The sequence below is a fragment of the Procambarus clarkii genome, chromosome 18, assembly GCF_040958095.1.
Source record: "Procambarus clarkii isolate CNS0578487 chromosome 18, FALCON_Pclarkii_2.0, whole genome shotgun sequence".
NCBI classification, from domain to species: Eukaryota; Metazoa; Arthropoda; class Malacostraca; order Decapoda; family Cambaridae; genus Procambarus; species Procambarus clarkii.
Genome location: NC_091167.1, coordinates 20,896,773 through 20,968,861, shown reverse-complemented (window position 1 = coordinate 20,968,861; position 72,089 = coordinate 20,896,773).

The window sequence follows — 72,089 nt, the reverse complement described above, 5'->3', positions numbered from 1 at the left end:
TTAGACTACATACATTGAAGAGGTTCCTTATCTTATTTGTACAGCAGGCCTTAGTCCACCAGGTATAACTAGGGTGTAGACACCACATTATCCTCGTGTGAGGTGGCTTCCATCACCCTGGTAACTGATACACAAAGTCTTGCTTCCTCGTCTTGACCTGTCAAAAGGGCACTAGCTGTAAAGCCAGAATCCTAATATATGACAGCTATATCAGAGAAAACACTGTTCATGGAACCATAAAGACCTGGCTTAATTACCTTGTTTGAGTCGATCATTTGTGATCTAACCAGCTCACCCTATATCTACTGACATTAATGGCCATAAATGAAAGATAAACGGGTTTCGGAAAGACACTTCCCTTGAGATTGATGACAGCGTGTTGATGATGGCAGATCACTACTCTGATCTTCCATAACACTTCGTCCAAGAGAATTTATAGGAGCCGTAATTCGCTCTACGACTCTGTGGTCTTAAACAATAACAATGGCTGACCACTCCCTCCTCCCTGACGCTACTGGCCTACATTGTCCAGATGTCAGTAAGTGATAGAAGGGTCACATTTACTCTATTTTAATTCTGATAATTAAGTTAATTTATATGAGATGTTTTTATGATGGTAAAGTCCAAAGACTAATGTATTTAAGAATAATTCCCACCATAATAGGTGGTGAATTTATAATAGTATGTGGTAATGATATCCCGTTTTCTATAGACGGAAATTCCACTACAAGTTACATTTTCTATGGGTTAACTTGTTTATACAACACAGTAATATTATCTGCCTGTATGATATTATTAAATGGTGTCGGATTTTCCGACACCGCTGATGTTATCCTGTTTATGTGTGTCTCCGGTGTGAGTGTTGGGACATCATAGAGCACCAGAGACATGACCCATGCACCATAGAGCACCAGAGACATGACCCATACACCATAGAGCACCAGAGACATGACCCATGCATCATAGAGCACCAGAGACATGACCCATGCATCATAGAGCACCAGAGACATGACCCATGCATCATAGAGCACCAGAGACATGACCCATGCATCATAGAGCACCAGAGACATGACCCATGCACCATAGAGCACCAGAGACATGACCCATGCATCGTAGAGCACCAGAGACATGACCCATGCACCATAGAGCACCAGAGACATGACCCATGCACCATAGAGCACCAGAGACATGACCCATGCACCATAGAGCACCGGAGACATGACCCATGCACAATAGAGCACCAGAGACATGACCCATGCACCATAGAGCACCGGAGACATGACCCATGCACCATAGAGCACCAGAGACATGACCCATGCACCATAGAGCACCGGAGACATGACCCATGCACCATAGAGCACCAGAGACATGACCCATGCACCATAGAGCACCAGAGACATGACCCATGCACCATAGAGTACCAGAGACATGACCCATGCACCATAGAGCACCAGAGACATGACCCATGCACCATAGAGCACCAGAGACATGACCCATGCACCATAGAGCACCAGAGACATGACCCATGCACCATAGAGCACCAGAGACATGACCCATGCACCATAGAGCACCGGAGACATGACCCATGCACCATAGAGCACCAGAGACATGACCCATGCACCATAGAGCACCGGAGACATGACCCATGCACCATAGAGCACCGGAGACATGACCCATGCACCATAGAGCACCGGAGACATGACCCATGCACCATAGAGCACCAGAGACATGACCCATGCATCATAGAGCACCAGAGACATGACCCATGCATCATAGAGCACACGAGACATGACCCATGCATCATAGAGCACCAGAGACATGACCCATGCACCATAGAGCACCAGAGACATGACCCATGCACCATAGAGCACCGGAGACATGACCCATGCATCATAGAGCACCAGAGACATGACCCATAGAGCACCAGAGACATGACCCATAAAGCACCAGAGACATGACCCATGCACCAGAGACATGACCCATGCACCATAGAGCACCAGAAACATGACCCATAGAGCACCAGAGACATGACCCATACATCATAGAGCACCAGAGACATGACCCATGCACCATAGAGCACCAGAGACATGACCCATGCACCATAGAGCACCAGAGACATGACCCATGCACCATAGAGCACCAGAGACATGACCCATGCACCATAGAGCACCAGAGACATGACCCATAGAGCACCAGAGACATGACCCATATACCATAGAGCACCAGAGACATGACCCATGCACCATAGAGCACCAGAGACATGACCCATACATCATAGAGCACCAGAGACATGACCCATGCACCATAGAGCACCAGAGACATGACCCATGCACCATAGAGCACCAGAGACATGACCCATGCATCATAGAGCACCAGAGACATGACCCATGCACCATAGAGCACCAGAGACATGACCCATAGAGCACCAGGGACATGACACATGCACCATAGAGCACCAGAGATATGACCCATGCACCATAGAGCACCGGAGACATGACCCATGCACCATAGAGCACCAGAGACATGACCCATGCACCATAGAGCACCAGAGACATGACCCATAGAGCACCAGAGACATGACCCATGCACCATAGAGCACCAGAGACATGACCCATGCACCATAGAGCACCAGAGACATGACCCATAGAGCACCAGGGACATGACACATGTACCATAGAGCACCAGAGACATGACCCATGCACCATAGAGCACCGGAGACATGACCCATGCACCATAGAGCACCAGAGACATGACCCATAGAGCACCAGAGACATGACCCATGCACCATAGAGCACCAGAGACATGACCCATGCACCATAGAGCACCAGAGACATGACCCATGCACCATAGAGCACCGGAGACATGACCCATGCACCATAGAGCACCGGAGACATGACCCATGCACCTTAGAGCACCGGAGACATGACCCATGCACCATAGAGCACCAGAGACATGACCCATGCACCATAGAGCACCAGAGACATGACCCATGCACCATAGAGCACCAGAGACATGACCCATGCACCATAGAGCACCAGAGACATGACCCATAGAGCACCAGAGACATGACCCATGCACCATAGAGCACCGGAGACATGACCCATGCACCATAGAGCACCAGAGACATGACCCATGCACCATAGAGCACCAGAGACATGACCCATGCACCATAGAGCACCAGAGACATGACCCATGCACCATAGAGCACCAGAGACATGACCCATAGAGCACCAGAGACATGACCCATGCACCATAGAGCACCGGAGACATGACCCATGCACCATAGAGCACCAGAGAAATGACCCATGCACCATAGAGCACCAGAGACATGACCCATGCACCATAGAGCACCAGAGACATGACCCATGCACCATTGAGCACCAGAGACATGACCCATGCACCATAGAGCACCAGAGACATGACCCATGGAGCACCAGAAACATGACCCATGCACCATAGAGCACCGGAGACATGACCCATGCACCATAGAGCACCAGAGACATGACCCATGCACCATAGAGCACCGGAGACATGACCCATGCACCATAGAGCACCGGAGACATGACCCATGCACCATAGAGCACCAGAGACATGACCCATGCACCATAGAGCACCAGAGACATGACCCATAGAGCACCAGAGACATGACCCATGCACCATAGAGCACCAGAGACATGACCCATAGAGCACCAGAGACATGACCCATGCGCCATAGAGCACCAGAGACATGACCCATGCACCATAGAGCAACAGAGACATGACCCATGCACCATAGAGCAACAGAGACATGACCCATAGAGCACCAGAGACATGACCCATGCACCATAGAGCACCAGAGACATGACCCATGCACCATAGAGCACAAGAGACATGACCCATACATCATAGAGCACCAGAGACATGACCCATGCACCATAGAGCACCAGAGACATGACCCATGCACCATAGAGCACCAGAGACATGACCCATGCACCATAGAGCACCGGAGACATGACCCATGCACCATAGAGCACCGGAGACATGACCCATGCACCATAGAGCACCAGAGACATGACCCATAGAGCACCAGAGACATGGCCCATGCACCATAGAGCACCAGAGACATGACCCATGCACCATAGAGCACCAGAGACATGACCCATAGAGCACCAGGGACATGACACATGCACCATAGAGCACCAGAGACATGACCCATGCACCATAGAGCACCGGAGACATGACCCATGCACCATAGAGCACCAGAGACATGACCCATAGAGCACCAGAGACATGACCCATGCACCATAGAGCACCAGAGACATGACCCATAGAGCACCAGAAACATGACCCATGCACCATAGAGCACCGGAGACATGACCCATGCACCATAGAGCACCAGAGACATGACCCATGCACCATAGAGCACCGGAGACATGACCCATGCACCATAGAGCACCGGAGACATGACCCTTGCACCATAGAGCACCAGAGACATGACCCATGCACCATAGAGCACCAGAGACATGACCCATAGAGCACCAGAGACATGACCCATGCACCATAGAGCACCAGAGACATGACCCATAGAGCACCAGAGACATGACCCATGCACCATAGAGCACCAGAGACATGACCCATGCACCATAGAGCAACAGAGACATGACCCATGCACCATAGAGCAACAGAGACATGACCCATAGAGCACCAGAGACATGACCCATGCACCATAGAGCACCAGAGACATGACCCATGCACCATAGAGCACCAGAGACATGACCCATACATCATAGAGCACCAGAGACATGACCCATGCACCATAGAGCACCAGAGACATGACCCATAGAGCACCAGAGACATGCCCCATGCACCATAGAGCCCCAGAGACATGACCCATACAACATAGAGCACCAGAGACATGACCCATGCACCATAGAGCACCAGAGACATGACCCATACATCATAGAGCACCAGAGACATGACCCATGCACCATAGAGCACCAGAGACATGGCCCATAGAGCACCAGAGACATGCTCCATGCACCATAGAGCCCCAGAGACATGACCCATACAACATATTGCACCAGAGACATGACCCATGCAACATATAGCACCAGAGACATGACCCCATGCACCATAGAGCCCCAGAGACATGACCCCATGCACCATAGAGCCCCAGAGACATGACCCCATGCACCATAGAGCACCAGAGACATGACCCATGCATCATAGAGCACCAGAGACATGACTCATACAACATAGAGCCTAGCCAACTACATCGTTAAGGAGAGTTTCTGATACTGCGTAATTGGGTAGAGATGACTAGGCTTGTTTAAGCTTCTCTTGTCTCCGAAGTATTGTCGGGCTCTGGAGGATGATTGTAGGCATGTAGGATTGTTCCCTGGTCGTGTAGGATTGCTTAGGATGATTGATGGATTTTTTCTGATTGTGTGGATTGGCTGAGTGGATTGTTTTGAATGATTACATGGATTATACCCGGATGAGGTTCTGGGAGTTCTACTCACTGCACGGCCCGAGGCCAGGCTTGACTTGTGAGAGCTTAGTCCAACAGGCTGTTGCTTGGAGCGGCCCGCAGGCCCACATATCCACTACAGCCCGGTTGGTCCGGCACTTCTTGCTGAAAACTATCCAGTTTTTACTTAAAGATATCCACCTTTGTTCCGGCAATATTTCTAATGCTTGCTGGGAGGGTGTTGAACAACCGTGGACTTCTGATGTTCAGTGTTCTCTGATTGTGCCTATGGTAGTACTGAAGTGCTATGGGAGTACTGAAGTGCTATGGGACAGCACAAGTGACTTGAAGAGTACAACCATTGTGATGGGATCCCTGGATTTGAAAGTTCTCGTACTCCATCCTATCATTTTTCTGGCTGACGCAATATTTGCTTGGTTATGCTCCCTAAACGTTAGGTCGTCGGACATCATTATTCCCAAATCCTTGACATGCTGTTTTCCTACTATGGGCAGATTCGATTGTGTTTTGTACCCTGTATTATGTTTAAGGTCGTCATTTTTACCGTAAATAAAAGTATCTGGAATTTATCATGTTATAACATCATGTTAAAATGTTGAAACATCATGTTATTTTCTGGTGCCCAGTCGAAAACTTTATTTAAATCGGGTTGTAGTTTTTCAATGTCTTTTACAGAAGTAATTTCCATACTGATTTTATAGGCATTTGCAATAGATGACACTTAGCTGTGACTTGTATTTTTGTCTATACATGTAGGAGAATACGGAAATGCAGTGACGAAAGGACTGTGCCCTGAGGTACAGAGCTTTTCACTGAGCTTGGACTCTATTTTATTTGGCTAACTTTGCGTTCTGCTTAGCAGAAAACTGAATTTCTATCGCCATACTCTACATGATATTTCTTCTGACTTCTTTTTGTGTGTTATCACTCCATAGTCACATTTATCGAGTGCCATTGTGAAGTCCGTGCATACAACATCAGCATTCTGTTTTTCCTCTAATGCCTCAGTGACTTTGTCATGGTGGTCAAGTAGCTGTGAGAGGCATGATCTTCCCGCTCTATATCCATGTTGGCCTGGGTTGTGGAGGTCATTGGTCTCCATGTTGGCCTGGGTTGTGGAGGTCATTGGTCTCCATGTTGGCCAGGGTTGTGGAGGTCATTGGTCTCCATGTTGGCCAGGGTTGTGGAGGTCATTGATCTCCATGTTGGCTAGGGTTGTGGAGGTCATTGATCTCCATGTTGGCTAGGGTTGTGGAGGTCATTGGTCTCCATGTTGGCCTGGGTTGTGGAGGTCATTGGTCTCCATGTTGGCCAGGGTTGTGGAGGTCATTGGTCTCCATGTTGGCCAGGGTTGTGAAGGTCATTGGTCTCCATGTTGGCCAGGGTTGTGGAGGTCATTGGTCTCCATGTTGGCCAGGGTTGTGAAGGTCATTGGTCTCCATGTTGGCCTGGGTTGTGGAGGTCATTGGTCTCCATGTTGGCCGGGGTTGTGGAGGTCATTGGTCTCCATGTTGGCCTGGGCTGTGGAGGTCATTGGTCTCCATGTTGGCCAGGGTTGTGGAGGTCATTGGTCTCCATGTTGGCCGGGGTTGTGGAGGTCATTGGTCTCTCTCTCTCTCTCTCTCTCTCTCTCTCTCTCTCTCTCTCTCTCTCTCTCTCTCTCTCTCTCTCTCTCTCTCTCTCTCTCTCTCTCTCTCTCTCTCTCTCTCTCTCTCACTCTCTCACTCACACACACACACACACACACACACACACACACACAGGTGGAAACAAGGGGACACAAGGTGGAAACTTAGTACCCAGATGAGCCACAGAGACGTTAGAAAGAATTTTTTCAGTGTCAGAGTAGTTAATAAATGGAATGCACTAGGAAGTGATGTGGTGGAGGCTGACTCCATACACAGTTTCAAATGTAGGTATGATAGAGCCCAGTAGGCTCAGGAACCTGTACACCAGTTGATTGACAGTTGAGAGGTGGGACCAAAGAGCCAAAGCTCAACCCCCGCAAGCACAATTAGGTGAGTACAATTAGGTGAGTACACACACACACACACACACACACACACACACACACACACACACACACACACACACACCCCAATAGGTCAGCAGGGAGGCCACACTGGCCATCTCCCTGACCGTAAAGAGTGCGGCTTGACCCCACTTTACCGCGGGGTTCGAACCCCCCCTCTTTCCCTGGAATTGAACTGTCGACCATCAATCGTTCACCCGCCGCCACTCCACCCCGCCCACTCTCTGTCTAGGGCTGTTCAGTCGTTCAGCAGAACCACCGTTGTTCAATGGGTGGTAGAGTGTTCGATTTCCCACACACTCAGACGTGAACATTTCCATGGAGCTTATCGGTACGGTACGATGATGTTCCCTGGACGTCATTGGTCCATGGAACCAATGCATCAATGTCGATGTGATGGTATCCCATGATGCCCATACCATTGGTACCCCCTGGTGTATATACCCCCATTGGTGCTCATAGCATTGGTACCCATGGTGTATATACCCCCATTGATGCTCATACCATTGGTACCCCCTGGTGTATATACCCCCATTGGTGCTCATAGCATTGGTACCCATGGTGTATATACCCCCATTGATGCTCATACCATTGGTACCCCCTGGTGTATATACCCCCATTGATGCTCATACCATTGGTACCCCCTGGTGTATATACCCCCCATTGATGCTCATACCATTGGTACCCCCTGGTGTATATACCCCCATTGATGCTCATACCATTGATACCCCTGGTGTATATACCCCCATTGATGCTCATACCATTGGTACCCCCTGGTGTATATACCCCCATCGATGTCCATACCATTGGTACCCCCTGGTGTATATACCCCCATCGATGTCCATACCATTGGTAACATTCAATCCAGTAATCTTCATGTATCAAACGGGTTTGTCGTGGGCCTCTGAGGTCAGTGGACCGTGGTAATGTTATGATTAATGCTGCAGTTATGTCGTTAGCAGCTTTTTTGTGTGTGTATTGTGATGTATGAGGCTTTTTGTGGCACTTTGTATAGTTTGTTTTTGTGTATACTGTGGTGAATGATGGGTTTTGTGAGCTGTGTGTGTGATGAATGGGTTGTATTGTGTGTGGTGTGTTGGTCCTGGCCTTGTTACGCTTGGCAAAGGTTGATGATACACTTGTATATTTGTGTATGAATGTGTGAACACACACATACACACACACACACACACACACACACACACACACACACACACACACACACACACACACACACACACACACACACACACACACTCACACACACACACACACACACACACACACACACACACACACACGAAGCTGGTAGACGTTATTGACAGGAATTTCCTAACACAGCATGTGGAAGAAGATACTAGGGAAAGAGGAGGGGATACGCCCAGCCTATTAGATCTCATTATCACTCAGAATGTAGAAGACATCGAGCAGTTGGAACATGAAATACCACTAGGAGCTAGTGACCATTGTGTCCTAGTCTTTGACTACATGATGGAGTTTAAAATTGTGACCAAAGGACAAGAGGTCCGGGAAAGGAGACTTGATTACAGAAAAGGGGACTACAGAAGGATAAGGGACTACCTGGGAGAAGTGCAGTGGGAGGAAGAACTTAGAGGAAAAACAGTGCAAGGTATGATGAACCAAGTCATATTGAAATGCAAGGAGGCTGAAGATAGATTTATTCCAACAATAAAGGAAAAAAGCAGGAGGGAATATAATAACCCATGGTTTAATAGACAGTGTCAGGAAGCAAAGGTGAGAAGCAGGAGGGAGTGGAGGAAGTACAGAAGACAAAGGACAGAGGACAACAGGATTAGATGTAACAGAGCTAGGAATGATTACATTAACATAAGACGAGTGTCGGAAAGAAATTATGAGAATGATATTGCAGTCAAAGCGAAAAAGCAACCAAAATTACTACATAGCCATATAAGAAGGAAGATGTCGGTAAATGACCAAGTGACAAGACTGAGGAAAACAGAAGGGGCATATACAGAAAGCGACAAGGAAATCTGCGAGGTACTGAATGCAAAATTCCATGGAGTGTTCACAACCGAGCCTGAGCAGCTCCCTTTGTTAGAAGAGATTACCCAAGATGAAAGACTATCAGATATAGAGGTGACAGCAGAGGATGTAATGAAACAGTTGACAACACTGGATGCAAATAAAGCTGTTGGACCAGACAAAGTATCACCGTGGATACTTAAAGAGGCAGCGCAGGCTCTCAGCGTGCCTCTGGCAATGATCTTTAATGAGTCACTTATGTCGGGAGAATTGCCCAGTTGCTGGAAGGAGGCAAATGTCGTACCGATTTTCAAAAAAGGTGATAGGGAGGAGGCACTTAACTACAGACCCGTATCACTGACAAGCATCCCCTGCAAAATACTCGAAAGAATAATTAGGCTAAGACTTGTTGAACACCTGGAGAGCATTGGGTTTGTAAACAAGCACCAACATGGGTTCTGGACAGGGAAATCATGCCTAACAAACCTTTTAGAATTCTATGATAAAGTAACAAGGATAAGGCAGGACAGAGAAGGCTGGGCAGACTGCATATTTCTTGACTGCCAAAAGGCCTTTGATACGGTACCGCACATGAGACTGCTATACAAACTTGAGAGGCAGGCAGGAGTAAGCGGAAAGGCCCTAGTATGGGTGAAGAACTACCTAACAGGAAGGAGCCAGAGGGTAATGGTAAGGGGCGAAAAGTCGGACTGGCGAACAGTAACAAGTGGAGTACCTCAAGGATCGGTGCTGGGACCAATCCTCTTTCTAATTTACGTAAATGATATGTTTACAGGAGTGGAATCATACATGTCAATGTTTGCAGATGACGCAAAATTAATGAGAAGAGTTGTGACAGACGAGGATTGTAGGATCCTCCAAGAGGACTTAAACAGGCTGCAGAGATGGTCAGGGAAATGGCTACTGGAGTTTAACACCAGTAAATGTAAAGTTATGGAAATGGGATCAGGTGACAGGAGACCAAAGGGACAGTACACAATGAAGGGGAACAGCCTACCTGTAACGATTCGAGAAAGAGACCTGGGAGTGGATGTGACACCTAATCTAACTCCTGAGGCACATATAAATAGGATAACGACAGCAGCGTACTCTACACTGGCGAAAATTAGAACTTCATTCAGAAGCCTAAATGAGGAAGCTTTTAGGGCACTTTACACTGCCTACGTGAGACCCGTCTTAGAGTATGCCGCGCCATCATGGAGCCCCCACCTGAAGAAACACATAAAGAAACTGGAGAAGGTTCAGAGGTTTGCGACGAGGCTTGTCCCAGAGTTACGAGGGATGGGATATGAAGAGCGGCTGAAGGAACTGAACCTAACGACACTAGAGAAAAGAAGGGAGAGAGGAGATATGATAGGGACATATAAAATACTCAGGGGAATTGATAAAGTGGAAATAGATGAAATGTTCACACGTAATAATAACAGAACGAGGGGACATGGGTGGAAACTGGAAACTCAGATGAGTCACAGAGATGTTAGGAAGTTTTCTTTTAGCGTGAGAGTAGTAGAAAAATGGAATGCACTTGGGGAACAGGTTGTGGAAGCAAATACTATTCATACTTTTAAAACTAGGTATGATAGGGAAATGGGACAGGAGTCATTGCTGTAAACAACCGATAGCTAGAAAGGCGGGATCCAAGAGTCAATGCTCGATCCTGCAAGCACATATAGGTGAGTACATATAGGTGAGTACACATACACACATACACACACATACACACACTCACACTCACACACACACACACACACACACACACACACACATGGTCGTGTGTGTGTGTGTGTGTTAGGTCCGCCGAGGTAGAGTTAAACAACTCTTACTTTGTGTGGTTAACTTAAAAAAAACTAGCCTACTAGTGACGAAGTAGACAAAGCCACATTGTTTAACGCGAGAAACAACAGAACGATCGTTCATGGACGGAAACTAAAGACACAAATGAGTGACAGAGACGTCAGAAAAATCTTTTAGTCGTCTACATTAACCAGAAGGAATACAGAATTATATGAACATGTTTGCTGATGGTGCTAAGACACTAGGGAATGAGACGCAGACGATTGTAATGACCTTCAAATTGATCTAGATACGTTGACCAGACCACACACTAGAAGGTGAAGGGACGACGACGTTTCGGTCCGTCCTGGACCATTCTCAAGTCGATTTATTTTAGCCACGTTATTGTGACTCATCGCCTGTATGTTGACCTAGATACAATTAGTGCTTGGAACACCATGTGGTAATTAGAATTCAATGTGAATAAGTGTCAGTTCTTCTACTCCCCGAGCCCAGCGTGAGACCAGGCTCGACTTGTGATAACTTGGTCCAACAGGCTGTGGCTTGCAGCTGCCCGCAGGCCCACATATCCACTACAACATGTTGAAAGTGAAAGATCCGAACAACTTCTTTATGCGTTGTGACGGTAACGCGTTGGTGTTCGGCTGTTTAAGGCTAGGGGTATGGCCTCGTCACATAGTTATAAAAAAAAATAGAAAAACTGGAACTTCGTCTGTGGTAAGGTAAGGAGAAGACACACAAAACACAAGTAAATTTTAACAATGAAATTTTAATTACGTTAAATAAATCAAAACATGAAAAAATGGACAAACAAATTCTTATAATAAAATCAATCAATCAAAATAATAAGAATAATTAAATGACACAATGAAAAGTTACGTTAAGGCAAAATAACAAGAAGTGCAACACAAAATAAAGGGAAGGTGCTGGAATATTGGCTTTAAGCTACCACCTCTCTCAGTACACGCTCACGTCTAGCCGGGAGGAGTGATAACCACGAAAGCACTGAATATTCTGAGGTCTGAGGTCGTGGCGACCCCAGACATCAAGTAGTATGGGGGGGCGAGTGCAGGTGCAGCCAGACCGGCGACCAATCAGCGGAGCCGGTAGCGATCAACAGGTAGTTTGGCGGTTTGAGTCTGAACAGGTGTCTCTGGCTGCAACGTTTTGCGCTCTGGCAAACCTTGCTGGTGTTGTTGTCGTTGTTGGACATTTCTTCCATAGTAGTATTATATAGTTTGTTGCGACGTATTTGTAGAGGGAAGAGCAGGCTCAATCTCTTGAAGGAGATTATTGTCACAACTCTCCCCCGAAGCCTGCGGTTCTGGAAGAAGTACGTCGTTATGTGGTGGAGTAATGGATGGAGTCGCTTCTACTTCATAAACTCTGGAGAGGGCATCGGCTATGGTGTTGTCAGAACCCTTGATATAGCGGATCTCCAGGTTGAAGTCTTGTAAATACAGAGCCCATCGTAGAAGACGCTGGTTGGAGAATTGGGCTTGATGTAGGAAGCGGAGAGGGTTGTGGTCTGAGAAGATGGTGGTAGACCTGGCGCCTTGTAGGTACGGAGCGAAGTGTTGGAGGTTCAGGACGATGGATAGTAGCTCCTTTTCAATAGTGCTGTAGTTCCTCTGGTGTGGTTTCAGTTTGTAGCTGTAGTAGCTGACAGGTAGAACCTCCTCGCCTCGTTGTTGCATCAGGACACCACCAACGCCGGTACCACTGGCGTCGACATGAAGGACGAAAGGCTTGGTGATATCTGGAGAGGCGAGAATGGGGTTAGAACAGAGGAGGAATTTGAGTTGTTCGAAAGCAACGGTTTGCTGCATGGTCCAATTATACCGTTGCTTGGGACTGGTTAATAGAATTAGAGGTGTGGCGACTGTACTGAAATTCCTCACAAACCTACGGTAGTAAGAGGCAAGACCAAGGAAGCGCAGGAGCTGCTTCCTGGTGGTAGGCTGTGGATACTGTTGGATGGCTTGAGTGTGCGAGTCTAACGGAGCTATGCTGCCACTCCCAATAACATGACCCAGATAACGCACTTTACCTTTCGCGAAAGTGGACTTGCCCAGGTTGATGGTGAGGCCGGCTGTCAGGAGCTTGGAGAACAGACGTCGCAGCTGGAGCAGATGTTCACTCCAGGAGTTGGAGGCTACGACGATATCGTCCAGGTAGGCGTATGTGTTATCCAAGCCCTGGATGACACGGTTGACAGCTCTTTGAAAGGTGGCCGGGGCATTACATAGTCCGAAAGGAAGGCGTTCATATCTGAAAAGTCCAAAAGGAGTGATGAAGGCAGATATCTCTTTAGCGTGCTCCGTTAGACACACTTGATAGTACCCCTTAAGTAAGTCCACTTGGGACAAGTACTGGGCACTACCAATGGCATCAAGGATGTCATCTATCCTTGGCAAGGGGTAAGCATCCTTGACAGTGACAGAGTTCAGTTTACGATAGTCAGTGCATAACCGCACCTTACCTTGGGGTTTGGGCACCAAGATACAAGGTGAGGCCAGGGGGACTCACAAGGTGTAGCCAGTCCATGATCCAAGAGGTATTGCACCTCAGCACGCATGACTTCCTTCTTGCTCGGGCTGATTCGGTAGAAGGGTTGACGAATCGGCCGGGTGTCGGGGAGCAGTTGGATGTCGTGCTGGGTAACATTACACTCTTGGGGATCATCTCGGAACAACTCTTGATGTTCTCTGAAGATCTTGACGAGAGGTGCACTATGATTATCCTGAAAGTATTTGGGAAGATCATTAAGGATTTCGGAATTAGAAAGCGCTGACTCCTTGTCAGTGCTTTCGGGAGGAGAAGCTGGGAAGGTCTCACTGTGGATGTTGGGTTCTGTGAAGGTGGAATAGTTAGTCAAGACAGTGGGAGGAGTACCATTATATTGCTTCAGGAGGTTGACGTGGCACAGCTGGGTCTTCCGCCGCCTATCTGGAGTCTCTATTACGTAGTTGTTATTATTCCTGCACTCTTTGACACAGTAGGGTCCTGAAAACCTGTTTTGTAAAGGTGAACCTGGGATAGGGAAATAGGCAAGGACGAAGTCTCCCGGCTTGAATTTTCTTACTTTGCTGGTCTGGTCGTAATGAGTCTTCATTCTCACCTGGGCTTTCAATAGATTATCATGGGCAAAGCGGTGGACTCTCTCTAGAATGTGTTGAAGGTTTTGAAGAAACTGGGGCACATTCTGATGCTCACTGAAGGTGGCATCTCTGAGAGAGTCTTTGAAAGCCTTAAGGGGAGTACGGCACTTACGGCCGTAGAGCATCTCATAAGGAGATACTCCTAGGGACTCATTGGGGAGACTTCTGAAAATACACATTATAAGGTCAATCTGCTTATCCCAATCCTTCGAGGTTTCACTACAAAACTTTTTCAAGAGTGCTTTGATGGTCTGATGACTACGTTCAAGAGAACCCTGTGAAGCAGGATGATAGGGGCTGGACAATACCTGTTTGATGTTGAACTCCTCCAGTGTCCTTTTGAAGAGATCACTGGTGAAGTTGGTACCACAGTCACTTTGAATCTCCCTGGGAAATCCGTATTGAGTGAAGATCTTCAATAGATGTTTTATAACCGTAGCAGCCGTGATGTTCTTCACTGGAACTGCTATGGGAAATCTGGTGGTAGGACACAGGATGGTTAGGATGTAGGCGTTACCTGAACTGGTCCGAGGTAAAGGACCAACACAGTCTATTATGAGTCTGTGGAAAGGTTCCGCAGGCACCTGTATGGGAATCAGTGGTGCTCTGGGAATGGAGACGTTCGGTTTGCCTGCCATCTGACATGTATGACACTGTTTTACGTACTGTTTGACGTTATTTACCATACCTGGCCAGTAGTAGTCTTGACGAATCCCATGGTAAGTCTTGTTGAAGCCGTAGTGGGAGAATGCTCCGTGGGCCAGGTGTAGAATAGTGGGCCGCAGGCTGGTGGGAATCACAAGTTGTTCGATGTTGGCCCAATCGTCCTCCTCCTTCAGTTTACTGGGTCTATATCTGCGGTAGAGCAAGTCGTTCTCTAGGAAGAACCCAGGAATACTGTCGGGTTGAGTCTCAGCCTGGAAAAACAATGGTGTTAAAGTAAGATCTTCCCTCTGCAACTTACGGAACTCCAACTTGGTCAGATGCGGGGGTAGTTTCTGAGGGTCTTGAGGGACAGCGGTAGCAGTAGAGTCAGCTGGCTGTGGACGTGCGGCTTGTGCACGGGTGGTCACGAGAACCGGAGGAGAAACTTCATCACTCTCTTGAACCTCTGCTGGAACATACTCTAGAATAGGGTTTATTGGCACAGAGTTACACACCTGGGGTTTGTCCATGACGATCAGGTTGGTCGGTTGCAGGTCTTCTGCCAAGTCGTTGCCTAGGAGAAGTTGCACTCCAGGCATGGGAAAAGGCTTTTCCCTGACGGCGACTTGGACTTCCCCGTTCACGTAGGGACAATCCAGGTGGACTCTGGCGAGAGGGTATGGAGTGGTAGCAGTGAGGTCAGTGATGAAGACAGTTTCTCCGGTGTAGACGATGTTGGGCACAGCCGACTTGAAGATGATCGATTGTAGAGCCGCTGTGTCCCTCAAGATCTTCAATTTGAAACGTCCCTCCGGATTTGAACCGTTGGCAGAGACAGTTCCAGTATACAGGTGGTTACTGAAAAGAGAAAGATCATTAACATCAACACCAACATTCATCACAGGCTTACCGGACTTAGGAGGAGTTGGTTTGGGTCTTTGTTGGTCAGTGGTTCCCTTGTATTGAGACTTACCACACTTGTCTATGGTATGTCCATAGAGTCTACAATACTTGCAGTACAGTTGTGAACCAGCTTGATCGGGGCTCACCTTCTCGTAACTGTACCACGACTTCTTACTGGAGGATGGTTCGGGTGTCAGCCGGTGGATGAGGCTGTAAGTGTCAGCCGACTTAGCACACTTCAGGTAGTCGGTTTCTTCTTTATCTGCTAAGTAGAGGCGGACAGGAGGCGGCACACGTCTCAAGAATTCTTCAACAAGCATCAGGTTGACGAGTTCTGTAAAAGTAGAGACATGTGCTGCTTCCAGCCATTTCATGAAATACCTCCGTTTCGTGTTAGCAAACTCAAGGAAGGTAGTGGTACTTGCCTTCAGGTGGTCACGGAATTTCCTTCTATAACTTTCGGTGGAAAGTAGGTAGGCGTCCAACACTGCTTGTTTCAGAGCGTAGTAGTCATTCTCAGACGCCAAAGTACTGAGTGTGACTGCAGCTCTACCTGTAAGATGGACTCTGAGAAGTGTGGCCCATTGGTCGACAGGCCAACTGAGTTGATTAGCAAGGGTTTCAAAGGTGGTAAAGAACACATCAACTTCTGCTTCTACAAAGGATGGCATTAACTTACTTGCATGTGATATATTAAAACTGATGGGAAGATTGGCAGTAGCTTGCTGGCGTTGAGTGAAGTGTGAAGTTTCCAAGGCGATTTCGCGTTGACGACACTCTAGAGCCAGAGTCGCTTGTTGCTTGTCATGTTCGCGTTGCATCTCCAACTCGCGTTGTTTGGTTTCAAGCTGTACTCGTTCACGTTCACGGAGTGTTTCAAGCTGTATGCGTTCCCGCTCCTGGAGTAAGGCAATCTCACGTTCTTGTTCTTCCCTTCGTATGGCAGCTGCTCGTTCTTGTTGTTCGAGGGCTTCCCTTTGCTGCTCACGTTCAATCTTGGCCAGTTCCAATTGGAGTTTCATCGTTCCCAAATCAGTTTTTCCTGCAATATAGTAAGTTTCATGAGTTTCAGAGTCTATCTTACCTTGCTCTAAATAGTAATCCAGCAACAGGTTGTGTAGGTCATTTTTGTTGGCTTGGTAGGGAACTTCTAGTTGACACTCATGTGCAAGAGTTTGTAATTCAGTCTTCTTGGCACGACTTAAAGTCCCTATTTCACCTGCTGGATTTGTACGGAAAGCTTGGAGACGAAACATGGTGAAATTAGCAAATAAAGGTACACGAATATTCAATAGTGAATGTCAGAAACAGGACAACGTGGCAACTGGTACCTATCCTGTGAGATCTTTAACAATTAAAGTTAAGTAAAAGATGTTAAATGATTAAATTAAATCAAAGGCGCAGGAAATCTTGTACCCGGTACTCATGTAAGAGGATAAGGGCAAGAAAATCCTACTAACAAATGAAACAGAGTTTCGAAAACAAATGAAACAGTTAAATGCTTCAAAAGTAAAATTGGTAGTCCAAGGATGTAGGCATACCTTGCCACGTCTCTATAGGACATAAAGCAAGTTTTTCCTACTGAATTTAATATGATACTTACAGAATTAGCGAACTTTTGTGCTCTGAAAAAATAAGCTAATTCCCTACCGTTGTATGTATCATCATCTCTGACTGACGTGTAGGGGTGCGAGGTGTCAACTGGTGACGAGAACTGCTGCTGAGGTCCCAATTCAGCAACTAAAGTTCGAGCTAGAGGAACTATGGCCCTCTTTGTCCTCCTACAGCCAGATTGCAGAAGATTGGGTACTCTTGACCCGGGGCAGACCACAGTACCAGGGTACCAATATGATGATCTGTCAAAATGAGAAATATTCAAGGGACATAGATGGTAAACACGAGTAATAACACGGAGGGAGAGATGACCAATTAAGAGTATGACTGCGGCCTACAGTCACCACGTAATCCAAAGTTGTCTCACCTTCACTATATGTTACTCTCGTAATGCACAATACACCGCACCTTATAAAAAATGAAATTGAATATGAAAAATAGTAAAGCTACGTTAACAAAGTTAAATACGCTTACCATAAATTACCACTTGGCACCAGTACCTGAGTGAAGCTCCTAGGACAGGCCCCCATATAACTTGTGACGGTAACGCGTTGGTGTTCGGCTGTTTAAGGCTAGGGGTATGGCCTCGTCACATAGTTATAAAAAAAAATAGAAAAACTGGAACTTCGTCTGTGGTAAGGTAAGGAGAAGACACACAAAACACAAGTAAATTTTAACAATGAAATTTTAATTACGTTAAATAAATCAAAACATGAAAAAATGGACAAACAAATTCTTATAATAAAATCAATCAATCAAAATAATAAGAATAATTAAATGACACAATGAAAAGTTATGTTAAGGCAAAATAACAAGAAGTGCAACACAAAATAAAGGGAAGGTGCTGGAATATTGGCTTTAAGCTACCACCTCTCTCAGTACACGCTCACGTCTAGCCGGGAGGAGTGATAACCACGAAAGCACTGAATATTCTGAGGTCTGAGGTCGTGGCGACCCCAGACATCAAGTAGTATGGGGGGGCGAGTGCAGGTGCAGCCAGACCGGCGACCAATCAGCGGAGCCGGTAGCGATCAACAGGTAGTTTGGCGGTTTGAGTCCGAACAGGTGTCTCTGGCTGCAACGTTTTGCGCTCTGGCAAACCTTGCTGGTGTTGTTGTCGTTGTTGGACATTTCTTCCATAGTAGTATTATATAGTTTGTTGCGACGTATTTGTAGAGGGAAGAGCAGGCTCAATCTCTTGAAGGAGATTATTGTCACAGCGTGATATCCAGAATCCTGTAAATATAACTTGATATCAACACGAGCATAGCAGATTTTGAAAGAGAAATTGACAATATGCCCATGCACTCAGCCCCGGGTCCAGACTCATGGAATTCAATATTTATAAAGAAATGCAAAGTGCCAGTTGCACAGGCACTCAGTATAGTGTGGAGGAAGAGTTTGGACACGGGGGAGATATCAGATGCACTTAAACCAGCAGACATAGCTCCTCTACACAAGAGAGGGAGCAAAGCATTGGCAAAGAATTATAGACCAGTTGCACTAACATCGCACATAATAAAAGTATTTGAGAGTGATCAGGAGTCAGGTCACTAGTTTCATGGAGACCAATGACCTTTACAATCCAGGCCAATGCTAATGTGGTATACACGGACTTCGCAATGGCACTGGACAAAAAGTGACCATGGAGTGATAGCACAGAAAATGAGGTCAATGGGAATAACTGGTAAAGTAGGACGCTGGATACTCAGTTTGCTGTCGAACAGAACACAAAGAGTAACAGTCAACTATATAAAATCGAGTCCAAGCGCAGTTAAAAGCTCTGTACCTCAGGGTACAGTCCTTGCACCATTGCTGTTCCTTATTCTCATATCAGATATAGACAAAAATACAAGTCACAGCTTCGTGTCATCCTTTGCAGATGACACAAAAATCAGCATGAAAATTACCTCTGTTAAAGACATTGAAAAATGAAAAGCAGATATTATTAATAAAGTTTTCGACTGGGCAGAAAAAAATAACGTGATGTCTAACAGTGATAAATTCCAGGTACTCAGGTACGGTAAAAATGAGGACCTTAAACATAATACAGAGTACAAAACATACTCAAATCTGCCCATAGTAGGAAAGCAACATGTAAAGAATTTAGGAATTATGATGTCTGACGACCTAACGTTTAGAGAGCATAACCAAGCAAATATTGCGTCAGCCAGAAAAATTATCGGATGGATTACGAGAACTTTCAAATCCAGGGATCCCATCACAATGGTTGTACTCTTCAAGTCACTTGTGTTGTCCCGTCTTGAGTACTGCTCAGTACTCACTTCCCCCCTTCAGAGCAGGAGAGATTGCTGAAATAGAGGGAATACAGAGAACATACACGGCACGCATAGACGCGATAAAGCACCTAAATTATTGGGATAGTCTCAAAGCCCTCCAAATGTACTTACTAGAAAGAAGACGAGAGAGATACCAAGTAATATACACGTGGAAAATACTGGAGGGCCAGGTCCCAAATCTACACAGTAAAATAACAACATACTGGAGTGAACGATATGGAATAAAATGCAGAATAGAACCAGTGAAGAGCAGAGGTGCCATAGGCACAATCAGAGAACACTGTATAAACATCAGAGGTCCGCGGTTGTTCAACGTCCTCCCAGCGAGCATAAGAAATATTGCCGGAACAACCGTGGACATCTTCAAGAGGAAACTGGACTGTTTTCTTCAAGGAGTGCCGGACCAACCGGGCTGTGGTGGGTATATGGGCCTGCGGGCCGCTCCAAGCAACAGCCAGGTGGACCAAACTCTCACAAGTCAAGCCTGGCCTCGGGCCCGGGCTTGGGGAGTAGAAGAACTCCCAGAACTCCATCAAACAAGTACAACCATATCCACTGCTTGTCCTGTTAAGGAATGTGGACTAGGAGAAAATAGACCACACATAACTTACACATTATGGGGAAAGAAATTAAAGAAGTGTAATAAAGAAGGAGATCTAAGAGGTGGTCTTGGATAGTAAAGTGTCGCCAGAGGAAGACACAGAACATTGTGAGAGGAGCGTATGTCTCGCTTTACAACTCGCCAGAGGAAGACAAAGAACATTGTGAGAGGAGCGTATGTCTCGCTTTACAACTCGCCAGAGGAAGACAAAGAACATTGTGAGAGGAGCGTATGTCTCGCTTTACAACTCGCCAGAGGAAGACACAGAACATTGTGAGAGGAGCGTATGTCTCGCTTTATAACTTCAGAATCGTGTTTAATTATATGGATGGTGAAATACTAGAGAAACTTCTCATGACATATGTGAGACCAAAACTGGAATATGCAGCAGATGTGTGGTGCCCAAATCTCAAGAAGCACATAAATAAACTGGAAAAGGCACAGCGGCACGCTACACAATGGAACTGAACACAAGAGTTACCAGGAGAGACTAGAGGTGTGTTAAACATGCCTAAACTAGAAGATTCAAGAAAAAAAAAGAGATGATATGATCTCCACTTACAAAATACTAACAAAAATCGACCAAAATGACAAAAATTAATTCCTGAAACCCGCAACTTCGAGAACAAGAGGACACAGGTTCAAGCTAAGGAAACAAAGGTGCCAATGAAATATTAGAAAGCTTGCTTTTCCTGAGTGGTAGACAGTTGGAATAAGTTAAGTGGGACGGTGGTGGAGGTGAGAACTATCAGTAGTTTCCAAAGGTTATATGACAAGAGTCGTTATAGTTAATCATATAAAAAGTTATATGATATAGTCGTAATGGCTTGGCGCTTTCCCCTGATAGTTCCCTTCCCCCTCTACCACAGAGGTGGCCACACATTTACAATGCTAACCAGCATATATACACATTTTCTTCTGTCCTACATGGACAGGGTTAGAAATTGTTTTTAAAATGCTAATCTAACTTACAAACATAAATACATAATTACACGGATTTACGTCAGTTCTACATAAACAGTGTTCGAGGTGTCTTTTTTTTTTTTTTTTTTACATAGTGTCAGTAATATGCGTTTACAAAGGTGAAACGCAATTGTGACCAGCTTCCACATATCCTGAACACACATACATGTACATATATATGTTTCATTGACTATGACTGCATGTTGTATGTTGATAATTTTCTTGTTTAGGAAAAAATTTAGACAACGTTTCGAACCTACATGGTTCATTCTCAAGTGAGGAACTGTTATTGTTTTTAGATTCAGCTACTGGGAACAAAAAGTTCCAAAGTAGCACGGGCTATGGTGAGCCCGTCAGTGGAGGCTCTTTGGAGCTATTATCTCTATCAGTAGCTGATACTGGAGATCTGGGGGATGAGGTCCGTGGACGCGTCAATCCCTGGCCATAGGGTTGGTCAGACCGGTGAATTGATGGGGTATACACGTGGCTCACAGCTGAGTGCCACAGGAGTCAGCAGGACTGTCAGCAGGGCTGTCAGCAGGGCTGTCAGCAGGGCTGTCAGCAAGACTGTCAGCAGGGCTGCCAGCAGGACTGTCAGCAGGACTGTCAGCAGCGCTGCCAGCAGGACTGTCAGCAGGGCTGTCAGCAAGACTGTCAGCAGGGCTGCCAGCAGGACTGTCAGCAGCGCTGCCAGCAGGACTGTCAGCAGGACTGTCAGCAAGACTGACAGCAGGACTGTCAGCAGGACTGTCAGCAGGACTGTCAGCAAGACTGACAGCAGGACTGTCAGCAGGACTGTCAGCAAGACTGACAGCAGGACTGTCAGCAGGACTGTCAGCAGCGCTGCCAGCAGGACTGTCAGCAGGACTGTCAGTAGGGCTGTCAGCAGGGCTGTCAGCAGCGCTGTCATCAGGACTGTCAGTAGGGCTGTCAGCAGGGCTGTCAGCAGGACTGTCAGCAGCGCTGTCAGCAGGACTGTCAGTAGGGCTGTCAGCAGGGCTGTCAGCAGGACTGTCAGCAGGACTGTCAGTAGGGCTGTCAGCAGGACTGTCAGCAGCGCTGTCAGCAGGACTGTCAGCAGGGCTGTCAGCAGGACTGTCAGCAGCGCTGTCAGCAGGACTGTCAGTAGGGCTGTCAGCAGGGCTGTCAGCAGGACTGTCAGCAGCGCTGTCAGCAGGACTGTCAGTAGGGCTGTCAGCAGCGCTGTCAGCAGGACTGTCAGTAGGGCTGTCAGCAGGACTTTCAGCAGGGCTGGCCACAGTGGGCCGGGCTAGGCGGGGGGGAGATGTCCGGGTGTTACAAGACGATTGGTTTCCTTATCCCAATCCCCCGAAGTTGGTAGTCTGGTCGAACTGCCTTCCTCAAGGTGTGGTAGTCGCAGAGGTGGTCGAGGCGTTCTTGAGGGACTCGAAGAACGAAGGATGGAAGGATCCGTCCGCATGCGAAGGATCCGTCTTGCTCCCCTGCACTTATATTCCCAGTAATCGTTGTGGATTATGGAGTTACGCTGTCTGTCCTCCTGGGGAAGTGCCCCGCCACGTCGCTTGAGGGCGGCCGCTTGAGGGCGGGAAAGCAGGTGACATCGACTGAAGCACAGGAGTCGGTCGAGTCTGCTGAGTCGTCGTCGTGGTCCGCTGTCTCTGGGTGCTGCTGCTGCTGCTGCTGCCGTCTCTGTCAGTGGGACAAGCTTAAGAACTGCTGAGTCGCTGTGACCGGACGGTGAGTGCTCCCTGGGAGTCGTCGGCTCGTGGGTCCCCAGAAGCCGGCGGGTCCTGGAACTGTATTGGTGAAGATTAAGCTACGCTAGAGGTGGCACGGGCATGAATAGCCCGTAAGTGGAAGAATTTTTTTGGGGAGTAAATGTATACTGTGTGGTGAGGTCGTATTTAATCATCAGGCTGCTATCGTGGGGGAGGATACTGCTGGACAGTGTTTATGAGGGTCTCCAGCTGCGGGACAGTTTATGAGGGTCTCCAGCTGCGGGACAGTTTATGAGGGTCTCCAGCTGCTGGACAGTGTTTATGAGGGTCTCCAGCTGCTGGACAGTGTTTATGAGGGTCTCCAGCTGCTGGACAGTGTTCATGAGGGTCTCCAGCTGCTGGACAGTGTTTATGAGGGTCTCCAGCTGCTGGACAGTGTTTATGAGGGTCTCCAGCTGCTGGACAGTGTTTATGAGGGTCTCCAGCTGCTGGACAGTGTTCATGAGGGTCTCCAGCTGCTGGACAGTGTTTATGAGGGTCTCCAGCTGCTGGACAGTGTTTATGAGGGTCTCCAGCTGCTGGACAGTGTTTATGAGGGTCTCCAGCTGCTGGACAGTGTTTATGAGGGTCTCCAGCTGCTGGACAGTGTTTATGAGGGTCTCCAGCTGCTGGACAGTGTTTATGAGGGTCTCCAGCTGCTGGACAGTGTTTATGAGGGTCTCCAGCTGCTGGACAGTGTTCATGAGGGTCTCCAGCTGCTGGACAGTATTTATGAGGGTCTCCAGCTGCTGGACAGTATTTATGAGGGTCTCCAGCTGCTGGACAGTGTTCATGAGGGTCTCCAGCTGCTGGACAGTGTTCATGAGGGTCTCCAGCTGCTGGACAGTGTTCATGAGGGTCTCCAGCTGCTGGACAGTGTTTATGAGGGTCTCCAGCTGCTGGACAGTGTTTATGAGGGTCTCCAGCTGCTGGACAGTGTTTATGAGGGTCTCCAGCTGCTGGACACTTTTTTTGACCAGAAGAGTGGCAGTGTTGATGGCTTCAGGGTTATCTTGAGATGATTTCGGGGCTTAGCGTCCCCGCGGCCCGGTCCTCGACCAGGCCTCCTTTTTGTTACACATCCCCAGGAAGCAGCCCGTAGCAGCTGTCTAACTCCCAGGTACCTATTTACTGCTAGGTAACAGGGGGGGGCATCAGGGTGAAAGAAACTTTGCCCATTTTTGTTTCCGCCTCCACCGGGGATCGAACCCGGAACCTCAGGACTACGAATCTGAAGCGCTGTCCACTCAGCTGTCAGGCTCCTTCAAATAATAAATTTTAGGATGATTACTGCAAGAGTCTGGGACTCTTAAAGCTCTTGTAAGGTGGTTGGTTGCTTCACCTTCCAGGAGGTAGTGAAGTAGTGGCTTGTCTGTAACAGTTTGGCACAAGATCCGTGGTGTAGTGGTAAGACACTCGCCTGGCGTTCCGCGAGCGCTATGTCATGGGTTCGTATCCTGGCCGGGGAGGATTTACTGGGCGCAATTCCTTAACTGTAGCCTCTGTTTAACGCAACAGTAAAATGTGTACTTGGATGAAAAAACGATTCTTCGCGGCAGGGGATCGTATTCCAGGGACCATAGGATTAAGGACTTGCCCGAAACGCTACGCGTACTAGTGGCTGTACAAGAATGTAACAACTCTTGTATATATCTCAAAGATGTAGTATCTCTGTCGGGGTTCACCAATCTCCCAGTTGCCTCTGTAACCTAGACGTTGTCTGTATAACCCAACTGTTATTTCCCTCTGGATTCCTTTTGGGATATTTAACCTGTGTAACTTGGTGGCCTGAAGCTACCATAGTGCAGAGGGCGACCCTTCAGCTACTGCCTAGTGTAGATGGGCTGTGTTGAGGTGTGAGAGTTTAGGAGGTGTTGATGTTCTCTAGGCTGTGATGGGTTGTTTTGTGTATCACTGGAGCACCAGTTGACAATTTAGCAATTTTATGAGTAGCATTTAATGGGATTTTAACATGGGAACTGTACTGGGCGTATTGGATTTATGGCATTAGTAAGGTCATTGCGGGCTCACCATAGCCCGTGCTACTTGGAACTTTTTGTTCCAAGTAGCGAATCTTAAACAACAACAACAACAAAGATGGTCAGGTATATAATACATATAGGTGAGGAGTGCGGGGGGGGGGGGGGGGCAGGGGAAGAATGGGGCATAAATAGGGGAAGTAAATGGGGGAGGAATAAAGCGGAAAAACGGGAGAATATATTAAGATTAATTTGACGTAATGGGCGTGGCGTTGTGCCGCGCTGGACAGTGCCAGGCGGGGCCATCAACCAGTGCCACGCTGGACAGTGCCAGGCGGGGCCACCAACCAGTGCCACGCTGGACAGTGCCAGGCGGGGCCACCAACCAGTGCCACGCTGGACAGTGCCAGGCGAGGCCACCAACCAGTGCCACGCTGGACAGTGCCAGGCGAGGCCACCAACCAGTGCCACGCTGGACAGTGCCAGGCGAGGCCACCAACCAGTGCCACGCTGGACAGTGCCAGGCGAGGCCACCAACCAGTGCCACGCTGGACAGTGCCAGGCGAGGCCACCAACCAGTGCCACGCTGGACAGTGCCAGACGAGGCCACCAACCAGTGCCACGCTGGACAGTGCCAGGCGGGGCCACCAACCAGTGCCACGCTGGACAGTGCCAGGCGAGGCCACCAACCAGTGGCACTACCTTACCTTGAGCTAGCTTCAGGGCTTAGCATCCAGGCGGCCCGGTCCTCGACCAGGTCTCCAGTGCCACACTAAAAAATCACAAACCACTGAATGGCACCACGTAGGCCCAGGTAGTCAATAGCAACAATGCATTAACAAAATTAATGGATGTTGATCTGCAAATGTTAAATTCACAGCCAAGGGAGCCGGTCGGCCGAGCGGACAGCACGCGGGACTTGTGATCCTGTGGTCCTGGGTTCGATCCCAGGCGCCGGAGAGAAACAATGGGCAGAGTTTCTTTCACACTATGCCCCTGTTACCTAGCAGTAAAATAAGTACCTGGGTGTTAGTGAGCTGTCACGGGCTGCTTCCTGGGGGTGGAGGCCTGGTCGAGGACCGGGCCGCGGGGACACTAAAGCCCCGAAATCATCTCAAGATAACCTCAAGATATAGAGAATAAAAGAACTGATTACGAGGTTAATTCCCAAGGAGAGAATGATGATGATTCACGGTGACCCGGAGATAAGAACGGAAACTTAGGCCAATTGTATGCAGTTGGGATGACCTGAAGTTCCAGTTGAATAGCGGATAGTCATGTCTGGGACATGACTTTGTCCTGTACCCCTGTCCACCACCACCCTATCGTGGGTGGTGGTGGCTCGGCAGGTAGACCTGCTTGTGTGCTGTGTGGGAGAGAATCAAATGTTGATGTCCATTATATGGTGGTTATTAATTTATATGACTAGGATGTGGATAATTTATATGACTAGGATGTGGATCACTTGACACCTTTATGGTAAAGTGACGCCCTAGGGGGGAAGCCTAATGTTTGCTGGGGGAGGGTGTTGAACAACTGTGGACCTTTGATGTTCAGTGTTCTCTGATTGTGCCTATGGCACCTCTACTCCTCACTGGACCTCTGATGTACAGTGTTCTCTGATTGTGCCTATGGCACCTCTACTCCTCACTGGACCTCTGATGTTCAGTGTTCTCTGATTGTGCCTATGGCACCTCTACTCCTCACTGGACCTCTGATGTTCAGTGTTCTCTGATTGTGTCTATGGCACCTCTACTCCTCACTGGACCTCTGATGTTCAGTGTTCTCTGATTGTGCCTATGGCACCTCTACTCCTCACTGGACCTCTGATGTTCAGTGTTCTCTGATTGTGTCTATGGCACCTCTACTCCTCACTGGACCTCTGATGTTCAGTGTTCTCTGATTGTGCCTATGGCACCTCTACTCCTCACTGGACCTCTGATGTTCAGTGTTCTTTGATTGTGTCTATGGCACCTCTACTCCTCACTGGACCTCTGATGTTCAGTGTTCTCTGATTGTGCCTATGGCACCTCTACTCCTCACTGGACCTCTGATGTTCAGTGTTCTCTGATTGTGTCTATGGCACCTCTACTCCTCACTGGACCTCTGATGTTCAGTGTTCTCTGATTGTGCCTATGGCACCTCTACTCCTCACTGGACCTCTGATGTACAGTGTTCTCTGATTGTGCCTATGGCACCTCTACTCCTCACTGGTTCTATTCTGCATTTCCTTCCGTATCTCTCGCTCCAGTATGTTGTTATTCTACTGTGCACATTTGGGACCTGGCCTCCAGTATCTTCCATGTATATATTATGTGATATCTCTCTCGTCTCCTTTCCAGAGAGAACATTTTGAGACGGTCCCAATAATTTAGATGTATTATCGTGTCTATGCGGGCCGTAAATGTTCTCTGTATTCCCTCTAATTCAGAGATCTCTCCCGCTCTGAAAGGGGAAGTGAGTACCGAGCAGTACTCAAGACGGGACAACACCAGTGATGTAAATAGTATTAACATTGCTGTGGGGTTTCTGGATGTGAACGTTCTCATAATCCATCCTATCATTGTCCTGGCCGCCGCCGCCGCTATATTTGCTCGGTTATGTTCACTAAATGTCAGGTCGTCAGACATCATAGTTCCCAGATCTTTTACATGTTGCTTTCCTTCTGTGATTGTGTCTGTGTCCTGTACCCTGTGTCCTGTGTCCTGTGTCCTGTACCCTGTGTCCTGTACCCTGTGTCCTGTACCTTGTGTCCTGTACCTTGTGTCCTGTACCCTGTGTCCTGTACCCTGTGTCCTGTACCCTGTGTCCTGTACCCTGTGTCCTGTACCCTGTGTCCTGTACCTTGTGTCCTGTACCCTGTGTCCTGTGTCCTGTGTCCTGTACCCTGTGTCCTGTACCCTGTGTCCTGTACCTTGTGTCCTGTACCTTGTGTCCTGTACCCTGTGTCCTGTACCCTGTGTCCTGTACCTTGTGTCCTGTACCCTGTGTCCTGTACCCTGTGTCCTGTACCTTGTGTCCTGTACCCTGTGTCCTGTACCCTGTGTCCTGTACCCTGTGTCCTGTACCCTGTGTCCTGTACCCTGTGTCCTGTACCCTGTGTCCTGTACCTTGTGTCCTGTACCCTGTGTCCTGTACCCTGTGTCCTGTACCCTGTGTCCTGTACCCTGTGTCCTGTACCCTGTGTCCTGTACCCTGTGTCCTGTACCTTATGTCCTGTACCCTATGTCCTGTACCCTGTGTCCTGTTCCCTGTGTCCTGTACCCTGTGTCCTGTACCCTGTGTCCTGTACTCTGTGTCCTGTACCCTGTGTCGTGTACCCTGTGTCCTGTACCCTGTGTCCTGTACCCTGTGTCCTGTACCCTGTGTCCTGTACCTTGTGTCCTGTACCCTGTGTCCTGTACTCCTGTGTTCTGTACCCTGTGTCCTGTACTCTGTGTCCTGTACCCTGTGTCGTGTACCCTGTGTCCTGTACCCTGTGTCCTGTACCCTGTGTCCTGTACCCTGTGTCCTGTACTCTGTGTCCTGTACCCTGTGTCGTGTACCCTGTGTCCTGTACCCTGTGTCCTGTACCCTGTGTCCTGTACCCTGTGTCCTGTACTCTGTGTCCTGTACCGTGTGTCCTGTACCCTGTGTTCTGTACCCTGTGTCCTGTACCTTGTGTCCTGTACCTTGTGTCCTGTACCCTGTGTCCTGTACCCTGTGTCCTGTACCCTGTGTCCTGTACCCTGTGTCCTGTACCCTGTGTCCTGTACCTTGTGTCCTGTACCCTGTGTCCTGTACTCCTGTGTTCTGTACCCTGTGTCCTGTACCCTGTGTCCTGTACCCTGTGTCCTGTACCCTGTGTCCTGTACCCTGTGTCCTGTACCTTGTGTCCTGTACCCTGTGTCCTGTACCCTGTGTCCTGTACCCTGTGTCCTGTACCCTGTGTCCTGTACCTTGTGTCCTGTACCCTGTGCCCTGTACCCTGTGTCCTGTACCCCTGTGTCTTGTACCCCTGTGTCCTGTACCCTGTGTCCTGTACCCTGTGTCCTGTACCTTGTGTCCTGTACCCTGTGTCCTGTACCTTGTGTCCTGTACCCTGTGCCCTGTACCCTGTGTCCTGTACCCCTGTGTCTTGTACCCCTGTGTCCTGTACCCTGTGTCCTGTACCCTGTGTCCTGTACCCTGTGTCCTGTACCCTATGTCCTGTACCCTGTGTATTGTATCCTGTGTCCTGTACCCTGTGTCCTGTACCCTGTGTCCTGCACCCTGTGTCCTGTACCCTGTGTCCTGTACCCTGTGTCCTGTACCTTGTGTCCTGTACCTTGTGTCCTGTACCCTGTGTCCTGTACCCTGTGTCCTGTACCTTGTGTCCTGTACCCTGTGTCCTGTACCCTGTGTCCTGTACCTTGTGTCCTGTACCCTGTGTCCTGTACCCTGTGTCCTGTACCCTGTGTCCTGTACCCTGTGTCCTGTACCCTGTGTCCTGTACCCTGTGTCCTGTACCTTGTGTCCTGTACCCTGTGTCCTGTACCCTGTGTCCTGTACCCTGTGTCCTGTACCCTGTGTCCTGTACCCTGTGTCCTGTACCCTGTGTCCTGTACCTTATGTCCTGTACCCTATGTCCTGTACCCTGTGTCCTGTTCCCTGTGTCCTGTACCCTGTGTCCTGTACCCTGTGTCCTGTACTCTGTGTCCTGTACCCTGTGTCGTGTACCCTGTGTCCTGTACCCTGTGTCCTGTACCCTGTGTCCTGTACCCTGTGTCCTGTACCTTGTGTCCTGTACCCTGTGTCCTGTACTCCTGTGTTCTGTACCCTGTGTCCTGTACTCTGTGTCCTGTACCCTGTGTCGTGTACCCTGTGTCCTGTACCCTGTGTCCTGTACCCTGTGTCCTGTACCCTGTGTCCTGTACTCTGTGTCCTGTACCCTGTGTCGTGTACCCTGTGTCCTGTACCCTGTGTCCTGTACCCTGTGTCCTGTACCCTGTGTCCTGTACTCTGTGTCCTGTACCGTGTGTCCTGTACCCTGTGTTCTGTACCCTGTGTCCTGTACCTTGTGTCCTGTACCTTGTGTCCTGTACCCTGTGTCCTGTACCCTGTGTCCTGTACCCTGTGTCCTGTACCCTGTGTCCTGTACCCTGTGTCCTGTACCTTGTGTCCTGTACCCTGTGTCCTGTACTCCTGTGTTCTGTACCCTGTGTCCTGTACCCTGTGTCCTGTACCCTGTGTCCTGTACCCTGTGTCCTGTACCCTGTGTCCTGTACCTTGTGTCCTGTACCCTGTGTCCTGTACCCTGTGTCCTGTACCCTGTGTCCTGTACCCTGTGTCCTGTACCTTGTGTCCTGTACCCTGTGCCCTGTACCCTGTGTCCTGTACCCCTGTGTCTTGTACCCCTGTGTCCTGTACCCTGTGTCCTGTACCCTGTGTCCTGTACCTTGTGTCCTGTACCCTGTGTCCTGTACCTTGTGTCCTGTACCCTGTGCCCTGTACCCTGTGTCCTGTACCCCTGTGTCTTGTACCCCTGTGTCCTGTACCCTGTGTCCTGTACCCTGTGTCCTGTACCCTGTGTCCTGTACCCTATGTCCTGTACCCTGTGTATTGTATCCTGTGTCCTGTACCCTGTGTCCTGTACCCTGTGTCCTGCACCCTGTGTCCTGTACCCTGTGTCCTGTACCCTGTGTCCTGTACCCTGTGTATTGTATCCTGTGTCCTGTACCCTGTGTCCTGTCCCCTGTGCCCTGTACCCTGTGTCCTGTACCCTGTGTCCTGTACCCTGTGTCCTGTACCCTGTGTATTGTATTCTGTGTCCTGCACCCTCTGTCCTGCACCCTGTGTCCTGTACCCTGTGTCCTGTACCCTGTGTATTGTATCCTGTGTCCTGTGCCCTGTACCCTGTACCCTGTACCCTGTGCCCTGTACCCTGTACCCTGTGTCCTGCACCCTGTGTCCTGTACCCTGTGTCCTGTACCCTGTGTCCTGTACCCTGTGTCCTGTACCCTGTGTATTGTATCCTGTGTCCTGTACCCTGTGCCCTGTACCCTGTGCCCTGTACCCTGTGCCCTGTACCCTGTGTCCTGTATGCTGTACCATGTATCCTGTACCCTGTGTCCTGTGCCCTGTACCCTGTGTCCTGTACCCTGTGTCCTGTACCCTGTATCCTGTACCCTGTACCCTGTGCCCTGTACCCTGTGTCCTGTACCCTGTGTCCTGTACCCTGTGTATTGTATCCTGTGTCCTGTGCCCTGTACCCTGTGTCCTGTACCCTGTGCCCTGTACCCTGTGTCCTGTGCCCTGTACCCTGTGTCCTGTACCCTGTGTCCTGTACCCTGTGTCCTGTACCCTGTGTCCTGTACCCCTGTGTCCTGTACCCCTGTGTCCTGTACCCCTGTGTCCTGTACCCCTGTGTCCTGTGCCCCTGTGTCCTGTACCCTGTGTCCTGTACCCCTGTGTCCTGTACCCCTGTGTCCTGTACCCCTGTGTCCTGTACCCCTGTGTCCTGTGCCCCTGTGTCCTGTACCCTGTGTCCTGTACCCCTGTGTCCTGTACCCCTGTGTCCTGTACCCCTGTGTCCTGTGCCCCTCTGTCCTGTACCCTGTGTCCTGTACCCCTGTGTCCTGTACCCTTGTGTCCTGTACCCCTGTGTCCTGTACCCCTGTGTCCTGTACCCCTGTGTCCTGTAACCCTGTGTCCTGTACCCTGTGTCCTGTACCCTGTGTCCTGTACGCTGTGTCCTGTACCCTGTGTCCTGTACCCTGTGGTTCGTTTAACTTCCTCGTTTCCACCAGACCTCAGTACCTGGAACTTGTCACCGTTAAACATCATGTTATTTTCAGTTGCCTAATTGAAGACTATTTATACCCACTTGTAGGTATTCTTTTCTTTAACTAAGGAAATTTTCATGACGAATTTTGTATCATCAGCAAAGGATGACACGAAGCTGTGACTAGTATTTTTGTCTATATTCGAGATAAGAATGAGAAATAGCAGCGGTGCAAGGACTGTGCCCTGGGGTACAGAGCAGTGGTGCCAGGACTGTGCCCTGGGGTACAGAGCAGTGGTGCCAGGACTGTGCCCTGGGGTACAGAGCAGTGGTGCAGGGACTGTGTCCTGGGGTACAGAGCAGTGATGCAAGGACTGTGCCCTGGGGTACAGAGCAGCGGTGCAAGGACTGTGCCCTGGGGTACAGAGCAGTGGTGCAAGGACTGTGCCCTGGGGTACAGAGCAGTGGTGCAAGGACTGTGCCCTGGGGTACAGAGCAGCGGTGCAAGGACTGTGCCCTGGGGTACAGAGCAGTGGTGCCAGGACTGTGCCCTGGGGTACAGAGCAGTGGTGCCAGGACTGTGCCCTGGGGTACAGAGCAGTGGTGCAGGGACTGTGCCCTGGGGTACAGAGCAGTGATGCAAGGACTGTGCCCTGGGGTACAGAGCAGTGGTGCAGGGACTGTGCCCTGGGGTACAGAGCAGTGGTGCAGGGACTGTGCCCTGGGGTACAGAGCAGTGGTGCAAGGACTGTGCCCTGGGGTACAGAGCAGTGGTGCAGGGACTGTGCCCTGGGGTACAGAGCAGCGGTGCAAGGACTGTGCCCTGGGGTACAGAGCAGTGGTGCAGGGACTGTGCCCTGGGGTACAGAGCAGTGGTGCAAGGACTGTGCCCTGGGGTACAGAGCAGTGGTGCAAGGACTGTGCCCTGGGGTACAGAGCAGTGGTGCAAGGACTGTGCCCTGGGGTACAGAGCAGTGGTGCAAGGACTGTGCCCTGGGGTACAGAGCAGTGGTGCAAGGACTGTGCCCTGGGGTACAGAGCAGTGGTGCCAGGACTGTGCCCTGGGGTACAGAGCAGTGGTGCAAGGACTGTGCCCTGGGGTACAGAGCAGTGGTGCAAGGACTGTGCCCTGGGGTACAGAGCAGTGGTGCAAGGACTGTGCCCTGGGGTACAGAGCAGTGGTGCAAGGACTGTGCCCTGGGGTACAGAGCAGTGGTGCAAGGACTGTGCCCTGGGGTACAGAGCAGTGGTGCAAGGACTGTGCCCTGGGGTATAGAGCAGTGGTGCAAGGACTGTGCCCTGGGGTACAGAGCAGTGGTGCAAGGACTGTGCCCTGGGGTACAGAGCAGTGGTGCAAGGACTGTGCCCTGGGGTACAGAGCAGTGGTGCAAGGACTGTGCCCTGGGGTACAGAGCAGTGCTGCAAGGACTGTGCCCTGGGGTACAGAGCAGTGGTGCAAGGACTGTGCCCTGGGGTACAGAGCAGTGGTGCAGGGACTGTGCCCTGGGGTACAGAGCAGTGGTGCAAGGACTGTGCCCTGGGGTACAGAGCAGTGGTGCAAGGACTGTGCCCTGGGGTACAGAGCAGTGGTGCAAGGACTGTGCCCTGGGGTACAGAGCAGTGGTGCAAGGACTGTGCCCTGGGGTACAGAGCAGTGGTGCAAGGACTGTGCCCTGGGGTACAGAGCAGTGGTGCAAGGACTGTGCCCTGGGGTACAGAGCAGTGGTGCAGGGACTGTGCCCTGGGGTACAGAGCAGTGGTGCCAGGACTGTACCCTGGGGTACAGAGCAGTGGTGCAAGGACTGTGCCCTGGGGTACAGAGCAGTGGTGCCAGGACTGTGCCCTGGGGTACAGAGCAGTGGTGCAAGGACTGAACCCTGGGGTACAGAGCAGTGGTGCAAGGACTGTGCCCTGGGGTACAGAGCAGTGCTGCAAGGACTGTGCCCTGGGGTACAGAGCAGTGCTGCAAGGACTGTGTCTTGGGGTACAGAGCTTTTCACTGCACTTGAACTTGATCTAGATTGACTGACTGTCACTCTCTGTATTCTGTTTGACAGAAAGTTGTAAATCCAACGCCCCACTTGACCCGCTATCCCCACTGATCTCATGTTATGGGCTATCACTCCATGGTCACACGTGTCGAATACCTTTACAAAGTCTGTGTAAACAACATCTGCATTTTGTTTGTCTTCTAATGCTTGTGTGATTTTGTCTCAGTGGTTGATCTTCCCGCTCGGGGGGGGGGGGGGGGGGGCCTGCTGCATGGGTAACAGCTTCTCCATATCGACCTACCCCTGGCTCTGAGCCCCGGAGAGAACACTTTTACGGAATCCCTCAATCTATCAAATATTGGACGTGTTAGTACCAATTAAAACGCCGTATTATTAGTGCTTTTTGAGCATCGGACTCGATGGGTTAGGGGGGTTGGTTGGGTTCATAGGTTTCTAGTTAACCGACAGTTGGGTTTTTAAGAGTCGAGAGAACAATCTGTCAGCGATCACTGGGGGTCAGGAGCTGTCAGCGATCACTGGGGGTCAGGAGCTGTCAGCGATCACTGGGGGTCAGGAGCTGTCAGCGATCACTGGGGTCAGGAGCTGTCAGCGATCACTGGGGGTCAGGAGCTGTCAGCGATCACTGGGGTAGGGAGCTGTCAGCGATCACTGGGGGTAAGGAGCTGTCAGCGATCACTGGGGTAAGGAGCTGTCAGCGATCACTGGGGATCAGGAGCTGTCAGCGATCACTGGGGTAGGGAGCTGTCAGCGATCACTGGGGTAAGAACTTGTCAGCGATCACTGGGGGTAAGAACCTGTCAGCGATCACTGGGGGTAAGAACCTGTCAGCGATCACTGGGAGTAAGAACCTGTCAGCGATTAATTAGGGCTCCTTCAATCACGTAGGGATTTGTGTCGACAATCAGTCGTTCCCTCGTATCTTGATACGCCTCCGACAGGGAGATTATCTTGCTAGCATCCAAGCGGTGTTCTCATTGGCTCCTGGGTTATAGTGGGTTGTCATTGGCTGGTGGGTTATAGTGGGTTGTCATTGGCTGGTGGGTTATAGTGGGTTGTCATTGGCTGTTCCTGATGAGTGTTGGCATACAGGATTGTTCTCAAGATTGTATGTATGTATGAATGTATGAATGTATGTATGTATGTATGTATGTATGTATGTATGTATTGTGACGATAATCTCCTTCAAGAGATTGAGCCTGCTCTTCCCTCCAAAATTACGTCTTCACAATTATATAAAAGACTATGGAAGAAATGTCCAACAACGACAACAACACCAGCACCAGCAAGGCTTGCCGGGGTGAGCAGAAACGTATGCATCCAGCCACCTGTTCGAACTCCAACCACCAAACTACCCGTTGATCGCTACGGCTCCGCTGATTGGTCGCCGGTCTGGCTGCACCTGCACTCGCCCCCAATACTACCTGATGTCTGGGGTCGCCCCAACATCAGTCCTCAGAATGTTCCGTGCTTTCGTAGCCAGCACTCCTCCCAGCTAGACGTTAGCGTGTACTGAGAGAGGTGGTGGCTTTAAGCCAATATTCCAGCACCTCCCACTTAACTTTTGTTTTGCACTTCTTATTATTTTGCCTTAACGTAACTTTCATTGTGTCATTTAAGTATTCTTATTATTTTGATTCATTGATTTTATTATACATATTTGTTTGTCCATATTTTCATGTTTTGATTTATTTAACGTAATTAAAATTTCATTGTTAAAGTTTACTTGTGTTTTGTGTGTCTTCTCCTTACCTTACCACAGACGAAGTTCCAGTTTTTCTATTTTTTTTTATAACTATGTGACGAGGCCATACCCCTAGCCTTAAACAGCCGAACACCAACGCGTTACCGTCACAAGTTATATGGGGGCCTGTCCGGGAGCCTCACTCAGGTACTGGTGCCAAGTGGTAATTTATGGTAAGCGTATTTAACTTTGTTAACGTAGCTTTACTATTTTTCATTCAATTTCATTTTTTATAAGGTGCGGTGTATTGTGCATTACGAGAGTAACATATAGTGAAGGTGAGACAACTTTGGATTACGTGGTGACTGTAGGCCGCAGTCATACTCTTAATTGGTCATCTCTCCCTCCTTGTTATTACTCGTATTTACCATCTATGTCCCTTGAATATTTCTCATTCTGACAGATCATCATATTGGTACCCTGGTACTGTGGTCTGCCCCGGGTCAAGAGTACCCAATCTTCTGCAATCTGACTGTAGGAGGACAAAGAGGGCCATAGTTCCTCTAGCTCGAACTTTAGTTGCTGAATTGGGACCTCAGCAGCAGTTCTCGTCACCAGTTGACACCTCGCACCCCTACACGTCAGTCAGAGATGATGATACATACAACGGTAGGGAATTAGCTTATTTTTTCAGAGCACAAAAGTTCGCTAATTCTGTAAGTATCATATTAAATTCAGTGGGAAAAACTTGCTTTATGTCCTATAGAGACTTGGCAAGGTATGCCTACATTCTTGGACTACCAATTTTACTTTTGAAGCATTTAACTGTTTCATTTGTTTTCGAAACTTTGTTTCATTTGTTAGTAGGATTTTCTTGCCCTTATTCTCTTACATGAGTACCGGGTACAAGATTTCCTGCGCCCTTGATTTAATTTAATATCTTTCACTTAACGTTAATTGTTAAAGATCACACAGGATAGGTACCAGTTGCCACGTTGTCCTGTTTCTGACATTTCATTATTGAACATTCGTGTACCTTTATTTGCTAATTTCACCATGTTTCGTCTCCAAACTTTCCGTGCAAATCCAGCAGGTGAAATAGGGACTTTGAGTCGTGCCAAGAGGACTGAACTACAAACTCTTGCACATGAGTATCAACTAGAAGTTCCCTACCAAGCCAACAAAAATGACCTACACAACCTGTTGCTGGATTACTATTTAGAGCAAGGTAAGATAGACTCTGAAACTCATGAAACTTACTATATTGCAGAGAAAACTGACTTGGCAACGATGAAACTTAAACTAGAGCTGGCCAAGATTGAACGTGAGCAGCAAAGGGAAGCCCTCGAACAACAAGAACGAGCAGCTGCCATACGAAGGGAAGAACAAGAACGTGAGATTGCCTTACTCCAGGAGCGGGAACGCATACGGCTTGAAACCAAACAACGCGAGTTGGAAATGCAACGTGAACATGACAAGCAACAAGCGACTCTGGCTCTTGAGTGTCGTCAACGGGAATACACGTTGGAAACTTCACACCTCGCTCAACGCCAGCAAGCTACTGCCAATCTTCCCGTCAGTTTTAATATATCACATGCAAGTAAGTTAATGCCATCCTTTGTAGAAGCAGAAGTTGATGTGTTCTTTACCACCTTTGAAACCCTTGCTAATCAACTCAGTTGGCCTGTCGACCAATGGGCAACACTTCTCAGAGTCCATCTTACAGGTAGAGCTGCAGTCACACTCAGTACTTTGGCGTCTGAGAATGACTACTACACTCTGAAACAAGCAGTGTTGGACGCCTACCTACTTTCCACAGAAAGTTATAGAAGGAAATTCCGTGACCACCTGAAGGCAAGTACCACTACCTTCCTCGAGTTTGCTAACACGAAACGGAGGTATTTCATGAAATGGCTGGAAGCAGCACATGTCTCTACTTTTACAGAACTCGTCAACCTGATGCTTGTTGAAGAATTCTTGAGACGTGTGCCGCCTCCTGTCCGCCTCTACTTAGCAGATAAAGAAGAAACCGACTACCTGAAGTGTGCTAAGTCGGCTGACACTTACAGCCTCATCCACCGGCTGACACCCGAACCATCCTCCAGTAAGAAGTCGTGGTACAGTTACGAGAAGGTGAGCCCCGATCAAGCTGGTTCACAACTGTACTGCAAGTATTGTAGACTCTATGGACATACCATAGACAAGTGTGGTAAGTCTCAATACAAGGGAACCACTGACCAACAACGACCCAAACCAACTCCTCCTAAGTCCGGTAAGCCTGTGATGAATGTTGGTGTTGATGTTAATGATCTTTCTCTTTTCAGTAACCACCTGTATACTGGAACTGTCTCTGCCAACGGTTCAAATCCGGAGGGACGTTTCAAATTGAAGATCTTGAGGGACACAGCGGCTCTACAATCGATCATCTTGAAGTCGGCTGTGCCCAACATAGTCTACACCGGGGAAACAGTCTTCATCACTGACCTCACTGCTACCACTCCATACCCTCTCGCCAGAGTCCACCTGGATTGTCCCTACGTGAACGGGGAAGTCCAAGTCGCCGTCAGGGAAAAGCCTTTTCCCATGCCTGGAGTGCAACTTCTCCTAGGCAACGACTTGGCAGAAGACCTGCAACCAACCAACCTGATCGTCATGGACAAACCCCAGGTGTGTAACTCTGTGCCAAGTAACCCTATTCTTGAGTATGTTCCAGCAGAGGTTCAAGAGAGTGATGATGTTTCTCCTCCGGTTCTCGTGACCACCCGTGCACAAGCCGCACGTCCACAGCCAGCCGACTCTACTGCTACCGCTGTCCCTCAAGACCCTCAGAAACTACCCCCGCATCTGACCAAGTTGGAGTTCCGTAAGTTGCAGAGGGAAGATCTTACTTTAACACCATTGTTTTTCCAGGCTGAGACTCAACCCGACAGTATTCCTGGGTTCTTCCTAGAGAACGACTTGCTCTACCGCAGATATAGACCCAGTAAACTGAAGGAGGAGGACGATTGGGCCAACACCGAACAACTTGTGATTCCCACCAGCCTGCGGCCCACTATTCTACACCTGGCCCACGGAGCATTCTCCCACTACGGCTTCAACAAGACTTACCATGGGATTCGTCAAGACTACTACTGGCCAGGTATGGTAAACAACGTCAAACGGTACGTAAAACAGTGTCATACATGTCAGATGGCAGGCAAACCGAACGTCTCCATTCCCAGAGCACCACTGATTCCCATACAGGTGCCTGCGGAACCTTTCCACAGACTCATAATAGACTGTGTTGGTCCTTTACCTCGGACCAGTTCAGGTAACGCCTACATCCTAACCATCCTGTGTCCTACCACCAGATTTCCCATAGCAGTTCCAGTGAAGAACATCACGGCTGCTACGGTTATCAAACATCTACTGAAGATCTTCACTCAATACGGATTTCCCAGGGAGATTCAAAGTGACTGTGGCACCAACTTCACCAGTGATCTCTTCAAAAGGACACTGGAGGAGTTCAACATCAAACAGGTATTGTCCAGCCCCTATCATCCTGCTTCACAGGGTTCTCTTGAACGTAGTCATCAGACCATCAAAGCACTCTTGAAAAAGTTTTGTAGTGAAACCTCAAAGGATTGGGATAAGCAGATTGACCTAATAATGTGTATTTTCAGAAGTCTCCCCAATGAGTCCCTAGGAGTATCTCCTTATGAGATGCTCTACGGCCGTAAGTGCCGTACTCCCCTTAAGGCTTTCAAAGACTCTCTCAGAGATGCCACCTTCAGTGAGCATCAGAATGTGCCCCAGTTTCTTCAAAACCTTCAACACATTCTAGAGAGAGTCCACCGCTTTGCCCATGATAATTTATTGAAAGCCCAGGTGAGAATGAAGACTCATTACGACCAGACCAGCAAAGTAAGAAAATTCAAGCCGGGAGACTTCGTCCTTGCTTATTTCCCTATCCCCGGTTCACCTTTACAAAACAGATTTTCAGGACCCTACTGCGTCAAAGAGTGCAGAAACAACAACGCATACGTCATAGAGACTCCAGATAGGCGGCGGAAGACCCAGCTGTGCCACGTCAACCTCCTGAAGCAATATAATGGTACTCCTCCCACTGTCTTGATTAATTGTTCTACCTTCACAGAACCCTACATCCACAGTGAGACCATCCCGGCTTCTTCTCCCGAAAGCACTGACAAGGAGTCGGCGCTTTCTAATTCCAAAATCCTTAATGATCTTCCCAAATGCTTTCAGGATAATAATCGTGCTCCTATGCCCTCTTCTAATTCCACTCTCACCTCGTCAGATAAGCCCTTCATCCTCCATGTCGACGCCAATGGTACCGACGTGGGTGGTGTCGTGATGCAGCAACGAGGCGAGAAGAATACACCTGTCAGCGACTACTGCTACAAGGATCTACGGAACAATTGGCAAGGAGCTACTCTTCCTCATCCTGAAGCTTCAGCACTTCACTCCACACCTGAAAAGTGCTCGGTCCACCATCAATACGGACCACACCACCCTACACCTCCTGCAGCACGCCCACTTCTCATCTCAACGTCTTCTACTATGGGCTTGCTAACTGCAGAAATTCAACCTGGAGACACGCTATACCAAGAGTCTGACAACATCTTAGCCCATGATCTCTCCAGAGTTTATGAAGTAGAAGCAACTCCATCTAATACTCCACCACATAACGACGTACTTCTTCCAGAACCGCAGGCTTCGGGGGAGAGTTGTGACGATAATCTCCTTCAAGAGATTGAGCCTGCTCTTCCCTCCAAAATTACGTCTTCACAATTATATAAAAGACTATGGAAGAAATGTCCAACAACGACAACAACACCAGCACCAGCAAGGCTTGCCGGGGTGAGCAGAAACGTATGCATCCAGCCACCTGTTCGAACTCCAACCACCAAACTACCCGTTGATCGCTACGGCTCCGCTGATTGGTCGCCGGTCTGGCTGCACCTGCACTCGCCCCCAATACTACCTGATGTCTGGGGTCGCCCCAACATCAGTCCTCAGAATGTTCCGTGCTTTCGTAGCCAGCACTCCTCCCAGCTAGACGTTAGCGTGTACTGAGAGAGGTGGTGGCTTTAAGCCAATATTCCAGCACCTCCCACTTAACTTTTGTTTTGCACTTCTTATTATTTTGCCTTAACGTAACTTTCATTGTGTCATTTAAGTATTCTTATTATTTTGATTCATTGATTTTATTATACATATTTGTTTGTCCATATTTTCATGTTTTGATTTATTTAACGTAATTAAAATTTCATTGTTAAAGTTTACTTGTGTTTTGTGTGTCTTCTCCTTACCTTACCACAGACGAAGTTCCAGTTTTTCTATTTTTTTTTATAACTATGTGACGAGGCCATACCCCTAGCCTTAAACAGCCGAACACCAACGCGTTACCGTCACAGTATGTATGTATGAATGAATGTATGTATGTATGTATGTATGTATGTATGTATGTATGTATGTATGAATGAATGTATGTATGTATGTATGTATGTATGTATGTATGTATGAATGAATGTATGAATGAATGTATGAATGTATGTATGTATGTATGTATGTATGTATGTATGTATGTATGTATGTATGTATGCATGTATGTATGAATGAATGTATGTATGTATGTATGTATGTATGTATGTATGTATGTATGAATGTATGTATGTATGTATGTATGTATGTATGTATGTATGTATGTATGTATGTATGCATGTATGTATGTATGTATGCATGTATGTATGTATGTATGCATGTATGTATGTATGTATGTATGTATGTATGTATGTATGTATGTATGTATGTATGTGTAAAGCATGAATGGTCCTCAAGTCTATATGTACTACTCGTATTTCACGCTTCCAGGATTCGAACTTGCGACCACTGGCTGAACGGCTCGTCCTCGTCACACAGAGATCAGAGGCTCGTTAATGAGGCCGCCAAACCCGAATGTTTTGTTTAAACATAAAATCAGTGAAATATATACACTTCTGAAGGACAAATTTATTTCATTGGTTTATGTAGATGTAAATATGTACTTGTGAGTTAGGCAACTGTTGTGGGTGGTGAACCCCATACCCATCCTGTGGGTGGTGGTGGACCCCATACCCATCCTGTGGGTGGTAGTGAACCCCATACCCATCCTATGGGTGGTAGTGGACCCCATACCCATCCTTTGGGTGGTAGTGGACCCCCATACCCATCCTGTGGGTGGTAGTGAACCCCCATACTCATCCTGTGGGTGGTGGTGGACCCCATACCCATCCTATGGGTGGTAGTGGATCCCATACCCATCCTGTGGGTGGTAGTGGACCCCATACCCATCCTGTGGGTGGTGGTGGACCCCATACCCATCCTGAGGGCGGTAGTGGACCCCATACCCATCCTGAGGGTGGTAGTGGATCCCATACCCATCCTGTCGGTGGTAGTGGACCCCATACCCATCCTGTGGGTGGTAGTGGACCCCACACCCATCCTGTGGGTGGTAGTGGACCCCATACCCATCCTGTGGGTTGTAGTGGACTCCATACCCCATCCTGTGGGTGGTAGTGGACCCCATACCCATCCTGTGTGTGGTAGTGGACCCCATACCCATCTTGTGTGTGGTAATGGACCCCATACCCATCCTGTGGGCGGTAGTGGACCCCATACCCATCCTGTGGGTGGTAGTGAACCTCATACCCATCCTGTGGGTGGTAGTGGATCCCCCATACCCATCCTGTGGGTGGTAGTGGACCCCATAGCCATCCTGTGGGGTGGTAGTGGACCCCATACCCATCCTGTGGGTGGTAGTGGACCCCATACCCATCCTGTGGATGGTAGTGGACCCCATACCCATCCTGTGGGTGGTAGTGGACCCATACCCATCCTGTGGGTGGTGGTGGACCCCATACCCATCCTGTGGGTGGTGGTGGACCCCATAGCCATCCTGTGGGGGGTGGTAGTGGACCCCATACCCATCCTGTGGGTGGTTGTGGACCCCATACCCATCCTGTGGGTGGTAGTGGACCCCCATACCCATCCTGTGGGTGGCAGTAGACCCCCAAACCCATCCTGTGGGTGGTAGTGGACCCCATACCCATCCTGTGGGTGGTAGTGAACCTCATACCCATCCTGTGGGTGGTAGTGGATCCCCCATACCCATCCTGTGGGTGGTAGTGGACCCCATACCCATCCTGTGGGTGGTAGTGAACCCCATACCCATCCTGTGGGTGGTAGTGGACCCCCGTACCCATCCTGTGGGTTGTAGTGGACCCCATACCCATCCTGTGGGTGGTAGTGGACCCCATACCCATCCTGTGGGTGGTAGTGGACCCCATAGCCATCCTGTGGGGTGGTAGTGGACCCCATACCCATCCTGTGGGGTGGTAGTGGACCCCATACCCATCCTGTGGGTGGTAGTGGACCCCATAGCCATCCTGTGGGGTGGTAGTGGACCCCATACCCCATCGTGTGGGGGTACAGGATGGGGTATGGGGAAAGAGTTTCTTTCACCCTGATGCAACTGTTCACCCAAGCAGTATAAAGGTACCTGGGAGTTAGACAGCTGCTACGGGCTGCTTCCTGGGGGGGGGGGGGGTGTAACATATTGAGATTAAGGCCTACCAACCTCCGACAGGTCCAACAGTCTGGTTGACCAGACGACCAATCGGGAGGCCTGGTTGGAGACCGGGCCGCGAGGCCTTTGATCCTCGGAATCTCCACAAAGTAGCTACTTCTCAGTATATATACACCCAGAAGCTGGGTATTTAGGGCTTCGGCGGGTAGGTGGTTCCATGGGTTAATGACCCTGTGGGTTGAAATGCCAGTTGGTAGCTGGCTTGGGCTCCATTCTCTCAGTGTATCCCAGGGGGAGAAGTTAGACCAAGAAGCAGGGGTATACACCTCTCAGTGTATATACACCCAGAAGCTGGGGTATACACCTCTCAGTGTATATACACCCAGAAGCTGGGTATACACCTCTCAGTGTATATACACCCAGAAGCTGGGGTATACACCTCTCAGTGTATATACACCAAGAAGCTGGGGTATACACCTCTCAGTGTATATACACCCAGAAGCTGGGGTATACACCTCTCAGTGTATATACACCCAGAAGCTGGGGTTTACACCTCTCAGTGTATATACACCAAGAAGCTGGGGTTTACACCTCTCAGTGTATATACACCCAGAAGCTGGGGTTTACACCTCTCAGTGTATATACACCCAGAAGCTGGGGTATACACCTCTCAGTGTATATACACCCAGAAGCTGGGGTATACACCTCTCAGTGTATATACACCAAGAAGCTGGGGTATACACCTCTCAGTGTATATACACCAGAAGCTGGGTATACACCTCTCAGTGTATATACACCCAGAAGCTGGGTATTTACGGCTTCGGCGGGTAGGTGGTTCCATGGGTTAATGACCCTGTGGGTTGAAATGCCAGTTGGTAGCTGGCTTGGGCTCCATTCTCTCTGTGTTTCCCAGGGGGAGAAGTTAGACCAAGAAGCTGGGGTATACACCTCTCAGTGTATATACACCCAGAAGCTGGGGTATACACCTCTCAGTGTATATACACCCAGAAGCTGGGGTATACACCTCTCAGTGTATATACACCCAGAAGCTGGGGTTTACACCTCTCAGTGTATATACACCAAGAAGCTGGGGTTTACACCTCTCAGTGTATATACACCCAGAAGCTGGGGTTTACACCTCTCAGTGTATATACACCCAGAAGCTGGGGTATACACCTCTCAGTGTATATACACCCAGAAGCTGGGGTATACACCTCTCAGTGTATATACACCAAGAAGCTGGGGTATACACCTCTCAGTGTATATACACCAGAAGCTGGGTATACACCTCTCAGTGTATATACACCCAGAAGCTGGGGTATACACCTCTCAGTGTATATACACCAGAAGCTGGGTATACACCTCTTAGTGTATATACACCAAGAAGCTGGGGTATACATCTCTGTGTTCCCCAGGGGACAAGTTAGACCAAGAAGCAGAAGACCATCCTACCTCACTTTCTCTCTTAGACATTCATGTAATTCATTTCTCACTTGAAGGAAATGCTAATCACACACACACACACCCACTGTGTGTTATTTCCTGATATTTCCTTGAGGGTGAGTTGGCCATGAGTTAAGATGGATTTGTCTCGGATGGACTTGTTAGCATACTCAGGAGACCTGAGTATGCTAGTATGATCATATATATATATATATATATATATATATATATATATATATATATATATATAACTGAAAACTCACACCCCAGAAGTGACTCGAACCCATACTCCCAGAAGCAACGCAACTGGTATGTACAAGACGCCTTAATCCACTTGACCATCACGACCGGACATAATGAGGTGATAGCCGAGGCTATTTGAACCACCCCACCGCCGGCACTCGGATAGTTATCTATCCTATGCTATGCCCAAGATAACTATCCGAGTGCCGGCGGTGGGGTGGTTCAAATAGCCTCGGCTATCACCTCATTATGTCCGGTCGTGATGGTCAAGTGGATTAAGGCGTCTTGTACATACCAGTTGCGTTGCTTCTGGGAGTATGGGTTCGAGTCACTTCTGGGGTGTGAGTTTTCAGTTGCATATGTCCTGGGGACCATTCAGGCTTGTTCGCATTTGTGTTCCTCACGTGTGCCCCAAAGAATGAGGTGATTTGGTAAAATGCTATGCCCAAGATAACTATCCGAGTGCCGGCGGTGGGGTGGTTCAAATAGCCTCGGCTATCACCTCATTATGTCTGGTCGTGATGGTCAAGTGGATTAAGGCGTCTTGTACATACCAGTTGCGTTGCTTCTGGGAGTATGGGTTCGAGTCACTTCTGGGGTGTGAGTTTTCAGTTGCATATGTCCTGGGGACCATTCAGGCTTGTTCGCATTTGTGTTCCTCACGTGTGCCCCAAAGAATGAGGTGATTTGGTAAAATGCTATGCCCAAGATAACTATCCGAGTGCCGGCGGTGGGGTGGTTCAAATAGCCTCGGCTATCACCTCATTATGTCCGGTCGTGATGGTCAAGTGGATTAAGGCGTCTTGTACATACCAGTTGCGTTGCTTCTGGGAGTATGGGTTCGAGTCACTTCTGGGGTGTGAGTTTTCAGTTGCATATGTCCTGGGGACCATTCAGGCTTGTTCGCATTTGTGTTCCTCACGTGTGCCCCAAAGAATGAGGTGATTTGGTAAAATGCTATGCCCAAGATAACTATCCGAGTGCCGGCGGTGGGGTGGTTCAAATAGCCTCGGCTATCACCTCATTATGTCCGGTCGTGATGGTCAAGTGGATTAAGGCGTCTTGTACATACCAGTTGCGTTGCTTCTGGGAGTATGGGTTCGAGTCACTTCTGGGGTGTGAGTTTTCAGTTGCATATTGTCCTGGGGACCATTCAGGCTTGTTCGCATATATATATATATATATATATATATATATATATATATATATATATATATATATATATATATATATATAATATATATAACTCTTCACCCCTGAAGGATTCGAACCCCGAAAGCCAGGGGTTCCACGAACCTTAGCGTATCCATTACTTATCCCTCTAGACCACACTGCTAAAAAATAATTAGAAGTTGTCAGATCCTTAACCCAATCCCTGATTGGACCACCAGAACACACTGGACTCCCAGGACACTAGTGGAATAACTAAAGTATCTTTCCAAGCACTAATAGAAATAACTAAAGTATCTTTTCAAGCACTAATAGAATAACTAAAGTATCTTTTCAAGCACTAATAGAATAACTAAAGTATCTTTTCAAGCACTAATGGAATAACTAAAGTATCTTTTCAAGCACTAATAGAATAACTAAAGTATCTTTTCCAGCCCTAATGAAATAACTAAAGTATCTTTTCAAGCATAAACGAGGTATCAGAAGTATTTTTTCAAGTTCCGGTGTGGAAACTTACAGTGTATTACAATACATACGTGCATTCAGAATACATTCTGCATGACACTGTACAAAAGTGCATTCCAATACATTCCACTCTGAAGTATATTGTCAAGTAGAGCAAATGTTACATTATCAACCTATTTTGGATAGGTTACAGTCTATTTTGGATAGGTTACAGTCTATTTTGGATAGGTTACAGTCTATTTTGGATAGGTTACAGCCTATTTTGGATAGGTTACAGTCTATTTTGGATAGGTTACAGTCTATTTTGGATAGGTTACAGTCTATTTTGGATAGGTTACAGTCTATTTCGGATAGGTTACAGTCTATTTTGGATAGGTTACAGTCTATTTCGGATAGGTTACAGTCTATTTCGGATAGGTTACAGTCTATTTCGGATAGGTTACAGCCTATTTTGGATAGGTTACAACCTATTTTGGATAGGTTACAGTCTATTTTGGATAGGTTACAACCTATTTTGGATAGGTTAAACAACCTATCGACCAACCACACTACTGTAGTGTGGATAGTAGTAAAAAAAAAAAAAAAGACTTAAATCGCCCAAAAGTTCTTGTTTTGTTCTGTTATGTAGAGAACCTGATGGCGGGGGGGGGGGGGGCGGGGGGGGGGGAGGAAGCACCCCAGCCCAACACTTTGTAGGCCTTGTATTGTGGATATTAGTACTGAATTAGGCCTAGGACTGGGAACGGTCGGCCTATGATCGCTCATTGAGGCCAAGAACACTTAGATTATTAGTGCTTAAAAAGATACTTTAGTTATTTCATTAGTTTGTGTTAAGCCTTTCAGATTACCAGTAGTGCTGAAGTGTCCTTTGTGGGGGTACTGGAGTCCCTATTACACACACAAAGTAGTAGTTAGTAACAGTTGATTGACAGTTGAGAGGCGGGCCGAAAGAGCGGAGCTCAACCCCCGCAAGCACACCTGGGTGAACACACACACATTGTGAGGATAATCTGAAACAGAGCTGTGACTATCCTGGCTGTTGTTGTGTCAATCACACATTAATGAAGAAAAGTGAAACAAAGTAAACAAGAGAGCTTAGGTCCTCTACTGTGTGACAGGTTTAAACACTTAATATAACAAAAATGACTTTAATAACATGCAAAACAAAGCGCCCTATCCCCTTGGCTTAAATACAATTTACAAGAGAAATATACACGTGACAGTTACGTTAATGGCGAAGGTACAGTTAATACGTTATACGAAAGCTGCACGCGTCTACTCACCCGGGGGGAAAGCGAGAGTAGATGCGGCAGCTGAGAGCACGAAGTGTATTCTGATCACTGGACGCTGGTGAGCCACTTATATATGGGCCAGGCCGTAAGAAATGGCGCGAGTCTTGTAGGTAACCATCGGCCGGCAGTTAAACAAGCAGTTAGTGTCTAGACGAGCTGCGAGTGGCGTCTATAGGCCTCTACCCAGACAGCAGGTGCCCAGGTGGCTTGGGTACTAGAGGGGGGGGGGGACACACACACACACACACACACACACACACACACACACACACACACACACCTCTAGCAATGCCCTCGCCCTCTGGCACCCTCCTCTCCCTCCTCCCTGGCACTCCCCCTCCCCCCCTCCCCTCTCCCTGGCACTCCCCCCCACACGATGAGTGCCTGGCGAGGCAGCATCACCGTGCCACAATGCCTCTCATCACCACCAACAATGATCGCCCAAAGATACCTAATTAAGTGTTTTCAATCGTCAGGCGGGAACTGTGCTCGTAGTGTGTGTGTGTGTGTGTGTGTGTGAGTGTGTGAGTGTGTGTGTGTGTGTGTGTGTGTGTGTGTGTGTGTGTGTGTGTGTGTGTGTGTGTGTGTGTGTGTGTGAGTGTGTGAGTGTGTGTGTGTGTGTGTGTGTGTGTGTGTGTGTGTGTGTGTGTGTGTGTGTGTGTGTGTGTGTGTGTGAAGGTGTGGGTGTGTGTGAAGGTGTGGGTGTGTGTGTGTGTGTGTGTGTGTGTGTGTGTGTGTGTGTGTGTGTGTGTGTGTGTGTGTGTGTGTGTGTGTGTGTGTGTGTGTGTACTCACCTATTTGTACTCACCTATTTGTGCTTGCGGGGGTTGAGCTTTGGCTCTTTGGTCCCGCCTCTCAACTGTCAATCAACTGGTGTACACACAGTGTGTGTGTGTGTGTGTGCGCGCGCGCGCGTGTCCCCCTACCTATCAGTACTTATCTATCCATGTCTACTGGAGAATGAGGTCTATCACATTCCCTCCTAATAGTCTTGTAGCTGCGGCGTTTCACTTTAACTATTGTGACTTGAAACTTTCTTCTCGAATCGGGGCGTCATGGCGGCGGCTCTTCCACAATTCCCTGTAGAACATTCCACTTGCTGACTATCCATATCTTACAGTGGACGAGTTCTTGCGTCCCTGCGAGCCATTTGCGTCTCCAGCTTCCACCTGCGTCCTCTTATCCTCCTGTATCACAATCTTAGGAGTCTATTCACCATTTTGAGGACCTCACGGCTGAGTGAACAGCGCTCGGCGTTCGTAGTCCGAATGGCCCGGGATCAATCCCCGTCGGGGGCAGAAACAATTGGCTGAGTTTCCTTCACCCTGATGCATCTGTTCACCTGTCAGTAAATAGGTATCTGGGAGTTAGACAGCTGCTACGGGCTGCTTCCTGGGGTGTGTGTTAGTGAGATATATGTAGTAGACATAACAGAAACGAGATAGATTTGCTACATAGGCGTTCATAGTCCGAATGGTCTGGGTTCAATCCCCGTCGGGGGCAGAAACAATTGGCTGAGTTTCTTTCACCCTGATGCATCTGTTCACCTATCAGTGAATAAGTACCTGGGAGTTAGACAGCTGCTACGGGCTGCTTCCTGGGGTGTGTGTTAGAGTGAGGTATATGTAGTAGACATAGAGATGAGATAGATTGGCTAGATAGGCGGGGTCCAAGAGCTAAATACCTCGATTATGCTGATACAAATAGTAAAAACAAACACCGGTACACTAACACTGCCGAGCGGTGAGTCATGGCGCTGAGAACATAAGTGAGGATGGAGTCCGTCGTGGACATTAGCACGCCGTAAAAGAGACGAAGTGGGATACCGTAAGCGCAAGTGTCACCCCCTGAGTCACGCCGGCCAAAGCGGCTGACACCAGGGCAAGTGGAGCGCCTGTGGGAGAGGCAACAGCTGAGGGAGAGAGAGAGAGAGGGGCGGGGAGGGAGGGAGAGTGAGGGAAAGGGAGAGGGAGGGTGAGGGAAAGGGAGGGAGGGAGGGAAGCAGGGAGAGGCTGAAGAGGGCGATAAAGAGGAAATCTTCATCCAGCGTTGAAGAGGAGAAGGAATGGCTCATCTCTCCAACAACGAGGTGGTGGTGGTGGTTGTGGTGGTGGTAATGGTGGTGGTGGTGGGCTTCTAGTAGCTGGGTGGTTGTGGTGGTGGTGGTGGTGGTAGTGGGCTTCTAGCAGCCAGGGGTGTCAGGCCACACTGGAAACAAAGCCAAGATCATTGGAATCCGTGGGTTAAAGAAACGTATAGGAAGAATGGTCTCCCCGACAGGGTCATCCCAGACAGTACCTCCCATAACATCATAAGAGCCCCCTGGTGGCCACCAATATTATCAGCACTTCCTTAACTGGTACCAGCTCCCACCAAGAGCAAGGGGCCAAGAATGCAGGAACCATCACTGAGTCAGAGGAAGTTGAGACAACAAACACCCACCATTAATGACCCCTACACGGCGCCTACAAACATACAAGCACCTCACGAGGCAACAAATAGAGAATACCCATGAGGTAAATGAGACTCACTGACTCCTCGAAGGTAAATGAGGACACGCAGTGGGCATCAAGGCTTACCACACACTCACACACACACACACACACACACACACACACACACACACACACACACACACACACACACACACACACACACACACACACACACGGAGAGATAAATTGATCAATTGACCTAAATCACGGAGAGATAAATTGGGAAACGAGGAATCCCCATGGCGGGGAGGAGACCTGGGGAGCGAAGCTGGTAGACGTTATTGACAGGAATTTCCTAACACAGCATGTGAAAGAAGATACTAGGGAAAGAGGAGGGGATACGCCCAGCCTATTAGATCTCATTATCACTCAGAATGTAGAAGACATCGAGCAGTTGGAACATGAAATACCACTAGGAGCTAGTGACCATTGTGTCCTAGTCTTTGACTACATGATGGAGTTTAAAATTGTGACCAAAGGACAAGAGGTCCGGGAAAGGAGACTTGATTACAGAAAAGGGGACTACAGAAGGATAAGGGACTACCTGGGAGAAGTGCAGTGGGAGGAAGAACTTAGAGGAAAAACAGTGCAAGGTATGATGAACCAAGTCATATTGAAATGCAAGGAGGCTGAAGATAGATTTATTCCAACAATAAAGGAAAAAAGCAGGAGGGAATATAATAACCCATGGTTTAATAGACAGTGTCAGGAAGCAAAGGTGAGAAGCAGGAGGGAGTGGAGGAAGTACAGAAGACAAAGGACAGAGGACAACAGGATTAGATGTAACAGAGCTAGGAATGATTACATTAACATAAGACGAGTGTCGGAAAGAAATTATGAGAACGATATTGCAGTCAAAGCGAAAAAGCAACCAAAATTACTACATAGCCATATAAGAAGGAAGATGTCGGTAAATGACCAAGTGACAAGACTGAGGAAAACAGAAGGGGCATATACAGAAAGCGACAAGGAAATCTGCGAGGTACTGAATGCAAAATTCCATGGAGTGTTCACAACCGAGCCTGAGCAGCTCCCATTGTTAGAAGAGATTACCCAAGATGAAAGACTATCGGATATAGAGGTGACAGCAGAGGATGTAATGAAACAGTTGACAACACTGGATGCAAATAAAGCTGTTGGACCAGACAAAGTATCACCGTGGATACTCAAAGAGGCAGCGCAGGCTCTCAGCGTGCCTCTGGCAATGATCTTTAATGAGTCACTTATGTCGGGAGAATTGCCCAGTTGCTGGAAGGAGGCAAATGTCGTACCGATTTTCAAAAAGGGTGATAGGGAGGAGGCACTTAACTACAGACCCGTATCACTGACAAGCATCCCCTGCAAAATACTTGAAAGAATAATTAGGCTAAGACTTGTTGAGCACCTGGAGAGCATTGGGTTTGTAAACAAGCACCAACATGGGTTCTGGACAGGGAAATCATGCCTAACAAACCTTTTAGAATTCTATGATAAAGTAACAAGGATAAGGCAGGACAGAGAAGGCTGGGCAGACTGCATATTTCTTGACTGCCAAAAGGCCTTTGATACGGTACCGCACATGAGACTGCTATACAAACTTGAGAGGCAGGCAGGAGTAAGCGGAAAGGCCCTAGTATGGGTGAAGAACTACCTAACAGGAAGGAGCCAGAGGGTAATGGTAAGGGGCGAAAAGTCGGACTGGCGAACAGTAACAAGTGGAGTACCTCAAGGATCGGTGCTGGGACCAATCCTCTTTCTAATTTACGTAAATGATATGTTTACAGGAGTGGAATCATACATGTCAATGTTTGCAGATGACGCAAAATTAATGAGAAGAGTTGTGACAGACGAGGATTGTAGGATCCTCCAAGAGGACTTAAACAGGCTGCAGAGATGGTCAGGGAAATGGCTACTGGATTTTAACACCAGTAAATGTAAAGTTATGGAAATGGGATCAGGTGACAGGAGACCAAAGGGACAGTACACAATGAAGGGGAACAGCCTACCTGTAACGATTCGAGAAAGAGACCTGGGAGTGGATGTGACACCTAATCTAACTCCTGAGGCACATATAAATAGGATAACGACAGCAGCGTACTCTACACTGGCGAAAATTAGAACTTCATTCAGAAACCTAAATGAGGAAGCTTTTAGGGCGCTTTACACTGCCTACGTGAGACCCGTCTTAGAGTATGCCGCGCCATCATGGAGCCCCCACCTGAAGAAACACATAAAGAAACTGGAGAAGGTTCAGAGGTTTGCGACGAGGCTTGTCCCAGAGCTACGAGGGATGGGATATGAAGAGCGGCTGAAGGAACTGAACCTTACGACACTAGAGAAAAGAAGGGAGAGAGGAGATATGATAGGGACATATAAAATACTCAGGGGAATTGACAAAGTGGAAATAGATGAAATGTTCACACGTAATAATAACAGAACGAGGGGACATGGGTGGAAACTGGAAACTCAGATGAGTCACAGAGATGTTAGGAAGTTTTCTTTTAGCGTGAGAGTAGTAGAAAAATGGAATGCACTTGGGGAACAGGTTGTGGAAGCAAATACTATTCATACTTTTAAAACTAGGTATGATAGGGAAATGGGACAGGAGTCATTGCTGTAAACAACCGATAGCTAGAAAGGCGGGATCCAAGAGTCAATGCTCGATCCTGCAAGCACATATAGGTGAGTACATATAGGTGAGTACACACACACAGGCTGACTCCATACACAGTTTCAAGTGTAGTTATGATAGAGCCCAGTAGGCTCAGGAATCTGTACACCAGTTCATTGACAGTTGAGAGGCGGGACCAAAGAGCCAGAGCTCAACCCCCGCAAGCACAATTAGGTGAGTACACACACACACACACACACACACACACACACACACACACACACACACACAGGCCGACTCCATACACAGTGTCAAATGTAGTTATGATAGAGCCCAGTAGGCTCAGGAATCTGTACACCAGTTGATTGACAGTTGAGAGGCGGGACCAAAGAGCCAGAGCTCAACCCCCGGAAGCACAATTAGGTGAGTACAATTAGGTGAGTACACACACACACACACACACACACACACAAACACACAAGACTCTCAAAAATCACACTCAAGATGGAATTCTTCTCAAGAAACAAGACCTGCAAGACCCTATAAGAGCGTGTACAAACTCAACAAATAATATTCCAAGATGACATTCCCGGTGCTAATACGACTGAGGTCTACCACTACATAATGTCGCATGCTTTCAGCCCAGCTGCCCAAACCATTCGGCAGATAAGGAGCAGTAAGTTTAATACAACGCGGTTACGTTGTGTTATCGCGACGTTCCCAAGACATCCACGGGGTGGAAGAGACCGTTCAGTATCAACATAACTATCCAGTTCAACATAACTACCCAGTTCAACATAACTACCCAGTTCAACATAACTACCCAGTTCAACATAACTACCCAGTTCAACATAACTACCCAGTTCAACATAACTATCCAGTTCAACATAACTACCCAGTTCAACATAACTACCCAGTTCAACATAACTACCCAGTTCAACATAACTATCCAGTTCAACATAACTACCCAGTTCAACATAACTACCCAGTTCAACATAACTACCCAGTTCAACATAACTACCCAGTTCAACATAACTACCCAGTTCAACATAACTACCCAGTTCAACATAACTACCCAGTTCAACATAACTGCCCAGTTCAACATAACTATCCAGTTCAACATAACTATCCAGTTCAACATAACTACCCAGTTCAACATAACTACCCAGTTCAACATAACTACCCAGTTCAACATAACTACCCAATTCAACATAACTACCCAGTTCAACATAACTACCCAGTTCAACATAACTGCCCAGTTCAACATAACTACCCAGTTCAACATAACTATCCAGTTCAACATAACTATCCAGTTCAACATAACTACCCAGTTCAACATAACTATCCAGTTCAACATAACTACCCAGTTCAACATAACTGCCCAGTTCAACATAACTGCCCAGTTCAACATAACTATCCAGTTCAACATAACTACCCAGTTCAACATAACTGCCCAGTTCAACATAACTACCCAGTTCAACATAACTATCCAGTTCAACATAACTATCCAGTTCAACATAACTACCCAGTTCAACATAACTATCCAGTTCAACATAACTATCCAGTTCAACATAACTATCCAGTTGCGAATCGACTTGAGAATGGTCCAGGACGGACCGAAACGTCGTCGTCCCTTCACCTTCTAGTATGTGGTCTGGTCAACATAACTCTCCAGTTATTAACAATAATTCAACACAATGTTTTAAGCTGGACTCCGCACAGAGCTTTGGAACTCAGCAACTTGTACAGAAAAATAGACCCGGATATAAGACTCATTAACAGCCATTGGAAAAAGGAAAATGAGAAGATAAAGTTCTTCAACTACAAAACTTACCAGATCTGAGCTAACCAGGCCAACGATGGAGCAGCAATTGTTGTAAGGAGAAATATTCTACACGGCGTTCTAGATCATTTTCAAGAAAACTTCCTGGCAATTGAACTCCAAACTACGAAAGGTATAATCTTCATAGGAACATGCTACCAACCACCAAGACGACCTTACCTTCCCCTGGCCGATATGACACTCACCAGAAGGAACAGTTCTGCCTACTTCCTGGGAGATCTGAGCGCCAAGAACAGAACACTGGGACACGGAAAGAACAATCAAGCAGGAGAAGCCATCCACAGTATGATAAGGAACGGAAATCTAACCCACTGGGCCCAGACTTCCCAACTTACGTCAGACAAGGCCACAGTGGTAAACCAGACATAATACTGTCAAACAACCACCACCTCCTAAACACCCACATAGAAAGGGGCCCTGTGAGCACAAGCGACCACCTACCAATAATAATGACGCTATCAACTAACCCCATTCAGAAACCCTCACCACCAAGACTTCAATACACTAAAACTGACTGGGAAGCGTTCAAAAGCAGTGCACAGGAAATCAGTGTCACAGATTTTAATAGAAAGGAAACAGCATGCATAAACGCTAAGGTAAATACATGGATTACCACCATAGAAAAATGCATGAACGATCATATCCCCGTAGCTCACCATATAACGCTCCCACACCCCCCCAGCCACTGAGGCGCTCCCAACACTGCAAACAAGATATAACAACCTTCTACAACTCATAACGCACAATGAGTGGACGGACGAGCGGAAAAGACTACAAAAGTAACTAAAAGATGAGCTGCAAGATGTATGCAAAACAGAGTACACCAAAAGCTGGAATGAGCTAATAAGCCAAATTCAAATCGACTACAGAAACCCAGGAAAGTTTTGGAAAAAGTAAAAACCCTGATGGGAAACTCTTCTGAGGAAACACCCAAAATCAAAGACGCCTCAGGAAATAAACTCTATGAGGAGAGAGAACAAGAACGGGAATTCAGGAAGTTCTGGGAAAAAAATATGCAGGATAAACCCGGAAGAAAATGCAAACTTTTGCCCCATCAATGAAAGGGAAATTACAACTCAAGTCGATAACAGAGCTGCAGCACTACTCCCAACACACACTAGACCGTAACATACGCGATGACTGCCACCTTATGAAACACATCACCATTGCGGAGGTCCATGAAACAATTATAGGTTTCAAGAACAAGGCGCCGGGCAACAGCAGGATAAATAAATTAGCATTAACCACCCTACCTGTGATTGCACTCCATCAAACACACATATAGTAAATACAGCTCTTGCATCTGGACTATTCCCCACATATTTCAAAAATGCCATAATCAGATTAATCCCCAAGCCAGGTAAACCCCCAACCCAAACTGAAAACTACAGGCCAATTTCCCTCCTCGAAGTACCAGGTAAAATATTAGAAAAAAATCATTAATCAGAGACTTGTGAAATATATGGAGGAGGAAGGGAAGTATAACACCAGGCAGCATGGGTTTAGACACCACAGAGGGGCCCATACAGCTATAGTCCTGATCTACCAGCATATAGTTAACGCAATATCGAAAAAAGAATATTGTAATATAATGCTTAGAGACGTTTCGAAAGCCTTTGACTAAGTTTGGCATATAGGCCTAAAATATAAGATATCTGAGTAAGGACTCCCACAGAGATTTACTGCTACTCTCCGCAGCTTTATATACAACAGAACTGCTAGGCTCGGCAGCTACTTGAGTGACGGAAGAGAACTGAAAAGTGGAGTACCACAAGGAAGCTATCTCTCTCAAACATTATTAAACATATCTACAGCTGACCTACCCCAACCCCAGCATGGAGAATACATCACATACGCTGACGATGTCACCCAAATAATATGCCAACCAGGACCATCAAAGCCGCTACTCGCCAACAAGACCATGGCAGCAATTGAATTCATAAATAACTTTGAGAAGCAATGGAAAATAAGCACAAATAAGTAAAAGTTCCAGATAATACACATAACAAAACGAAACCCAGACCCCATTATCCTTGACAACCGCCCGATCCAATATGCGGAGGTGGGCATAATACTGACTCTCATGATCAATAGAACAGGAATACAAATTCACGTAAACAACAGACTAAATAAAGCCAAAACAGCATTAAGAAAACTGAGGAGATCTGAGAGCAGCAGTACACCGAGAACTTCAACAAGATCTTGTAGATCTGAGGCAAAGTGAAATTGACACCAGTAATTCCATCTGTCATCATACTATCATGCAAGAGGAGCCACACATCTATGGATCATCCAATAAAATCAGCAGACTTCTAGATGTTACTACTGCTCGGCTTAGACTCGGTTACAAGTATCTCTGGGAATTCTCATTATCTGCTGATGTAGACCTGACCAAATGTAAACTGTGTCAACAAAATTATTCGCACACCCTCCGTCACTATGTGATGGAGTGCGAAAAGTTACGTGAATTTAGAGACAATTCTATAACCAGTATTCCAAAGTATAACACTCGTATCTCCTCAATATATATCGCGTTGTTGGAACTGCTCCAGCGGGGCAGCACCTTCTCGTACTTTGTTTACTCTCCAAAACTGCGCAAAATATTCAGATTTGGCGGCTCTTTTCAACCATTTAAATATTCGTAACACAAACTATACAGTGCTGATGTATTTACCAAAGAGTATTTGGTAATACATAAAGTGTTATATTTGTTTACAAATATAAAAGATAAATTGAAACTTAGATGAAAAAGATGATAATGTTGCTTGACTAAATTTAATGTAAGTCGGATATCAGTTGTAGGTTAGTGAGCGCGACTCACTGTAAGATAAGTGAGAACGAGGAGTCGTTTTCTAGCTCATGCCCTCCTCCTTTCCCTTCACCCCTCTAGTTATGGAAACACAGAAGAAGGAAGTGCGGGGCCGTGGCAGCAAGAGGAAGGAGGACGGCTGCCACACCATCAATGGTCGCGGAAAAAGACCAAAATACACCGATGACGCCACTGTATATGAGATCAGTCCCGACGGAGAGGTGCTAACAATCTACCTACTTCACCCTCCTGTACGTACTAAGCCTCCATCCCTGAAGGACATGGAGAAGATTGCCCTGGAGGGCCATAATTACCTCCCCGGCAAAGTCAAGGGCAAGTCTTGTAGACTGTTTGTGGACACTGGCACTACTGACAATGTAATAGAAGACAGACACGCAAGATAACTGGGACTAGATAAAAAGGTTTTCTCCAGCGAGAACTTTAAAGTTGAATTCTTTGACGGGATGAGAGACCTCACACTCAGGAATGTGGGGAATGTTAAAATATGCCTAGAAAACAACAGGAAGTTGGTCACCAAAGTTGAAATTTCCCCGCCAGAAATGGATAACTTCTTCGCCACAGCCTTGGGCCCTGTCCTTTACTTCACTTTTCCGATGATGACAAAATACCACGTCATTTAAAAATTTAGCCGCCAAAACTCGAATATTTATTTTAAGAATCCCCGAAGGTTTAAAAGTAAAGTCTTCGGGTTGTGTACTGCCAGGACCCCTTATCTCAGGATTCCTCTCCCAACGTCATCAAAACAGGACGAGTGCTCCAACACTATTCATATAGACACGGGGACCACCAAGACAAGGGTTTCAATGTTATATTTGAAGAGAATAGGACTTGAGAATTGTCCTCCCAAAAAGCTCCGGATACACATGAGGGACGACGTGTACGTTAATGATGACTTAATTCTTCACCCGAACCCAGAAGACACGTTTCCGTTCGTCTTAGGCAAGAATATTATGGCGAAATACAAGTGTGTTCTGGATGCGTCCGCACAAGAGTTGTTGTTTAAGGTGAAGAACAAGACCTATAGGACCTATCTGTACTGATGACCTCCAGAAACCGAATTGAACTCCAATCGTGTTTTTTTTGTGTTTCATAGTTACACCTGTACGTACCTGTGTAAAAATAAAGTGTGTGTGTGTGTGTGTGTGTGCTCACCTATTTGTACTCACCTAGTTGTGGTAGGTGAGTACAAATCACCGCCGGAGTCCTGACAGTCACCAGGTCCAGCCCATACATTCCATCGACTCTCCTCCCCAACCACTTGGGCTGGACGGTAGAGCGACGGTCTCGCTTCATGCAGGTCGGCGTTCAATCCCCGACCGTCCAAGTGGTTGGGCACCATTCCTTCCCCATCACCGTCCCATCCCAAATCCTTATCCTGACCCCTTCCCAGTGCAATATAGTCGTATTGGCTTGGCACTTTTCCTTGATATTTCCCTCCCTCACCTAGTTGTGCTTGCGGGGGTTGAGCTCTGGCTCTTTGGTCCCGCCTCTGAATTGTCATTCAACAGGTGTACAGGTTCCTGAGCCTACTGGGCTCTATCATATCTACACTTGAAACTGTGTATGGAGTCAACCTCCACCACATCACTGCCTAATGCTTTCCATCCGTTAACTACTCTGACACTGAAAAAGTTCCTTCTAACGTCTCTGTGGCTCATTTGGGTACTCAGTCTCCACCTGTTTTCCCTTGTTCGCGTCCCACCAGTGTTGAATAGTTCATCCTTGTCTACCCGGTCGATTCCCCTGAGGATGTTGTAGGTAGTGATCATGTCCCCCCTTACTCTTCTGTCTTCCAGTGTCGTAAGGTACATTTCTCGCAGCCTTTCCTCGTAACTCATGCCTCTTAGTTCTGGGACTAGTCTAGTGGCATACTTTTGAACTTTTTCTAGCTTCGTCTTGTGCTTGACAAGGTACGGGCTCCATGCTGGGGCCGCATACTCCAGGATTGGTCTTACATATGTGGTGTACAAGATTCTGAATGATTCCTTACACAGGTTCCTGAACGCTGTTCTGATGTTAGCCAGCCTCGCATATGCCGCAGACGTTATTCTTTTTATGTGGGCTTCAGGAGACAGGTTTGGTGTGATATCAACTCCTAGATCTTTCTCTCTGTCCGATTCATTAAGTACTTCATCTCCTATTCTGTATCCTGTGTCTGGCCTCCTGTTTCCACTGCCTAGTTTCATTACTTTGCATTTACTCGGGTTGAACTTTAACAGCCATTTGTTGGACCATTCACTCAGTCTATCTAGGTCATCTTGTAGCCTCCTACTATCATCCTCTGTTTCTATCCTCCTCGTAATTTTTGCATCATCGGCAAACATTGAGAGAAACGATTCTATACCCTCTGGGAGATCATTTACATATATCAGAAACAGTATAGGTCCAAGGACTGACCCCTGCGGAACTCCACTTGTAACGTCTCGCCAATCTGAGACCTCACCCCTCACATTGGCTCGTTGTCTCCTGTTGCTTAGGTACTCCTTTATCCACCGGAGTACCTTCCCTTTCACTCCAGCCTGCATCTCCAGCTTTTTCACTAGCCTCTTGTGTGGTACCGTATCAAAAGCTTTCTGGCAATCCAAAAATATGCAGTCTGCCCACCCCTCTCTTTCTTGCCTTATTTTTGTTGCCTGGTCGTAGAATTCAAGTAACCCTGTGAGGCAAGACCTGCCATCCCTGAACCCATGTTGATGCTGTGTTACAAAGTTCTTTCGCTCTAGGTGCTCCACTAGCTTTCTTCGCACAATCTTCTCCATCAGCTTGCATGGTATGCAGGTTAGGGACACTGGCCAGTAGTTCAGTGCCTCCTGTCTATCCCCTTTCTTGTATATCGGGACTACGTTAGCTGCTTTCCAAATTTCTGACAGTTCCCCTGTTGCCAGTGATTTGTAATACACTGTGGAGAGTGGTAGGCACAGTTCTCCTGCTCCTTCCTTTAGTATCCAAAGAGAGATTCCATCTGGGCCTATAGCCTTTGTCACATCCAACTCTAGTAAACACTTCCTTACTTCCCCGCTGGTAATCTCAAACTCTTCCAGTGGTTCCTGGTTAGCTATTCCCTCTCTTATCTCTGGGATTTCTCCTTGCTCTAAGGTGAAGACCTCCTGGAATTTCTTATTCAGTTCCTCACACACTTCCTTGTCGTTTGTAGTGAATCCTTCTGCCCCTAACCTTAATTTCATAACCTGTTCCTTTACTGTTGTTTTTCTCCTGATGTGGCTATGCAGCAATTTAGGCTGAGTCTTTGCCTTGCTTGCGATGTAATTTTCGTATTGTCTTTCTGCCTCTCTTCTCATCCTGACATAATCATTCCTGGCATTCTGGTATCTTTCTCTGCTCTCCAGTGTCCTGTTATTCCTATAGTTTCTCCATGCCCTTTTACTTTGCTGCTTAGCTAGCCTACATCTCTGATTAAACCATGGGTTTCTCATCTTCATTTTGTTGTCTTCCTTGTGGACTGGGACAAACTTGTTTGCTGCCTCCTTACACTTCTGCGTGATGTAGTCCATCATGTCTTGGGCCGTCTTTCCCCTGAGCTCTGTTTCCCATGTTATATCTGTTAGGAATTTTCTTATCTCCTCATAGTTTCCCTTTCGGTATGCTAACCTTTTGGTTTCGGTATCCCTCCTCGAGTTCAGTAACCCTTCTTTGACCAGGTACTGTGTGTGTGTGTGTGTGTGTGTGTGTGTGTGTGTGTGTGTGTGTGTGTGTGTGTGTGTGTGTGTGTGTGTGTGTGTGTGTGTGTGTACTAACCAATTTGTACTTACCTAATTGTGCTGGCGGGGGGTTGAGCTCTGGCTCTTTGGTCCCGCCTCTCAACTGTCAATCAACTGGTGTACAGATTCCTGAGCCTACTGGGCTCTATCATATCTACATTATAAACTGTGTATGAAGTCAGCCTCCACCACATCACTGCCTAATGCATTCCACCTGTTAACTACTCTGACACTGAAAAAGTTTAGTATCAGAGTAGGTGCTGACAGAACCTACTCTGTCAGATAAAAAGTTCAGAACTGGTAGCTGTGATGGCTGCGTGAGGAGGCCATTGTCCCCAGTGTACCGTAGACATATGTCTGGCGCCACTCTCGGCCCCTGGCTGGCTCCTGGGAACACTGTCTGGGTGTCTGCGTCTGTCTGTGGCACCCTGGGGGGGACGTGGGGGTCGTCGTGGCTCCACACCCCAGAAGGATTCGAACCCAGACAGCCAGGAGCACTGTGCAACTTGGCAGAATCATGTCAACACGGTGCAAAACATGAGCACGGACAATAAAGCTGCCAAACTGTCAAGCGTGTGTCAAGTACATGGACCGAAACTGTGGTAACAATGATCAAACAAGAGGAAGGATGGAGGATGGAGTGGTTCAGTAGTTAAGGTGAAAGGCAGTCGGGTGCTAATTGAAACCAATTGGTTATTTGCCCCCCCCAAAACAGAGGGGGCAGGATTGGAATGTATTGGAGTGAAGAGCATTATTTCCAATCATAGAGGGGGTGAGTACAGACTGAATTACAGCTAAATTGGGGAGATTCCAATCAGGTGTGGCATTCTATCTTCAGTTGCAGTTGGAAATGAATGAATGTTCTTGGGAAATGGTATAAAGTGTTGCTTTGATGAATGTTGCTGGGCTGAATACTTCACTATCTGGGCCGAGTACCTGGGGCCAGATTCACGAAGCAGTTACGCAAGCACTTACGAACCTGGGGCCAGATTCACGAAGCAGTTACGCAAGCACTTACGAACCTGGGGCCAGATTCACGAAGCAGTTACGTAAGCACTTACGAACCTGGGGCCAGATTCACGAAGCAGTTACGCCAGCACTTACGAACCTGGGGCCAGATTCACGAAGCAGTTACGCCAGCACTTACGAACCTGGGGCCAGATTCACGAAGTAGTTACGCAAGCACTTACGAACGTGTACATCTTTCCTCAATCTTTGACGGCTTTGGTTACATTTATTAAACAGTTTACAAGCATGAAAACTTGCCAATCAACTGTTGTTATTGTTATAAACAGCCTCCTGGTGCTTCGGAGCTCATTAACTGTTTAATAATTGTAAACAAAGCCGCCAAAGATTGAGAAAAGATGTACAGGTTCGTAAGTGCTTGCGTAAGTGCTTCGTGAATCTGGCCCCAGGTTCGTAAGTGCTTGCGTAAGTGCTTTCGTGGATCTGGCCCCCAGGCCTCTCTAGGGCACTACTTATCAACAAACTACCAACGCCAATTTAGCCCCTACGGAGCTGCTCCTGTTTATTCCCATCCACTCGTGTCTGACCTGCGCTTGAAACAATGCAGCGACCCCACGTCTGTTATTTTGCCCAGTACTTAAATCAACCACCCCTGTTTCTAAACCAGTATTTACCCAGGTCTTTCCTGAATCTAAACAGTAGAAGGAGCCATTTGTCATGATTTGAAGTGCCGGAAGATAGTGGTGTGGGTGCCTACCGCCAGGGCATGGTGGGGGGGCGGAGGGGGGGGGAGGGGAGTGAAGATAACTAAATGCTGGACAAATATCTGGGTCAAAATAGAACATATATTAACTCTAATATGGACAATTCAAGTGGGACACTAGCGTGAACAAAAATAGATTGAGTAGAATATAGAATTAGAAAGTAGAATAAGATATAGAAAGTAGAATAGAAAGAATAAAAATAGATAAAATATTTTTGGGAAAACTGTTATCGGCCTACTGGACGATAACAGTGTTCTATATCTATTTTGGAGGGTCTAAATTGATCCTCCCAAAATAAGGAGTCTCCAAATAGCACCAGCCTCCATACGGGGCAGATTCTATATTCATTCATCTATCCTATTAAAAAAAAAATTGCTTGCCTTAACAACTCTAGCCTGGAATTGATGCAATTTGCCTGTCACCCCTATTACGGAACCTGTTTATCCCTGCACCCCCCCCCCCTTCTAAATGTATAACCAGTCTTAAGGAGTTGTTAAGAGGTTAACAATCCCTTCTTCCTCTCTCTCCTGCTCCTTCTTCTCTCTACATAAGTTTATTAATGTCTTCCAATATGTCTTCGTAAAAAAATGTTCCTAATTCTAAGGATTAACTGTAGTTTGTTCGGGATTTGGGGGTCTTGTAATTTTTGGAGGGCTGGGCCACCACCACTACCTGTCTCCCAGTGGCTGCCCCTAGTGCCCAGTGGTGCCCAGTGCCCACTGGGTAGGGGTGTAATCAGCTTGACGGGAACAGGAACCTGTGCTTGAGCCTATCTTATACTGACCTCCCCTGCTGGACGCCACCCACAACAGTTGCCTAACTCACGGGTACACCTATTTACTGCTAGGTGAACAGAGGCATTAGGTGAAAGGGAACGGGCACAATCATTTCTGTCCTGGTCGTAGATCGAACCCTGGATCCCCCAGTTGTAAAGCGAAAATTAACCACCAGCCCTGTGGATTTAGCTATTGATATACCATCTATATAGGACCATGTATGGAAGTCTACTATGTATATAGGACCATGTATGGAGGTCTACCATCTATATAGGACCATGTATGGAAGTCTATTATGTATATAGGACCATGTATGGAGGTCTACCATGTATATAGGACCATGTATGGAGGTCTACCATGTATATAGGACCATGTATGGAGGTCTACCATCTATATAGGACCATGTATGGAAGTCTATTATGTATATAGGACCATGTATGGAGGTCTACCATGTATATAGGACCATGTATGGAGGTCTACCATGTATATAGGACCATGTATGGAGGTCTACCATGTATATAGGACCATGTATGGAAGTCTATTATGTATATAGGACCATGTATGGAGGTCTACCATGTATATAGGACCATGTATGGAGGTCTACCATGTATATAGGACCATGTATGGAGGTCTACCATGTATATAGGACCATGTATGGAGGTCTACCATGTATATAGGACCATGTATGGAAGTCTACTATGTATATAGGACCATGTATGGAAGTCTACTATGTATATAGGACCATGTATGGAGGTCTACCATCTATATAGGACCATGTATGGAAGTCTATTATGTATATAGGACCATGTATGGAGGTCTACCATGTATATAGGACCATGTATGGAGGTCTACCATGTATATAGGACCATGTATGGAGGTCTACCATGTATATAGGACCATGTATGGAAGTCTATTATGTATATAGGACCATGTATGGAGGTCTACCATGTATATAGGACCATGTATGGAGGACTACCATGTATATAGGACCATGTATGGGGGTCTACCATGTATATAGGACCATGTATGGAGGTCTACCATGTATGGAGGACTACCATGTATATAGGACCATGTATGGAGGACTACCATGTATATAGGACCATGTATGGAGGACTACCATGTATATAGGACCATGTATGGAGGACTACCATGTATATAGGACCATGTATGGAGGTCTACCATGTATATAGGACCATTTATCCTGATATTCAAGTCGACGTTTGGGCTTCCTGTCACCTGGGTATCATCTTGAGCCGCCAGCGGTAACTACACCAGTCACAGCCCCGCTCCTGTGCCAGACAAGCCCACTACGGGATCGCCATAGACCGTGCTACTTGCAACCTTTCGTTCCCAGTAGCTGAATGTGGAGTGACCTCGACCTGACCTGTGACCTGACCTCTGACTGACCTGTGCGTGTCTGGAGGAGTAAAGCCTTTGCTGATAGGTCAAGACTTCTTTGCTAACTATCTTGAGATGATTTCGGGGCTTAGCGTCCCCGCGGCCCGGTCTTCGACCTGGCCTCCTTTTTGTTACACACCCCCCAGGAAGCAGTCCATAGCAGCTGTCTAACTCCCAGGTACCTATTTACTGCTAGGTGAATAGAGCATCAGGGTGAAAGAAACTCTGCCCATTTGTTTCCGCCTCCACCGGGGATTGAACCCGGAATCTTAGAATTATGAATCCCGAGCGCTGTCCACTCAGCCGTCAGGCCCCCCTTAGGCCCCCAACTACATCATTTTTTCATTCCTTTGAACCATGGGAGATTCGAACCCTGGTACCACAAATCTGAGATCGTGTCCCTGGCAACCAGGCCACGGTGGGACAACGGCCCTGGACTTTTGAGGCTCGAGTTCGAGCCTGCGATGATCCAAGTGGATGAAATTATATCATCCACGCTGTTGTGGGTCGCATGTCACATCACCCTCTTCGAAATCTCCTTAAAACCTCTTAGAAACACCCTTAAAACCTCTTCGAAACACCCTTAAACCTCTTCGAAACACCCTTAAAACCTCTTCAAAACACCCTTAAAACCTCTTCGAAACACCCTTAAAACCTCTTCGAAACACCCTTAAAACCTCTTCGAAACACCCTTAAAACCTCTTCGAAACACCCTTAAAACCTCTTCGAAACACCCTTAAACCTCTTCGAAACCCCCTTAAAACCTCTTCGAAACCCCCTTAAAACCTCTTCGAAACACCCTTAAACCTCTTCAAAAACCCCCTTAAAACCTCTTCGAAAACCCCCTTAAAACCTCTTCGAAACTACCTAAAAACCTCTTCGAAACCACCTTAAAACCTCTTCGAAACCACCTTAAAACCTCTTCGAAACCACCTAAAAACCTCTTCGAAACCACCTTAAAACCTCTTCGAAACCACCTTAAAACCTCTTCGAAACCCCCTTAAAACCTCTTCAAAAACCCCCTTAAAACCTCTTCAAAAACCCCCTTAAAACCTCTTCGAAAACCCCCTTAAAACCTCTTCGAAACCCCCTTAAAACCTCTTCAAAAACCCCCTTAAAACCTCTTCAAAAACCCCCTTAAAACCTCTTCGAAAACCCCCTTAAAACCTCTTCGAAACCCCCTTAAAACCTCTTCGAAAACCCCCTTAAAACCTCTTCGAAACCCCCTTAAAACCTCTTCGAAATTTCTTTGAAGCCTCACACGAGATATAATGGCAAAGTTCCTCCTATTTAGCCTTAATCTCTCTAGGTACGTTGGTGTCAGAACCGGGATTCATGAGGCATTTGCTCAGCAACTAACGAAACCTCTACATCTTTGAAAGAATGCCTGCATGTATGTTTACACTTATTAACCATGTTAAGATTTCCAGCTCGTAAAAAACCATTATTATTATTGTTATAAAAACCTCGTAACGCTTCGGAGCTCATTATGTAATGTCAACAAACCTGCCATGATGGCTGAAAGATGCACAGGTTTCGTAAATTGATACGTAAATACTGGAGGAATTCTGGGGCTAGATTCACGAAGCACTTACGAACGTGTACATCTTTCCTCAATCTTTGACGGCTTTGGTTACATTTATTAAACAGTTTACAAGCATGAAAACTTTCCAATCAACTGTTGTTATTGTTATAAACAGCCTCCTGGTGCTTCGGAGCTCATTAACTGTTTAATAATTGTAAACAAAGCCGCCAAAGATTGAGAAAAGATGGACAGGTTCGTAAGTGCTTGCGTAACTGCTTCGTGAATCTGGCCCCAGGTTCGTAAGTGCTTGCGTAACCGCTTAGTGAATCTGGCTCCAGGTTCGTAAGTGCTTGCGTAACCGCTTAGTGAATCTGGCTCCAGGTTCGTAAGTGCTTGCGTAACTGCTTCGTGAATCTGGCTCCAGGTTCGTAAGTGCTTGTAATATAGTAATTGGAGTAAGAACACCTGGAATACAGTACTGTAGGAAGGGAAGGCAACTTCCTGCTACCGAAAGGAGATATTTCGATCTCAAGTTATATTTACTCCCAAGATCAGAGAGAGACACCAACAGTCATGCCACGCACATGTCATGCTGGCAAAGGTCCAGTTATCCTTCACAGACTCTGACAAAGGTCCCTTCTGAGTGCTGAATATACATAGAGAAATCCAGTATAGAGTATGTTCTCCCAGTATACAACCACTACCTTAAGAAACTAGATAAGGTCCAAAAATATAGAACTCATTCCTGAGCTGAGGGGATGGAATTGAGGAAACTGAAGGAAGTTGATCTCACTACATTGGAGGAAAGTAGGAATAGGGTACACATGATAACGACATACACGATACTAAGGAGAAAACTTTTTCGATACACAACTTTTTAAAATAAAAAGAGCGAACAGAGTCACTGCATTGTTCTTCTGATGGGCGACCCAGCAAGCCTGTGAGTACACCCCCCCCCAGGTGTGTGTACTCACCCCCAGGTGTGTGTGTACTCGCCCCCAGGTGTGTGTGTACTCGCCCCCAGGTGTGTGTGTACTCGCCCCCAGGTGTGTGTGTACTCACCCCCAGGTGTGTGTGTACTCACCCCCAGGTGTGTGTGTACTCACCCCCAGGTGTGTGTGTACTCACCCCCAGGTGTGTGTGTACTCACCCCCAGGTGTGTGTGTACTCACCCCCAGGTGTGTGTGTACTCACCCCCAGGTGTATGTGTACTCACCCCCAGGTGTGTGTGTACTCACCCCCAGGTGTGTGTGTACTCACCCCCAGGTGTGTGTGTGTACTCACCCCAGGTGTGTGTGTGTACTCACCCCCAGGTGTGTGTGTACTCACCCCCAGGTGTGTGTGTGTACTCACCCCCAGGTGTGTGTGTGTACTCACCCCCAGGTGTGTGTGTACTCACCCCCAGGTGTGTGTGTGTACTCGCCCCCAGATGTGTGTGTACTCACTGCTCGGTGAGTACACACACACACACACTCGTACGCCATAATGCCGATGAAGCATGACAAAAAGGTTACATAATGGTGTATAATGGTGGGAGGTGTTTGCCGTGGCAGGTGTTTGCCGTGGGAGGTGTTTGCCGTGGGAGGTGTTTGCCGTGGCAGGTGTTTGCCGTGGGAGGTGTTTGCCGTGGGAGGTGTTTGCCGTGGCAGGTGTTTGCCGTGGCAGGTGTTTGCCGTGGCAGGTGTTTGCCGTGGCAGGTGTTTGCCGTGGCAGGTGTTTGCCGTGGGAGGTGTTTGCCGTGGCAGGTGTTTGCCGTGGCAGGTGTTTGCCGTGGCAGGTGTTTGCCGTGGCAGGTGTTTGCCGTGGCAGGTGTTTGCCGTGGCAGGTGTTTGCCGTGGCAGGTGTTTGCCGTGGCAGGTGTTTGCCGTGGCAGGTGTTGCCGTGCCGTCCACCTCCATTACCTGTCATAATTCACGACGGCAAATACTTCATTTTTGGCGGGAAACAGAACCAAGTGGACTGCACATTTTGGCGGGAAATAAAAATAACGCAATAGTGTAAAAAAAAATTTTTAATTGCAAAGTGCTATTCAGTTTATTTTGTATTCTCTGAAGTCACGTGACGTTGTTCTTCGTGGGAAAAGTCTTGAGGATGGTACACGAGGGAGAACATCATAGTCTGGTGAAACGCCTTCCCTCCTCACTTTTCTCCCTGTACTCACCTAGTTGTGCTTGCGGGGGTTGAGCTCCGGCTCTTTGGTCCCGCCTCTCAACTGTCAATCAACTGGTGTACAGGTTCCTGAGCCTATTGGGCTCTATCATATCTACACTTGAAACTGTGTATGGAGTCAACCTCCACCACATTACTGCCTAATGCATTCCATCTGTTAACTACTCTGACACTGAAAAAAATATTTTTAATGTCTCTATGGCTCATTTGGGCACTTAATTTCCACCTGTGTCCCCCTAGTGCGTGTGCCCCTTGTGTTGAACTGTCTTTGTCTACCCTATCAACTCCTTTGACAACCATGTATGTGGTGATCATGTCCCCCCTAACTCTCCTGTCTTCCAGTAAAGTGAGGTTTAATTCCCGTAGTCTCTCCTCATAGATCATGCCCCTCAGTTCGGGCACTAGTCTGGTAGCAAACCTCTGAGCCTTCATAAATTTAGTTTTATACTTGACAAGATATGGTCTCCATGCTGGAGATGCGTATTGCATGATTGGTCTGACATACGTTGTATACAAGGCTCTGAATGATTCCTTACACAAGTTACTAAAGGCCGTTCATATGTTGGCCAACCTGGCATATGCTGCTGATGTTATCCTCTTGATATGGGCTGCAGGGGACAGGTCTGGCGTGATATCAACCCCCAGGTCTTTCTCTCTCTCTGACTCTTGAAGAATTTCCTCTCCCAAATGATACCTTGTATCTGGCCTCCTGCTCCCTACACCTATCTTCATTACATTACATTTGCTTGGGTTAAACTCTAACAGCCATTTGTTGGACCATTCCTGCAGCTTGTCCAGGTCTTCTTGAAGCCTCAAGCTGTCCTCCTCTGTCTTAATCCTTCTCATAATTTTGGCGTCGTCAGCAAACATTGAGAGGAATGAGTCTATACCCTCTGGGAGATCATTTACGTATATCAGAAACAGGATAGTTCCGAGTACAGAGCCCTGTAGGACTCCACTGGTGACTTCACGCCAATCTGAAGCCTCACCCCTCACTGTAACTCTCTGCTTCCTATTGCTTAGGTACTCCCTTATCCACTGGAGCACCTTACCAGTTATTCCTGCCTGTTTCTCCAGCTTATGTACCAGCCTCATATGGGGTACTGTGTCAAAGGCTTTGCGACAGTGTAAAAAAATGCAGTCCGCCCATCCTTCTCTCTCTTGCTTAATCTTTGTCACCTGATCGTAGAATTCTATCAAGCCTGTAAGGCAAGATTTACCCTCCCTGAACCCATGTTGATGGGTTGTCACGAAGTCCCTTCTCTCCAGATGTGTTACCAGGTTTTTTCTCACGATCTTCTCCATCACCTTGCATGGTATACAAGTCAAGGACACTGGCCTGTAGTTCAGTGCCTCTTGTCTGTCACCCTTTTTGTATATTGGGACCACATTCGCCGTCTTCCATATTTCTGGTAGGTCTCCCGTCTCTAGTGACCTACTATACACTATGGAGAGAGGCAAGCAAAGTGCCTCTGCACACTCTTTCAGTACCCATGGTGAGATTCCATCCGGACCAACACCCTATCTCACGTCCAGATTAATTAAATGCCTCTTTACCTCATCTCTGGTAATTTCGAACCCTTCCATGGCTTCCTGGTTTACTGCGACCTCGCCTAACTCAAGGACTTCACCTCGTTCTATTGTGAAAACCTTGAATCTCTTGAGTTCTTCACATACCTCTTTGTCATTCTCTTGTGTACCTGCCCTGTGCCTGTAGGTGTGTGTGTGTGTACGTACACCTAGTTGTGCTTGCGGGGGTTGAGCTTTGGCTCTTTGGTCCCGCCTCTCAACCGTCAATCAACAGGTGTACAGGTTCCTGAGCCTATTGGGCTCTATCATGTCTACACTTGAAACTGTGTATGGAGTCAGCCTCCACTACATCACTGCCTAATGCATTCCATCTGTATGTATGTGTGTACGCTTGTATTACATGAAAAAGCCTACGCAGTGGATGCGTATACTGTCATGGAAGGTTGTATAATGCCATACAAGTTATACAATGACGCATGGTTATACATCATCAGTTGTATACATGTGTACAGTACACAAGCTATGCATAAATCACTTCATACACCATGGATGGTGTACACAGGCGGCCAATATACACTATACATCATACACTATACATCAACATGTCAGCCGTGATGGGCAGGAGTGACATAAGCATTTAATGGAATTTTTGTGAATTTCAAAACGGCATTTGAATATTTATGAAATTTCACGATTCCAATAGAAATATAACTTTTACTAACGCACGAACTCTGCTTTTGTAGTCTGCTGGTACTGAAGCAGAGTGTGTACTCACCTAACCGGTCGGCCGAGCGGACAGCACGCGGGACTTGTGATCCTGTGGTCCTGGGTTCGATCCCAGGCGCCGGCGAGAAACAATGGGCATAGTTTCTTTCACCCTATGCCCCTGTTACCTAGCAGTAAAATAGGTACCTGGGTGTTAGTCAGCTGTCACGGGCTGCTTCCTGGGGGTGGAGGCCTGGTCGAGGACCGGGCCGCGGGGACACTAAAAGCCCCGAAATCATCTCAAGATAACCTCAAGATAACCTAGTTGTGCTTGCGGGGGTTGAGCTCTGGCTCTTTGGTCCCGCCTCTCAACTGTCAATCAACTGGTGTACAGGTTCCTGAGCCTATTGGGCTCTATCATATCTACACTTGAAACTGTGTATGGAGTCAGCCTCCACCACATCACTGCCTAATGCATTCCATCCGTTAACTACTCTGACACTGAAAAAGTTCCTTCTAACGTCTCTGTGGCTCATGTGGGTACTCAGTTTCCACCTGTGTCCCCTTGTTCGCGTCCCACCAGTGTTGAATAGTTTATCCTTATCTACCCTGTCAATTCCTCTTAGAATTTTGTAGGTCGTGATCATGTCTCCCCAAGCTTTCCTGTCTTCCAGTGTCGTAAGGTGCATTTCCCGCAGCCTTTTCCTCCCCTTCCCTCTTGCCTCGCCCCCTCCCCTCCCCTCTTGCCTCACCCTCCCCCCCCCCTTCCCTCTTGCCTCGCCCCTCCCCCTTCCCTCTTGCCCCTCCCCTTCCCTCTTGCCTCGCCCCTCCCCTTCCCTCTCGCCTCGCCCCTCCCCTTCCCTCTTGCCCCTCCCCTTCCCTCTTGCCTACCCCCCCCCTTCCCTCTTGCCTCGCCCCCTCCCTCTTGCCTCGCCCCC